The sequence below is a fragment of the Rhamphochromis sp. 'chilingali' genome, assembly GCF_963969265.1.
Source record: "Rhamphochromis sp. 'chilingali' genome assembly, chromosome: 1".
Classification (NCBI taxonomy): domain Eukaryota; kingdom Metazoa; phylum Chordata; class Actinopteri; order Cichliformes; family Cichlidae; genus Rhamphochromis; species Rhamphochromis sp. 'chilingali'.
In genome coordinates, this window is record NC_137929.1 from 48,011,542 (window position 1) to 48,081,941 (window position 70,400).

The following is a 70,400-nucleotide window of genomic DNA, read 5'->3' on the forward strand; positions in this document are numbered from 1 at the left end:
GACTCCTCAGGACTTGCCTGACCCTCTGCAGGTACTTGGTGGTTGCAGCTTTTCTAGCGGCCTCTTCATGGTTCCCATTCGCCTGCGGGATCCCCAGGTACTTGTAACTGTCCTCTATGTCTGCAATGTTGCCTTCTGGTAGTTCAATCCCCTCAGTTCTGACTACCTTCCCTCTCTTTGTGTTCCGTAGTCGGTATCCGTAGCCAGTCTTGTTAATGATCTCACTGAGGGGGTTCAGGCCTATGCAGAACAGCAGTGGGGACAGAGCATCTCCTTGGTAGATCCCGCACTTGATGGTGACTTGTGCTATGGGCTTGGAGTTGGCCTCTAGTGTTGTACGCCACATCCCCATTGAGTTCCTGATGAAGGCTCTTAGGGTCCCATTGATCTTGTACAATTCTAGGCATTCCAGTATCCAGCTGTGGGGCATTGAGTCATAGGCCTTCTTGTAATCAATCCAGGCAGTGCACAGGTTGGTCAGTCTGGTCTTGCAGTCTCGGCTGACTGTTCTGTCTACCAGTAGCTGGTGTTTTGCGCCTCTGGTATTCTTGCCAATTCCTTTCTGTGTCCCGCTCATGTATTGACCCATGTGCCTGTTCATCTTAGCCGATATGATGCCTGACAGGAGCTTCCATGTAGTACTGAGGCAGGTTATTGGTCGGTAGTTGGAGGGGACCGGTCCCTTCTTGGGGTCCTTGGGGATCAGGACCGTCCGACCTTCGGTTAGCCATTCCGGGTGTCTCTCGTTAACTAGCAGCTGGTTCATTTGTGCTGCTAGACGCTCGTGGAGTGCAGTCAGCAGGCGTGAACCATGTCGGGCCCTGGTGCTGTCCAACTCTTCATACTGGAGACCCTTTCTTGGATATTTGCCACTGTGATGGTTACTGTTCGGGGAGGTTGCTGTGGTCTGCCCTCAGATCCACTAGCCACTGAGCATTGCCGTTATGGGTTGCGTCCTTCTCCCATATGCTCTTCCAGTATTGCTCGGTCTCCAGCCTTGGTGGTGCTGTTCTCTTATTGTTCCCTTGCCACTGAGAGTACACCTTTGCTGGTTCTGTGGAGAACAGCTGGTTTATTCTCCTGCCTTCTATCTCTCTGGTGTACCTTCTCAAGCGGCTGGCCAAGGCTGTGAGTCTTTGCTTGGCAGTTTCTAAGGCCTCAGGTATGGACAGCTTGCTGTATTTCTTATGCACCTTCTTTGTCGCACCTTTCTGCAACTCCGTTAGTTGGCTAACCTCCCTCCGTGCTACACTGGAACACTGAGCTACTAGTTGTTTCGCCGTCATTGTGGATGTTGGGTATCGAAGAATCCATAGGTCCCTCAGCCTATTCATGTAGCCCCTTCCGCCGGGGTTACTTGCGTAGTAGCATTCCAACAACGCCCTGTTTTCGTCTCTTGCCCACCGATGCCTTCTTGTTCCAGTAGCCCACTTTTCGTCAGGGTGCCCTGGTTCCTCAACACCTGACGCGGACCTTGTTGATCCGGGCGACGTCCGAGCCGGCATGCCTTCATATTTATCTGTCTCGCTCATGTCTGACAGAAGATGGTGCTACTACTACTGAATTACTTATTTCTTAAATTCAGCTTAACAGACAGTGTTACATCTATCTCATTTTTTGAGAGCATGGCTGAATGATGTAAATTATCCTTTATATTTGTAGTGTTTCATGTCCTCTTTAACAGAGAGAATAACACAAGGGGATACGATGGAGGAAAACACTCAGGTGGCTTCTTAAACTCCATAAATACAAATACCAAGAATAACTAAAATATAACTATAACTAGAGTTTAAAAATAAAGTTAAATAAAGAAACTACATACAAATAAAATTAAGAAGCAAATAGAAAACCCTTAATTTGGAGCTATTTTTCAGCCATGACTAGACTCATAAACAACTGTAGAGTAAATTTTACAGGACATAAACAAATTAAAAAATCAGACAAATAAAAGAAATCTCCACATACTGCTCAGTGTGACACTGATAATTATCCTTTAAAAAAGGTGAAATAAATAACTTACCAGAAACACTGACTCTGCATCTGGCAGAACTGAACCTGTAATCAGTGTTGACCTCACACAGGTACAGACCCGAGTCATCAGTCCTGAGTCTGGACAGTTGAAGTCTGATTCGTCCTTCTCTGAGGGCGTCTTTGTCACTCTGGACTCGTCCTGAAAATGTTTTATCCCGAGACTTTGACAACTCAACACCATGAATGACACGATACAGGACAAAGTGTTCATGGCGAGCAATAAGGCAACAAATGATGTTGAGAGTTTTGGTGGATCTGTCAGGTTTGGTGGTGAACGTCCACTCCAGTGTGATGTTGTGGTTCTCCTCTGCCTGATAGCAGGTCTGTGTCACATTGACTACAAATGATCCTGTTGAGGAGACAGAGAGGGAAAGAGAGGAGCAGACACACTGAGAACTGGAACAAATCTGTTGTTGAGCTTTATTTGGAGTTCATAAAGTGAAGCTGTAAACGAACCAGAGACACATGAGGTGATGATGATGAGCAGCAGGATCCTGCAGATCATCTTCTCCCTGTGAGAGGAGACAGAGGTGAAGAGTCATCAACACATGAGGTCAAAGGTCAGTCAGTACAGCTAGAAGAAGGAAAATCTACAGTCTGACTTCATTCAGTCATTACAACATGTGATCCTGTTCGTGATCCTGATTTTTACAGTGAAAGCTCTTTTTCTGATGCTGGTTGCCTTCTGTTTTCTGTCAGGATGATCCCACACTGCTTCAACAAGTTTGAGATCCTCTGGAGAGGTCAAGCCATGACTGACTGTGTGCAATGTATGCATTTCTACCGAGCTGTACTTTTAAGGCTAAAGAAGCTGCCAGTCTGATTTTTTTCCAGATTTTATTTCATAGTGTACAAAATCTGAACGTATCTGAATCGGCATTCATAATTGCATCAATTTTGACTGGCTGAAATACATCCCCAAACTAGGACTCGACATTTACAAACGATTTATAGATGACTGTAGAGACTCGCTGTTGTACCACTCTCCTTACCTCTTCTTTATATACGGATCATGAATTGAACTAAATGTTTTAAATTTGGTATAATAACTCTATAAGACCTATTGCTACTGCATCCCATTTCTTGTGAAGCAGGGGAAGTGAGTTCATTCAAAGAGTGGCTGGGCTCTCCCTCAAAGATATGGGGAGGTCAGTAATTCAAGAGGGACTCAGAGTAGAGTTGCTAATCCTACACATTGAAAGGAGACAGTTTAGGTAGTTCGGGCATCTAATTAGGATGCCTCCTGGACGCTTCTAAGGTTTCTAGGTGAAGTGTTTCGGCATTTCCTACCACTAAGAGGCTCCGGGGCAGACCCATGGCTTATTGCTGACATTAGGCTTAGGAACAGCTCGGTGTCCCCATGGATGAGCACAAAGATTGTTGGGCTGACGGAGGTCTGAGTTTCCCTGCATAGAGTTTTGAGCCCACAACATGAACACAGATAGCAGTAAAGGGTGGATGCATGGATGACTGTGTAAGTTAGTGTACCCCGAGACTGTTCTACCTGTTACAGTTTCTTAAGAAATTATTCTTGCTAAATGTCTCAGTTAGATCTGGTAATGTCTCCAATATTCTGACAAATTTCAGTCTGGGAAGTTCCCATCAATATTATGAAAGCAGCAAAAACATCTAAGTTTCTTTTTTTCTTCCTTTTATTTTTTTAATGACTGTGATACTTAATTTGGGCCCTGTGGCAAATAATAACTGGATAAATAGATAAATAGTCCAGTTTATTATACTGGAATTAGATGAGTTAGTGAGCTTTTACTGTGAATGAGAAAGAACCCAGGTATTGTTTCATTTAGGGCTTATTGCTCTCTGCTGCAAATATTAAACACTCAGTGCTGTCTGCGTTAAGCTGCAGAAAATAGTTTGCCATCCAGCCATTAATTGCCTTAAGACAATCCATTAGAATGGAATAGGAAAATAATTTAAAACTACTACTAATAAGGTGTAATGACAAGATCTATAATAAGAATAACAAAGGTCTTAAAACAGATCCTTGCAGAACACCACATGAAAATTCAATTACATCTGACCAAAGGTTTTCCACTGAGAGAAAGTAAGGTTCCCTGCCAAGAAATCCCTACTATAAATCTGCTGTTCTTTTTTTGCACTTAAAAATATAAATACTAACATAAACAACTGGAGAGATACATACTCCTGCTGCATCCTCTTCTTTGAGTTGGTATCTGTTTCCAAAAACAACCTCCAGCTCTGTTATGCATCTTCAGTCCGCCCAAACTGCCCAAAGACACCAAGTTGATATGCAGTGTTACTTTTTATGCTGTATACACAAACAAGTAGCTGGCTGCTCACAGATAGGCATTTTGGCATCAGTCTCTGTGGTTTCATTTTTAACATAGAGTGAACACTATGTTATCATCTCTGCACATTCAGCAGTTTACCAACAGGTAAGGATGTGGATTTTTTTTTAATGAGGTTAGGATAAGTTAATGCATTACACTAGAAATGCATTAACTCTTCTGGTTCACCTTTGTAAAGGGATTGATTTACAGGTGAGTTTACTGCAATGATATTTTCATAATCTATAACTCAGACTACATCTCGATTTCAAATGTCAGCATTTATTTTTCCATCTTCAACTTACAGAAAAAAATGTCAAGTATTGTTCACAATCCTTTCAGATACTTTAAATAATTCAGGTGAAATGAGGTTTAAACTGTTTGTGTTTCATGTTTGTACAGTTAATAACAGTTCTGTAATAGTTTAAGTGCACAATAAGAAATGCAATATTGTTCATTTGGGTTCCTTTAGGTCTTCAGAGCTTCTAGAAACACTTCTACAAAGAAGCTGCAGTTTACATTCTACCATAGTCAGAGTCTCCATCTGTTTATCTTTAGAAATTACATTTGGATCAACACAGATGATTTGAGTGTGTATAGATCCTGAAGCACTTTAAATAATCTGTAGCCAAAGTATATCCGTGTTTAATTGAGTTGCTATTACAAAAGAAAAGAAAAATATATCACTGAAGATTAAATGTGTGAAGGAAATCTGCACTTTTTTGTGTATTAGCACCAATTTCTGACAGCAAGAAGGCTGTGAATTAGAGATATCAAATTATTCTTATCTCCCTAAATACAGAAATGTGTTCAGTATACACAGCTATCACCACACGCCCTCTGGTCATGACTTATTAACTGGGAGGACGAGAAACTCCTTCTAGTTTCAACTACCTTTACTTGATACAGAACAAACTGTATTCATGTTTAAACTGTCATTATTACCCATATTCATGTTATCTATGCAGTAAACTGAAGCATCGCTTCCTTTTCCTGAGAGTTCATAACACATTATAAAAACTTTACACCTACAACTTACTTGTAATCAGCAAGAAAACATGGTGCAGATAAGGTACACATAACAGAGAACTCTCCAGACTCTCAGCTTTAATTGTGACAGTTCTTTCTTCATTTCCTCAACAGGGAGGTTTGTTGTCAAACGGATTTCAAACATCAAAAAGGCAGAGGAAGAGGAGACCATTAACATCAGTTTGGACAGTCGGATCCAAACGGATATCTCTCTCATCAATGGGATTTGTTTTTACCAGTTGGATAAAATTTTATATAAAATGATAAAAGGTGTTGAGGACTCCCTACACACAGTCTGCAGGATGGGTTCAGTGTGACAGAGACACTCTGGGGGGAAGAAGAGTCAGACTTCGTCTGCCCGGAGTCACAGCTCAAGTCTCTGGAAAATATCCACTCCTTAAACCATTAACAACCAAGTGGTCGAGCACATAAGACGTTTTCCATTGCTTTTTTCTTGGTGGAGTAGTTAAAGGGTTAAGCTAACTGTCTGCACTCATAAATAAAGATTTACCAGAGAGAGAAGACCATAATAAAATCATCTGTCTATGCCATTATCTGCAGATGAGTCAGAAGGGAAAAAACTACTAGGTGAAACTGTGCACCCTAAAGCCTGAGATTATACTTCACAGCTCTCACAAGTATTTGTTGACTTTAGTGCAGGACAATGTCACAGTTTTGTTTTATATTATCTGTGATGGTGTATAGGAATTTCTTTTACTTATGTATTAATCACATTATTTTATTGTATGATACCTTGGTGCCACTGGATTCTAACATGTCTCACACTCATGCAGTTAGACAGATGGTGGGGGTCTAGTAAGGATGTTGGGGGGAAGCAGACAGCTCCACAGGAAGAATCTTTTCTTTCTTTGAGGACTCTGTGAGGTAGCAAGGGAGTGTGAACCTTAAGGTGTGAAACAGCTGTGTACTGTATTTTGTTCCTGGAGAAGGTTTTTAACTGAGAGCCATGCTAGGCTCAGGGAGACTCTGCTGACCGTCTGCCCCGCGGTCATGTAGGCTCTCCACAAGCTTGGTTTGTCTGTTCTTTGTTTTTGATTAAAGAATGTTAGCTACCGCTCACCGCTCGTCTGCAGGCTTTATTTAAAGGGAAACTTCCACAACAATGGCTAACTAAGACAGCACATCCTGCACAGCTCACTAGCAACCGAGAGATAGGAAATCATTCACCCCCACACCTACAACCATTTATGGATTAGCAGTGGCTCTAACATTGAAAGAACACTCATGCAAGCATAGGAATAGAGAGGTTAGATAGATTAGATTAGATAAAACTTTATTAATCCCTTGGGTGGGTTCCTCTGGGAAATTCGGTTCCCAAATAGCACAGCACCAACAGAAGTTACAGAATGTGAGCAGAAATATACTATATATACACATATATAAATCCAGGACATATATAAATACAGAGAATACAAAAGGGATAAATAGGAATAAGAATACAAAGGAATTGCACATTTCAAATATTGAACTCTATTGCACTGTTGGATATTAACAAAAAGTATTGCACAAAAGGTAATTGCACAGTGAAGTGAAGAGGCACTACAGCTTAGTTGTTCCCCCCTCCTTTGTCCTCCTGTTTCCCCTCCCTCTCCCCTCCAGGGAGGAGTTAAACAGTCTGATGGCGTGTGGGACAAAGGAGTTTTTAAGTCTGTTGGTTCTTGTCTTTGGGAGAAGCAACCTGTCACTGAACAGACTCCTCTGGAATAGCATGCAAAGGCTGCATGGAAATGCAACACTGCTAACTATTGAAGCACAACAAGTCAAAAATATTCAACAAAGAATTAAATACCACGAATTAAAGATAGGCAGTTTATCAAATTTATTAGATTTTTCTTTTGTTTAACCAATTTTAAACTTTCTTTCTTCTTGGAATGATTCATCTGATATCAAATAAAAGTTCTGAAATATCTTAAAACAGGCGCAAAACACGAACATCAAGGCATCAAGCTGTTTGCCTGAATTTGAGCAAAGTAAGACCACTTCTTGCATGTGTAGCCCTGACAATGCTGTTTGTTAACATAAAGTATCCAGTGCTTCTGACTCTCTTTAGTCTCTGTACAGCTCTTCAGACTGTGGCATTGTAAAGAAACCACGGCAGACCCAATGACGTTTTCGTGCTTTTCAGCATCTTTACTGACTTGCTTTCATCAGCGGTTGTCATTTCCACACGGCTGGAGCACAAACACCAACAGCAACAATAACCAGGACCCAGTGCAGACTTTTTATGTCGGTGAGGCATGATTGCAGATGCCGTGCAGTTGCATCCACCTCCCCTGCAGCAGCAGCGCAGACCACGCCCCACCACAGGCATAAAAGTATGTTTGACGTTATTTTGATAAGTGGTGTAAACTGACATTGTGAACTGCTAAACAGCACGTTTTAAAATAAGAAAAAGATTAAAGATTAAAAAGCAGAGAAGCTGACCAGTTTCTGTAACTCCCTCTGTTTTACTGCTTTTATCATTTTCATTTGACTATTACAGCCACGTCATGATAGTGGTATGGCAATTCAGTGCTGTTTTGCATTTTAATTTTTGCTGAAGGAGAATTCAGGACAGGTGATTTACACAGCAGGTGCCAGGACAGCTGACCTGGTTGAGTCAGCAGTCTGTGCACTGCAGGCTAACACCCATCTGTGTAGCGGCCTGGGTTGAAGTCTTTCAAAGTGTTTAATGTCTGTGGAAAACAACATTATACTGACACTGATAACTCTGTGTCCAACTGTGAAAGATTTACTGCATTACATGAAAGTGTGACATTACGGTTTTGCTGAAGTTTTATAGGAATTTGTTTTAGATTATGTATCAGTGCTTTATCTCCACTTATTGTATACTGTCTCTTTCAATCCTGCAGTGCAACACTAGTATGGAATCAGCATCAATTCAGCTAAACCCTAGAAATTTGTTTAAGTAAAATACCCCATGCTGTGCAGTTATGCTGCAAAAGATGTAGGCTGCTGGGGATTCCCGTGATGCATTGAGTATTTCTTCTTCAGTCACCTTTCTCACTCAGTATGTGTTAACAGACCTCTCTGCACTGAATCATATCTGTTATTAATCTCTGTCTCTCTTCCACAGCATGTCTTTATCCTGTCTTCCTTCTCTCACCCCAACCAGTCGCAGCAGATGGCCCCGCCCCTCCCTGAGCCTGGTTCTGCTGGAGATTTCTTCCTGTTAAAAGGGAGTTTTTCCTTCCTACTGTCGCCAAAGTGCTTGCTCATAGGGGGTCATATGATTGTTGGGTTTTTCTCTGTATGTATTATTGTACGATCTACTGTACAATATAAAGCGCCTTGAGGTGACTGTTCTTGTGATTTGGCGGCATTTAAATAAAACAACTTGAATTGAATTGAATTATTCCAGTTATGATTGGATGCGACAGTGTGACTCAATGTCCAGTTGTATCCCTGAGAGTGTACCGGAGGAGGTTGTGTTTCTGAAACAGAAGGTCCACAAATGAAAAATGTCTGTTTTGTGAAAGTGAAGTATGATCTAAAAAGTGTCAAGTATCCGAATGATGACTAATAACCATAGCTGGCAACTCAGTCCAGTTTTTTTTTTTTTTTTCATTGCATTGACTAAATTACAAAAAATTGCTTATATCTATTTTAACACTGCAGGATTGTTTCTTGTTTCCCTCAGTAACACTACATTTAGTAGGAAATTAGAAGAGTTTATTTTTAATTCTGTCATGCTGACAGAATGACATTAAATGACAGTAGAACATCCTTCAACATAATGAATGAAACAGCAAACAGATCAATAGAAAATACTGTTTTTCCACATGAAATCACGCATTACTTAAAGCAAATTATGCTGTACTTAAAATTACAGTATAATCATATCAGATTTGTTCCAGTTCTCAGTGTGTCTGCTCCTCTCTTTCCCTCTCTGTCTCCTCAACAGGATCATTTGTAGTCAATGTGACACAGACCTGCTATCAGGCAGAGGAGAACCACAACATCACACTGGAGTGGACGTTTACCACCAGACCTGATGGATCCACAAACTCTGTTTCCATCAGGTGTCAACACAAGACTAATTTTAAAACCTTTGGCTTCTATCATGTGTCCAATGGTGTTGAAGTGTCAGCATCTTCAACTGTCCAGACTCAGGACGATGACTCGGGTCTGTACCTGTGTGAGGTACTGATCATGGTGCTGGTTATGAGAGCTGTCGCCTCAGCATCACAGGTAAATTACTAAGGAGTATTTGTATTATTTTCTTTTTTTCTTCTTTAAATATAATTTCACCACTGAGGATAATAAGGGCATTACTGCTTTTCATAACAGATGCATAATATATATTTTAATGGCAACACATGTCTCTGTGTTTTTTACAACAGCAGCTGATCAACGTCAGAGACTGACACTGTCAAGCATGAGCTTGTACGTTGGTCTGGGGCTGGGAGTAGCTGCTGTAGTTTCTGTGATTATTGGAAAGGAGAAAAAGCCACAAAACCCAGCAGGGAGTGCCTTAGAGACACAACCCATCAGGACTAAGGAGACTTTTTCTGAAGGACCCGCTTCCTATGAGGACACATCATTTCAGATGTACTTATAGACATGAACCTCTCTCCCAATAACATCTGTTTGAAATGTCAGACAGCAGTTTATGATCTAAAACAGAAAACTGTAGTTTTTCTGTTTCATTATGTTTGTGCCACACTTGGTTTGACTGTTACATAACTAATAATAATAATGATGGATTGCATTTATATATTCGAGAACCTCAAAGCGCTGTACAATGCCACTATTCATTCACTCTCACATTCACACACTGGTGGAGGCAAGCTACAGTTGTAGCCACAGCTGCCCCAACTACAGCTGTTTCCTCCGATGTGTAAAGAATGAAACAATGATCAAACATTTACTGTTTTATTATAAATTTCATTACATCTTTGACGTTCTCATTTAACCCCCATATTACTGTTTTAAGTAATGTTAATTTTAAACTTGTTTTGAGAGATCAAGGAATTCTTGCATGTCCTAACTGACATGGATATGGTTTGGTTAGTGTTGCTTTTTTATTTTGTTTGATATTTATTGTGTTGTTTAGGGTGTTTTACTGAAGCAGTTTGCAATAAGTTCCATAAAATAATAATAAGTTATTATTAATACTACTACTACTACTAATAATAATAATATATTTGATTGGATACAGTGAAGTGGTGAGCTTATAGCACCATCATCTGGCCAAGAGGGTGAATTTCACTTAGTTCCATAAGTGGAGGAAAATACTTATTTTCATGGATATTTTTCTTTCCCTATAAAACAAATCTATCCATGCCTAAATCATTTTGATGAAATTCTTGTTGCTGTTATGCTCCTCCTCCATAATGCATAAAGAACTGTATGTTGTATCTTCATGCAGGAACAACGTCTCATATTGACCTCAGAATCTGTTTCCAGACATGATTTGTGTCCTGCAGGCAGCGTCTTGAAATCTGAGTGTGGTTCAAAGTTTAGACTGGATTTAAAACAAGAAGAAAGCATCGGGCATGAGATATGAAATTCCTCCAGTTCACGAACTCCAGGGCCCTGTTTCAGGAAGCCGGTTTAGAAAACTCAGAGTGAAAAACGATACTCAGGGTTGAGTAACCCCGAACTGTCCAACTCGGAATATTCGGTTTCAGAAAGGCTGATAACAATTAGTTCAATCAACGCGGAGTTGCTTTAACCCCAAGTGAAGCGCGCGGACGAGGATACATAAAGCCCTGATAAGCGGAGCACAGATTAAGCGAGTCACCATGGAGACGGAGGGAAAGAAGGCGCGGTCAATGTATTTCACAGCGCTTGAGGCCGAAATTCTGATGGCAGCATATGCCGATAACATGCAAATTCCGCGGAAAAAAGTAACACAGCCACAGCTGCAAAAGAAAGGGAGCATGCATGGCAAAACATAGCCGACAGAGTCAATGCCTGAGTGTTAATATAAACATTGATCGAGGGATTTCCACCCATTTAACACGTTATTTTATCATATGTTATTTTATTTGTTATTTTATACATTTTATTTTGTGATGTGATGTGAGCGCAGGTGCAACCCAACAGGCCCCAAACGTTCCTGGCAGCAAGTAAAAATGAAATATAAAAATATAGTCCAAACAGGTAAGGTGTAATTGTATTATGAGCCATAGTGCTTGGTCTGTTCGTCCCATGTAAATCAATTGCAGTTAGAGGCTACATTAATTTTCTTTCTGTAAGCACTTATTGAAATTATCTGAGCACATTACAAGTACATATTTGCTTACTCTGTATGCTCAAATGTGACCCGTTATAGCCAACAGAAAAAAAGCGGAGGCCCGAAAAACAGGTGGGGGTCCTCCACCACTCACAGAGGCTGAGCAGTTGGCCCTCAGCCAAAACAGTGGACGCCCTGTGGCCGAAGGCATCTCTGCGGGGACATCCTCTGAGTCAATAACCCCGCAAGACACAAGTGCCTACATAGGGGGTAAATTCAAAATAATACATGATGTGCATACATCCTTTCTTCACAGTCACCTTTGCAGTGCTACTCATTCATTTGATAAACTCTTTACCATAATGAATTATTTTGTAGTGAAGTTATTTTCCTACTGATTTTGCCTTCCCTCAGGCTTGGTTGTCTTTGAGAGCATAATGACAATGAAGTGTAAGGTGATTGGTATGTTTGTTAATTGCCATTTGGTCCCTTGTAAGTCATAAGTGACCTGTATAAACCTCATATTCTATCAGTTGATGGTGGTGGTGTACTGCATCTGGTGCAGCCTCCTGTTGAGCCAGACCAACATGCAGTTGTGAGTAATACTCCACAGATTATATGAGTTTACAGTAGAACAGCAATGTTGTTTATTTCTTTACTACAGGAAAATAATGAAGAAACATTGACAGCTGTTACAGAGGAGGAAGCAACAGAGACACTTTATGAGGTTTACATCTTTTAATACTTTGTGTACAGGAAATACAGGCGACCAATAAAGCCAGTTGAACAAAAAATCTGTTTATTCTTCTTTCAACATGTTGAGGTGATGGGTCAAAAGAAATGATTGTGACATATGGTGTCTCTGACTGCTCTTCCATCTTGTATGTCCGTGGGAGGGTCAGGATGTTCATGGTTTGGATCACTGCTGATGTCTGGTTCAGAAGGACAGTGTTCTCCTCTAATTGTGGCAATGTTGTGAAGAATCACACATGCCACAATAATGTCACATGCCCTTTCTGGGGTGACCCTGAGTCTTTGCAGGCACTGGAACCGGGCCTTAAGCATTCCGATAGTCATTTCAACTCTGGCTCTTGTCCTGCAATTAGCCAGATTATATCGCTGCTGTGGGCCCGGTTCAGGGTCAGAGTAAGGGGTAAGCAAATAGGGTAAACATGGATACCCCCTATCACCAAGCAAGTAGCCAGTGAACTCTCCTAAGACAGAAGGATACACTTCAGTTCAAATGTCCCTGAAGCAATTGGTCTTTATATATTTTAAAGTATTCTCAACTCACCATGTCCAAATTTTGTGCTCAGTGTACATTCACGGAATATTTGTGAGTCATGGACAGAGCCTGGCCACTTGGCTTCCACATTTGTGATAATGTTGGCAGCATCACATATGATCTTCACAGTGCAGAGAACACAAATTAGCATCCATTACTATAATGAAATAATTTGTTAGTTTGAAATGCTACAGGGAACTATGTACCTGTACATTAATGCTGTGGAAAGACTTCCTGTTCACATAGTCTCCTTCATTTACTGAAGGAGCAATGATTGGAATGTGAGTGCCATCTGTATAGCCAATCACGCCTGGGAACCGTGAAAATAAATGTAAAATTTAAGTAGTAGTTCAAGTATCACCACATCATGAATTAAGTTTTGGTCATCCTGATACCTGCAATTTTGTGGCATCCCTCTTTGATAAATCTTGTGGGTCTATGACCGGGGAACACCACAAACGTGTACAGGAGACGTTTCAGTGCAACTGTAACATTCCTGACTGCCCGACAGACAGTAGCCTTGGAAACGTGCTCAGCGTCACCAATATTATACAGAAAGCTCCCGTTTGCAAAAAACCGAAGTGCAATACACATAATATGTAATGAACTGAGAGCATGTCCGCGATGTGTCACATGCGTAATATATGGCCTGAGGATGTTATCCAAATAAATTATAGATTGTGCTGAGAAACGGTGACGTTCACACAGAAAATCATCAGGAAATGATAAAATGTCCAAACGCGCTCTGATCACTCTCTCCCGGCGGAGAGCTCTGCAGAGAATTTGGGCTTCACGATCTACTGGCTCTTCAAGGAAGGGGCACGCCATGTCTGACACTTCCTACTGTCAGGTTTCCGACAAAGGGGCGGAGACAGTCAGGGTTAGTTGTAGTAAACCTGCTAGGGGGCAGGTTAGCTTCACGGCGTGTGTCGTCATAGTGACTCACTGAGGCTTCATCTGAACTCGCTTTGTGAAACCGAAAACCCAGAGTTTTCGTTAACTCAGGGTATACTTACTCAGTTTTTCCACTAAACCGGCTTCCTGAAACAGGGCCCAGCTCAAAGAAATCGAGTTCATCAGCCTGTGTGTGTTGATTTGAGAGAGAAATGAAATAAAAGCAGCAGCAGCCGCCTGCTGCCACAGCTTTAGTTTGAGTTTGTTGAAACCATAAGTTACATTTTAGGAACAGAAACCTGCAGCAGAATTTTACACTTTTTTATTTCTGCTTCTAAAGTATTTTTAAAACCATAAGCAATGAAACACTGAACCATCTGCTCACCTGAGACCCTTGTTTATGGAATATGCATGTATCAAAGTTTAATAACAAAGCCTAACTCTTGTATGCGCATAAAGAAATGACTATTTTCTCACTGCATGTTTGTTATTGCAAATCTTGTAAACTCTGTTATTAATAAAGTTTATTGCTGTTTGTAAAAACAAGGGTCGTGACAGTGTGCTCCTTAAAGGAACACATACACGTTGAGGAAACAGGAAGCAAATGAAGTGTGTTATCTGCCGTAACAAAGTCCAGTCCCTACTGTCAGGATTAAATAACAGCACATTTCCTTCTTTGGTCTTGTTGAGTCCAGGCACTTGTTAAAGTTTAACCACTGAATACAGCTGATAGGAAAACAGCACATTTATAGGCTAAATCCTCTGGTGGATTAAAGGCTGTACAAACTGAAGAGAGCAAAAGTTTTTTTTTTGTTTTCTTTTTAAAGTTCCCATTTGGTGGCAGGATGAGTGTCCAGCTTAGAAATAATAAACAGGACACACATGGGAGCATAACCTACCCCATCATCCTTTCTGCAGTGATACATGAGCACATAATATGCACTTCATATCACAATGAGGCTTTCTGATACTTCAAACATACATTACACAGTCTTGGATTCTTGAACCTCAGGTTTTCTGCCTGATGGCTCCCTCCAAGTCCTGCTTTTAGTTTCTCTTGGTGCAAAACGACACCACAAAGCTCCTGTTAAACATTTAAATGAAATTTTGGTATCTTCTCAGCCGAGTACGACATCTTAAGGCACAGAAGCGATTAACCAGTAAAACTGCAAAGCCAAGTAAAGCTGCCAGTTCGAATCCCAGTGAAGTGTAGAGGACCATCCTTTGCATCCAGGTGTGTGCTGATGGACTCAAAGTTGATCCCTGAGGTTTGGAACGAACAGCAGCTGCTGCAAAGGAGAGAAAAATTAAGAGAGAATATTTTAATATCATTGGTAGCTGTTAGCAGTTCCTGTTCTGAAAACATCATAAAGAAAGAAACAACAAAAAACTTTGATAACAACTGGAGCACAAAGAACTCGATGAACAATAAGATTACTGACAGGCCCTGCTGCTCTCTTATATTGCAGAATTGGTAAATATGAAGTTAAAGGGAACCAACAAGTTAACTGTATATCAGTACAGTGACATATAACCCCTTTAACCTGGGGGGTCGAACTCAAGGGCCGGTGTCCTGCAGGTTTTAGATAACACCATGGGTCAACACACCTGAATCAAATGATTACTTCATTACCAGGCCTCTGGAGAATTATAAGACATGTTGGGGAGGTAATTTAGCCATTTAAATCAGCTGTGTTGGATCAAAGACACATCTAAAACCTGCAGGACACCGGCCCTCGAGGCCTGGAGTTCGACACCTGTGCCTTGAACATTGGAAATTGCCTTTTCTACTCTTTTGTCCAGCTTTGAAAAGGCAAAAAAAAAACCTTTCAAGGTTCTGACATGCAGACACAGTATCCTTCAGATAGAAAAAAAATACAGCTATTTGCAGACTTTATGCTTTCAAGATTTACATTACTTCGATCTTTAAAGCACAGGCAGGAGGAACTTCATCTAATTTTAAATCTTTATAAAAACTATTTGTACTGCTTTTATATAAAAGCAGTACAATATATTTATGCTATTTTTAAAGAAGTGTTATTCGAATGTATATTTAGAATAAAAACTGATTGTATTATTTGTTTTAGGAAAACAAATATTCTTTGTTGGTTTCTGAATGTCAAGATGGAGTAATTCGTACTGCTTTAATCTTCTTACCACGTATGCTGAGTCGACAGTAGTCAAAGCCATAATCATACTCTGTTTTCACCTCACACAGGTACAGACCCGAGTCATCAGTCCTGAGTCTGGACAGTTGAAGTCTGATTCGTCCTTCTCTGAGGGCGTCTTTGTCACTCTGGACTCGTCCTGAAAACTTTGCATCCTGAGACTCTGACACCTCAACACCACTGGACACATGATAGAAGCCTGAGGTTTCATAATTAGTCATCTGTTGACAGATGATGGAAACAGAGTTTGTGGAGTTGTCAGGTTTGGTGGTGAACGTCCACTCCAGTGTGATGTTGTGGTTCTCCTCTGCCTGATAGGAGGTCTGTGTTACATTGACTACAAATGATCCTGTTGAGGAGACAGAGAGGGAAAGAGAGGAGCCGACACACTGAGAACTGGAACAAATCTGTTGTTGAGCTTTATTTGGAGTTCATAAAGTGAAGCTGTAAACTAACCAGAGACACATGAGGTGAGGATGATGAGCAGCAGGATCCTGCAGATCATCTTCTCCCTGTGAGAGGAGACAGAGGTGAAGAGTCATCAACACATGAGGTCAAAGGTCAGTCAGTACAGCTAGAAGAAGGAAAATCTACAGTCTGACTTCATTCACTAATCACAACATCTGATCCTGTTCATGATCTTGTTAGAAGTAACGTTAACTCGGTCACCAAGTGCTGAAAAAAATATTTAGTCTTTTTACTTCAGTAGAAGTCAGAATCCTGCTTATGCAACCATGACGGGTGTGGCTTATGACTCAGCTGCAGGGATGGGGTGGAGCAGCAGGTTCAGGGTGTGGTTTCAGGGGAGGCTGACCCACATAGCTGTTTATCATCACTTGGTCATTCATTCTGTATTTCAGTAGGTTAACAGAACCTGACAGGATTGGTGTGTGAAGCAACAAAGGTAGCAAACGCTGCAAATAAATATAGCTCGACTTTGACTTCGGTGTGTCCTTCAGGTCCTTCTTGTTAAAGTAACATGTTAGCATCAACTTTAAAAAAAAAAAAATCCAGGACAAAGATTATTACAAAAAAAGTCATCAAAACAAAGCACTTGAGGTAGGTTTGGAAAAGTAAAAATATATCAACACGTTCTAGCTTTGGCTTCTCAAGTTCATAGAGACTCAAACAGCCACAGAGCTATTATAATGTCACTCACCACAGCTGTGCAACACTAAGCATCATTCCCTTCAGCCTCTGGGAGAAAAAAAGTTACTATGGCCTTAGTCCGCGCCCAGTACATAGTAGGGATCGGCAGATAGATCGAAATATTAATATTAATAGTATCCATGTCGACACTGGTATTGGTGTCAGATCGATATGAATGTGGTGCAATCGATACTGTCTTTTCTCTTTTCTTCGTTCAGTGCGTTGGTCCCATTTCAAAGTGATCGGTCATCACGGAGGCCCTCTAGTGATGAGTGAATAACTTTTATGCTTAAAAAAAATATATTTAAATTATAAGCAAAACTTAGCTGTGATGAGGATTGGGAAAGCTGGGATTTATGTGTCAGAGGTAACCAATTCAAAAATCATCATTAGGCCGTAACACAGTGAGTTACATCCGTCGACAGGTACAGTGGGAGGATGACATCAGGAAGGGGGTAAGGGTAGCCCAAACTAGAAAACAGCTTATCCCTAAATCAGGGCCCATTTATTCTAGCGGGCAGTGTTAATGCAGATAAGGGGAAGACACCCTGGGTTAGACAGACTCACTTTGTAGCATAAGGCAGGTGCCTTATGCTACAAAGTGAGCATAAGCACAACAATCATATGACCTCCTATGAGCAAGTGTTTTGGCAACAGTGGGAAGGAAAAACTCCCTTTTAACAGGAAGAAACCTCCAGCAGAAACAGGCTCAGGGAGGGGCGGGGCCATCTGCTGCGACTATTTGACAAGCTGTAAAAGACACCAAGAGATTAATAATAACTAATAATTCTCATCAATAACACAGACATGAGTTCATCAGGCCTCTCTGTGTTGATTTGACAGGCAAATGAAATGAAAGCAGCAGCAGCAGCAGGCTGCTGCCAAAGCTTTAGTTTGACTCTGTAGAAATCCAAAGTTATATTTTAGCAGCAGAAACCTGCAGCAGAACCTTAGACTTTTCTTTTATTTCTGCTTCTAAATTATTTTTAAAACCATAACAACTGAAAAACAGTTGCTCGCTCTTTCTCTGTGGAGTTTGCATGCCCCCTCCTCCCCTCACCTCACACTGGATTCCTCTCAGTTCTTAAAAAGATTAGTATTTTTTTCCTCTAATATTAAAGGATAACAGATGCATATACATAAACAAAAGACTATTTTCTCACTGCATGATTGTTATTGCAAATTTGTAAACCACATTATTACTAAAGTTTATTCCCGTTCTTGCTTCACATCTTGGTGTCGACACAAAAGGGTAATGGCTGTGTGCTTTTTAATGCAACGCGTACAGTTTTAGGAAACAGGAAGTGAATGAAATGTTTCATCTACTGTACTAAAGGCACATTTCCTTCTTTGGTCTTGTTGACTCTGATTATTGAATACAGCTGCTGGGAGAACAACATATTTATATGGGGAAAAGAAAAATGTCTTTTCACTCTAGCTGCGGTCCTTCTCCCACAAATCACCTCTGACACTCGTCTCCACCCACTCCACCCTTCCTGCACGCACTTCCTCGCTTCTCTTGTCTTTCGCTTTGGATGGTATTTAAAACTCATCTGCCTTCACTGTTACACCCGCCTCCTTCTCATTCACACACACGTACTCTGACTTACTTCTACTGGCTTTCTTTCAACTTCTAGCCAGAGCATCCCTCCACCTCTCCAGGCTTCTTCCACCTGCTCTCTACTCTCACTACAAATCACTATATGTGATCTGCAAACATCACAGTCCACGGACACTATTGCCTGACCTCATCTGTCAGCCTCTTCATCATCACTGCATTCAAGAAGCTCTTTCTTGGCATGAAGCCTGCTGCTCACTGATCATCAACAACTTTTTCCCATATCTTCACGGTGTGGCTCATCAGCTTGAGCCACCTGTACTTACTTGGGCTCTGCACATCACCCTTGCTCTTGGAAAATCAGCACCAGCACATTTGTTCCATGATTGTGTTCAACAGTCAGTTCAAAAACTCCACTGCTCTCTCTCTTTCTCTCTCTCTCTCTGCCAGATATCACACCTGCACAGGTTTGCCATCTGGGCCACATGCACTTCCACTCTCCATCCCCTTCACAGCTGCCCTCACTTCCTCTTTATTAACACTTTGCATTTCCTGGATCACCAACCGTCATCCATCACTACTCCCCCACCTCTCTCTCATTTTTCTTCATTCTCCTCAAAGTACCCCATCCAACCTCTTCAACACACCACCTTCACTCGCAGGCACATTTCCACCTCTATCCTCAATCCAAACCTGTTGCACATCCTTTCCTCACCAAGCCAATCGATGTAAGTCCTTTTTTTCTCTCCTTACTGAGACGATCCAACCGTTTAATGAATGAGTGAAAAGACAGCATCCTTCAGAGCAGAAGTACAAGACACTGCAGGTGAAAATGACCAAGAAATCACTGAGAAAAAGCGCTTACCCGCTTACCCTGCGATGACTGTGGACAGGGCACCGTGGGAATAAAACTCTGGCGCTGCTGAGCGAGTGAAGCACGGAGCTACATCCTCACACATGAAAAAAGGAAACACACAAATGTAGCACAAAAACGAACTCCGTGCTCCTATGATTTCCTCTCTCAGATATACCGCTGTCGTCTTCAGTGAGCCCGGGGCAGTGAAGCCCCGCCCTCTATAAACGTTGCCATCCATCGACCAATCAAGTCATTCTTAACTAATTCGACTGAGTTTTTATTTCTTTTTTCCTCCGCTTTTCTTGATATTCCGGTTATTTGGATATCACAAATTCAATTCATTTTTGTCCAAACTCACTGTTAAGCTTATTTTGTATAACAGATACATGAGCTAAAAGTTTATTTTTTATGATCTTTTTTTCGGTGACGCTGGAGAGGCAACTTTTTACACAGTTTTTACACATCGGGGAAGACAACGCGTGCCCTCGTGTACATCTGATTTATCCATGTGCTTGTATTCCTGTATAGGTGAAAGGGTTAACTGTTGTTATTAACACAAGGAAGAGTTCAGGTTGCCTTTGTCAGTGTTGTTTGGGCATCAAGCGGAATGGTCGGGACTGACGTGATCTATTACGATTCAGCTGTTTTCAAGGGCACTAGGAAAACATCCACACTCACAATGTTTGTCTAATGTGCGTGAGACAAATAACAGATCTGGCTGATCAAACCGGTGTTCTGACAACCTTCTACGTTGGCAAAACGTCCTACCGTAAGTAGTTTATGCACATTTCTGCAGTCACAGAGGAATTCCAGCACAAATATAAGTAGGTATGACGGTTTGCCACTTAACGTTGCCCATCAGAGTATGCTTGAAGCTTATATTCTTAAAGCCAGGGTGGTTTGCCACTTAATTTTACCCGTCAAAGTATGCTTGTAGGTAACATTCACAAAGGTAGCATGGTTTGACACTTAATTTTAGCTGTTAAAGTGTGTTTCTAGCTCATATTCACAAAGGTAGGACAATTTGCCACTAAATTTTAGCTGTTAAAGTATGCTTGTAGGTCACATTGACAAAGGTAGGATGGTTTGGCACTGAATTAATTTCATGAATTAATTTCAGAAACAACGGGTAGGATGGATTCCCAGAACACCAGCCGTTCAAATTTCCATCGTAATTGGGAAACTATGTGTAGTGATGGGATTTCCGGCTCTTTTTAGAGAACCGGCTCTTTCGGCTTTACTCACCAAAAAGAGCCGGCTCTTTCCTTCAGGTTGTTTTGTTGCTTTAATTAATTTATTATTAACAATAATATATACAATAAAAACAAACAATAAAATATACTTCCAAAGCAGAGCTACTAGATCACTTAAATTACACAATTGAAAGCATACTTGTATGGTTTGTGTATTTATACACAAGCACTCATATATATTCAAATAATAAAAAAAAAAAAGTTCATTTACCTGTTACTACCACACACCAAATCTGGTCTTTGGTACTTGCTGGCTTGTGTAGCCACTAGGTAACAAAAGCTCAACACTGCGCCCAGCATCGTGGAGCACTTCTGTTGTGTTTTGTACGTGTTTTGGAGTTTTTACGTGCTTCTGAGTTTTTACGTGTTTTGGAGTTTGTACGTGCTTTGTCTCTAGGGGCACCATAAATATATATAATATATATATATAATTTATTCACTCCACATAAAATGTAATAAATAAATCATATCTCAAAAACGAACTATTCACAGTTCAACTTTTAACTATTTCAATTTTCAGCTTCTTCCTTTTAAACAAATTTAAGAGCCATTTCGTTCACAACTTACACATCACTAATGTGAAGTTAACTGGCTGTAACCGGTTTCAATTCCTTTTCTCCTTATTTTTCAGGTACTTTGGGTTTTTAATCAAACTAATTCTTCGATGTTTTTTGTTTGATTTTATTTACTATCTTTTTTTTTTATTTAGTCTCTAGTGTTAGACAATTTTGCAGTTTTGAATTTCTTGTTTGTGTTTTTAGTTTACTTTACTCTTAGGTTTTGATTTGTTTTTGCTCTGTTAAATTCCCTTAAGCTGTACTAACAATGAGACTGTGTCGTGTTTGGAAATACAGCTCCAAAGTATAGTTGGAAACACCCAGGTCACGTGATTGTGGTTAATTGCGGTTTTGGTGCACTCCACCACAAATTCGCCAGGTGGCCTCGCTTACCTGCTGCTTCCAAGCAGGTGAGGCGCCTGCAGGTTATAACATCTTGGCTGATACTTGTTGCTACTGAATGGATGTTTTTGATGCTTCTATTTATAACAAGCGGCAACACGCCCGGATTTAATCGCGACAGTCCATTTCACACTGACCAACAGCTTTTCAACCTCACACATTCAGAGGTTGTTCAAGTAGGATAAAGAAACTTCATTATTGTTATTATTATTATTAGTAGTAGTATATTACTGCTCTGGAAGCCATATCTGGTGACATGGGCATGATTTATTCAGATTGAACCTGCATGTATGAGATTTCACGTTACAACAGTTGGAATAATAAAAAAAATATAATAATATTAATATTTTCTTGAGAGTTAGTACGAAGTAGACCATGTGCAATTAATGGATTTTTTTCTTGCTTTTTTGCAGGATGAATCGTCCTTCAGTTTCTGACTGAGCCGTATGTGGAGGAAACTCAAACATTAAGTGCAGCTGGCTGAAGCAGAATCAGCATGGACTTAGTTTCCTGTTAGAGGATCCAACACGAGGATCGGGGTCAGGAGAAGGGATGTCAGGGTTAAATAGTTTATTCTTCATAGAAATGATGCTGGACATGGGGTGTATATGCATGGGGTGTGTGTGTGTGTGGTAGAAGAAAATGTCCAGTGTACGGTAAGCCGCAGAGTCAGCAATTAAATCGGAGCTGGAAAGGCAACAGGTCTTGTGACTGTAATTAACTTCTTCACCACCAGGTGGTACTGCTGGGTTTCCCAACACACTTTATAGAGCATTTTCTATTGAAAGTAGGAACAATAGAGAAAAATAGAACTGAGAAATGTCTGCCTCTTTTATTGTGACATTGAAAGTTTCTTTTCAGATCATTTAATAAATTTACAGCACAGAGCACATCTCTCTCTCTCTCTCCGTGCCAATATTTATTTAATGACACTCTGGGTTTCAGGGATTGAACAGTCTGTATTGATCTTTACAATCCACAGCAAAAACAATAATGACATCAGATATTGTTTTATTCCTTACATGTGTGTGCGGCGTTAACCCCCCCCCCCCCCCCCCCCAAAAAAAAAACAAAAAAAAAACAAAAAAAACAAAACCTCTGGTTCATAAAAGAAAAGGTTATTCCCCGTGCCTCGCCTGCCTGGAAGCAGCAGGTACACCACATGTTGAAACTTGAGTGAAGTCCCAATACCGCAATTAGCCATGCTTACATGACGTGTGTTTCGACCCGACCACACCTTGGAGCAGTGTTTCCAAACATCTGAGCTTAGAAAGCTCAACACAGTGTGGAAATGTCATTACTGAGCGCCCCACCCAAACTCAGCTCAATAGTGAAGCTAGTGCTTCATTACAAGCTCTTGTAATGCTCTCTTGTATCAAATCCTGCCTCTGCTACACTGACTGTAGTCTGTCTGTCTGTCTGTCTGTCTGTCTGTCTATCTATCTATCTATCTATCTATCTATCTATCTATCTATCTATCTATCTATCTATCTATCTATCTATCTATCTATCTATCTATCTATCTATCTATCTATCTATCTATCTATCTATCTATCTATCTATCTATCTATCTATCTGTCTGTCTGTCTGTCTGTCTGTCTGTCTGTCTGTCTGTCTGTCTGTCTGTCTGTCTGTCTGTCTGTCTGTCTGTCTGTCTGTCTGTCTGTCTGTCTGTCTGTCTGTCTGTCTGTCTGTCTGTCTGTCTGTCTATCTAGATATAGATATAATATAGATGTTATAAACATTGTTTATTTGAAGCTGAAATTGAGGTTGTATCCGTCTCAGAGTTTCCATCAGTACAAACAGAAAGCATCTATTCATGGTCTAGTTTGTCATGCATACAGACACCAACAGGAATTTTGCTTCAGCAATTACACAACAGCTTCAAAGCAAATTGGTGACAGCAGCGCTTACAGTACACATGACTGCAGCCTCCTCAGGCACTAGTATAAGGGACTGACGACTCCTCAAGTATGTTGTGTTTCAAGTGTGTGACCTTCACTGTCTGTGTGTGTAAAAATTGCTCCATGCTGTGAATGTAAGAACCCCAACATGAAATATAAGATGAGATATTGTCATCACTCTGAGTTTGTTGGAACACCTTTTACCCTCCTCTCTGTGCCTTCAGTCATTTGCTGGGGAATCCAGAGACACGACAAAGAGTCAGGTACTGGTTTTAGTTTTACTGCCATGTTAGATGCAGGTTTGCGATGGTGGGGTCACGGTCTGGTATCAGGTATTGAGCTGGAGGTCAGCTGAGTTTTCTTAGTGAACCACTTGTTGTAGTCAAATGTTGTGAACATGAATAAAAATCTTGTCGGTGTGATTCTTGACTTTTTAGTTAACAGGACCCAAAGAGTCCAGCTAAATAGGGTCCTGTCCAACCAGGTCTGCTCCTCGACAGGGATTTGTGCACTCACCCTTATCATTTATCCTATATACAAATGTATACAAATATATGTTAGAGTAAGTTTGAAAATAGGGCCATTTTAAAGTATGCAGACAACTTTCAGGCTGCTCCAGGAAAATAGATCCAGCCACGGCCCAGTGCTTGCTGAGTTTGTCAAATGCCGTGATTAGTCCTGCATTCAGTTGAGCAACACTAAGTGTAAGACTAAAGACATGATCATTAATAAAAAAATCAACAAGCAAAAAAAACAACAAGCATACACCCAAAGTCACTTTTATTGAAATTCAGATTGTGGCGTGTGTTCAGTGTCATAAATATCCTTGAACAGTTATTGATTCAAAGCTTCATTTTAAAGCAAACTGAAAACAAGAAGCGCTCTCATGTTTGAGAAGGCTTTCTTGTTTCTACGTTGATAAAACCACAATGATTTTATTTATATCTACTCTTCATTGGATCTGCTTTATGTTTTTCTTTGGTGGCTTAAGAGGCTGATAAAGTGCGTAACAATTTGTCAGCTGCTCGGATCCAGTTTTACTGCTGTGTTCACTGGTACAGTGGAGTTATTGACCTTTAACTAAAACTGAAAGAAGAGATGAAACATAAACAAAGACATGAGCGGTCATTTACCACTAATGCCTCACCTCACTGATAGGAGAAGTGCTGAGTATATGTTATCTTATGTTCTCGTGGCTTGAAAGTAAAGCCAACTGAATACAAATCTACTGAGAGGGGAAGCGACAAGAGTTTGCATTTGATTCTCGAGTAGGCTTTGTTGTGTTCCTTTTTCATTTAAACAATGCACCTGTTATTTTATGTGCATGGTTTATTTATTTATCTATAAAATGTCTTTAAGTGTAGGTAGTAAAGTAGCAGGTCCAAAAAAATGGCATCTCTGTTTTACTGTAATGTAAATGTTTAGTCACAGTCTGTAAAGCAGGGTGTGACTGGAATGAGCAGTTTGGACACTTTGTGTTTGTCACGTGTCTGAATAGACAGGTTTAACAGTGAGCTGAAGCGTCTTCTTTATCTGAAATATTCAGGCGGTTGTTTGTTCTTTCAGCTTATTAAATCAAAGTGGACACATTGTGGGTCACTCTCCTACTAACAAGTAAGTAGACTTTAAAACATCCTGTGTGAACGTGTGTGCTTTTGTTGTTTACTTTTTGATGCAGGCGCCTTTTAAAAAAAGACCGTATGGTATGTGGGCAAACCATGATCAGTTTCAAGCAGCGTCACAAAAGCAAATAGCTACCATGACAGAAGAAGCAGGACAGAGACAGGAAAGCAGCTTTTAGTTTGCTCATGTGATGCAAAACAAGAAACACCACAAGGGGTTTTATGAAAGTGCGCAACGGGAAGAAAACAGCGGCACAGTGGTGTCTACAGTGCTACTAATGCTTAGGCTATAATAATAACAATAATAATAATAATAATAATAAAAGTATCTCTATTACTATTATTGCGTGACTATTTGACAAGCTGTAAAAGACACCAAGAGATTAATAATAACTAATAATTAAATGCAGGAGGTGTATAAACACAGTGAGCAAAACAGAGGTGACTGAAGAAGAAACATGCAATGCATCATGGGAATCCCACGGCAGCCTAGGCCTACTGCTCCATAACTAAGAGAGGATTCAGGGTCACCTTATCCTGTCCGGTCTGATGAGCTAAACTTGTTTTTCGTTTCTTTTTTCCTTTTACAGGTCATTGTAATACAGGTGCATTACAGTGTCACTTTAGCCCACCCAGTAAAGTCAACAGGAAAACTTTACATGCTCTTCCGTGTTCGTAGAGAGGAGCTCATGGTTCGTAGAGACAGCTGCCAGAGACGGAGAAACGCAAGAACAGGTAGAAAACTAAGCCTAAAAACATCTAAACATGTTATTGGAGTAATACTGAAAACACACTTCACTCTGATGTCAACAGACCATTTTAAATCTCGTAGCTGAAACATGCACAGAATTATGATCATGGTTTGGATCATAGACGTACATTAATTCATGTGCCGGTGAGCTGCACAGAAAGTGTGTCTGTGTACACTCTGTGTGGGGAAATCACTCAGTGGTTTTTAAGCTGGTGAAAAATGTGAAATATTTCACTTTTATTTTTATTGTCTTTTTTAAAAAAAAAGATATTTATTAAAACGTTCTTCCTCTGATTCATTCTGACAGAGAGAAGATGATCAGGATCCTTCTGTTTCTCGGCCTGGCGTCCTCTGTCTGTGAGTGTCCACATTTAGACACAGTTATCTTTTGGTAAATTCAAATAAATAAATAAATAAAAAGGATAAATGAACACACAATAATGAGGTGGTGTCTTCTCAACAGGGACGTTTGTTTTGAAAAGGACTGCGACTGTCTTTGAGGCCAAGGAGGACGACAACATCACCATCAGATTGGACAGTCAGCTCCAAGCTGACGTGTCTCTGGCTGACGTGATGTGTGTTTTCCACTCAGACGTCACTAAGATTTTGTTTAAAATGATCAGAGGAGTGGAGGACTCTGAGTCTCAGCATGAGCAGTTTGCAGGACGAGTTCAGACTGACAGAGACGCTCTGAGAGGAGGACGAATCAGACTTCATCTGTCCAGAGTCACAGCTGAAGACTCTGGAAGCTACAGGTGTGACGTGGCTGCCGACTACGACGACAGCCTGAAGAGATGGAGGCTCGAGACAAATGGTAAGTTGACTCCTGTATCTCTTTACGACTGGGCTGTATTTATATTGCAGATGAACAAACATTAATTCAGATTTTCATCCTCAGAAAATTTTGTTTTGAGTGTGGGTCGAACCTCTGATGGAAACAGCACTTATGTCTTACTCAGACCTCTGATATTTGGACTACCAAAAGGTAAATCACCAATCTTTATCCACAGTTCTGAGTACCCTTTTTAACACATCACACTTTAGTCGTCTAAAAGGTTTGGTGTTCAAAATTTACAGTGAATTGTGGAATTATTCTGTCAGGGGCTGGGTCTATGACCCAGCAATTTGAGTGCTTTTTGTAAATGTGTGTTTTATTATAAATATATGTGTAGTTCTGTAGGTTTTAGATGAGTGTATTCTAGTTTAGGTCCATCTAGGTCCTCTTCTGTAAGTCTGTTCTGGTCTTCTCTAGGTAGTTCGTCATGTATTTGTTGTCTGCGTATTTCATGTTGTCTGGTTTGTGATGTCATGCCAGCGTCTCTGTGTTTCCTGTTGTATTTTGGAAGTCTAGTGTTCCCTTGTTCAGTGTGCTTAGTTTTATAGTTCCCCTGTGGTGTCATTATGTTCATTAGTGTCAGCTGTTTCCCCATGTGTTTCCACTTCCTCTGATCATCCCTTGTGTGTGTTTAGCCTGTCTTTGTCAGAACGTCTGTGTTACCACGCCGAGTCATAGAAATCATAGTCTCTATAGTTGTCTCTATGTTTCGTCACAGTTGTCTTTTAGTTTTCCCAGTATGGGTTCCAGTTTAGTTGTTGCTCCTGTTTTTGCCTTTGTTCATGTTTACCAGCCTAAATAAAACAGCTCGCTTTTGGTTCAAGTCTCCGCTCCGTCTTCTTCTCTGTCTGGATTTGGGTCCACTGCTTCACTACCCCGCCGTGACATATTTAAGTTAAAATTGTCTGAACTTCATCACATTTGTGATAGCTGCCATGCAATCAAACAAGCATGTAATGAACACAGGGCGACATCTCACGGGAAATACATGTTATAGATATATAATTTTAAATAACATGATGTACATTATGCAATCATTTATCGTTTAGGCAGAATTTCTTATTCATAATCAAGTTTTTCATGCTTTATTAATCAAAACAAAGAATAACAACTTACTTTTTTTCAGTGAATAGATGCATGTCATTTTGATTGATGTATTTGGTTTTGTCTTTTTATTACATCTACTTTTGAACCTAGTTTATTATTATTATTATTATTATTTCTGTTTCTATTGTTTAAGTTTTCCTGTTTCTACCTTTGTTTTATCTGGACAGGTTTTGCGTCTCTGCACATGATTGCGAGGAAAATAAAGGTGGACGACAAAAATAAAGTTTTGATTGCAGGTGATACTGAAGTTAATTCAGGACTTCCTTTGAAAGACGGTGGTGGGTTTACTCATTGATCAACTGCAAAAAGATTTGCCAACTGTGACATCACAGAGCTTTCTTGCTGCACAACAAGCCCAATTCTTACCCTTAAAGTCTAAATACAATGTTTAGTTTCCAGATTTGTTCCTTTTTGTGTTTCACAATTGGCTGATTTCTGTGCCTGTACTGTTACGTCCCTTTTGTTGGCTTTGATAAAATTGTTTATTTTATGGTCTGTTTTCTCCACGCAGGTCCAAAGCCAGCAGAAGAAAGGGCATGTCATGAAATAATCTCATTATTTGTTCTAATGGCATTTTTAAATGTGGCAACTGCAGGAGTTGTAGTACTTTTCATAAGAGGTCTTTGTAACCTGTTACGATGGTAAGGTACACTGGCAAACTTTGGATAGAAATGGTTGACTCATTTGTCCTCGTTTGATTTAGTCTGACTGTCCTGTTTATTGTTACAGTTCAACACCACATGGAAACGTCCACACTGTAATAAAACGACTTAAATCAACAGTGACTTCCCTGCCTGTTAATGTTGTGAATTTAATTTAATTTAATTCTACTGCTGTGCTTAAAAAATAAATACAAAAATAAAAAATATAAGTAAAAGAAAAGGAATCTTTGCACCTGTAAGATTTCCTTCAAATGAGGAAAAAACAGAAAAGTCATATGTGATGTTACAACACTGATTCTTAGCTCTAAGTCAAACAAATTATTTTAGAAAAAAACATAATAGACCCAGTGAGTTATGGTGTCCATTTCCCAAATACATTACATACTTTTTTTTCTTTAAAATATATGTAAGTAAAGCAGATCATGGAGTCAGCAGTTTCAAATTATACTGCATGCACCCTTTTGTCACTGACTTTGCAGTACTTTAAAAGGATCCCAGAACAGAAACACTGATCTTAACCACCCCAGCGCTGCAATTGCACTATAATTTTAGGCTGGGTTGTTGAGTAGTATTATCTTTTTGTAATTGTTGATTTTGAGAATAAGATCTACATTGAAAGAATGACATGTAAATATTATTTTACATGTGTTATTTTCCCTTCTGAACAGACACAGTTTGTTGAACAATATGTTTAAAATCCAACAACACTACATCAGATGTGACACTCAGATACCCGTTGGATGCTGGGACAGGAAACCATTTTTTAAGATCCCCAGAAAACACAAAGTATCTCTTTGAGGTCCAACCCTACCTTCATTGTTCATTCTTATTTTGTCATGCCTGGCAATGCCAATAAACTTGCCAATGCTTCAGGATTCACTGTCACATAACAAACAGGTGGCAACAGTACCCACAGTACACATGTCCAGAAACCAGTATGACAGGACTCCAAGGCCTGTGGTGCAGGGCTGTGTCCAACTTTTTATGAGCAAGATTCTGTTTGTGGACTGTGCAATTATAAACCTACAGAGAATGATAACACAAGGTCAACAACGTGGCTCATCTAAGTCCATGTTATTCTTGAAATTTAGATTGTATTCTCTGAATGAACAATTAAAAAAACATAATACTAAATAACAGACACTCCATTTTCTTCATAAATGATCATTTTAAATGTAAGAAACTTAAACTTAGCTTTTAAACAGCCCTGCTAAGATTGGCAACCCGTCCAGGGTTTACCTTGCCTCACCACAGGCTTACCCATATAGTCATTTGATTTTGGGGTTGTTTGGGTTTTCTTTGTATTTTTGTAGGTTCTTTACCTTACAATATAAAGTACCTTGTTGCTCGTATTTGGTGCTATATAAATAAAACTGAATTACACTGAATAGGGCCTATCCAAGCTACCCTCATGACCCTGGTATGGACAAGTGGAAGAGAATGAAGTTCTAAAACATGAAATGTAACAACATAAAAATATCTCCCTCCTGCCCTAAGACAATAAATCAATAAACTGGGCCATTTTCCAGTTGAATGGAAAATAAATTCAGTCATTACATTGAATAAAAGAATTCTCAATATCCATATAAAGGAACAAAGAACAATTCAAGATAGAAACAAAACAAAATGGCATAATAGCTATAATTAAAATTTAATAAACATGTATCTATCTTGTTTATTAAAGAAGAGCATCTATTTGACAAGAATACTGATGCTGTAGTTGGAAATGAATCATATATAAGTCTCTATTCCACCAAACTGCTTCCTTGGTTTCAATTAACATTAAGTGATTGATTTCTGTATGACTTTATCAGTATCTCACATTGTTGGATTTAACCTAATCTTTTTTGCACTGCTGCTTCAGTTCATTGAGGTTTGCTGACATTTGTGTATGTACAGCTTGCTTGAGCTCCCGCTACACAGTCGAGGTCTTGTCTGATTGGGCCACTGCAGCCTCTTGATTCATTGCTGGTGTGTTTGGGATCATCACCCTGTTTAAGCCAAGTTTTAGCTTTTGGACAGATGTCTTTACATTTGGCTGTAGAATACTTTGTTACACAGGAGAGTGCATGGCTGATTCAGTGACTACAGAGTGCACAGATTCAGTGGCTGAACAACAAGCCCAAATCATTCCCTTTCACCACCGCACAGGCAGTTGGTATGATTTGTTTGTGTTGGTTTGGTTTTCTCTGAACATGGGGCTATCAGTTGCGGAGAAATATCCCCACTTTGGTCTTATTTGTCCAAAAAGCATTGTTCATGTGTTTTGTCCAACTTTGCAAACCTAGCTGTGTGGCTGTGTTCTTTTTAGAGATGGGAGGCTTTCTCCTGGAAATCCTTCCAACCATCCACACAGTTTCTCAGGGCATTGCATGATCTGACTCTTGGGAAAATTGTCTTGATGGACCTGTGTGGTCCTCCTCATGTGGGTCCAGTTAGGTTTTTGTTGTGTGATTTTTTTGCTCCTGCCTTATGTTATGTTTACATTAACACCGCTGCATTTGGGTTTTTTGTCTTGCTTTCCGAGCCTCACATTTGGATCCCACTCTGCCTGCTACACAGCGGAGCCTCGACGATAAGTGTATGACAGTGAGTGCTCAATACTTCTAAAGATGATCAAAAGAAAAAGACAAAAGACATAGAGAGGAGGGAAAATGTCTTTTCACAAAATTAGATTTTATTTATTTCAAAGTGATGTCATTAAATATAAAGTGGTACAGCAGCTGATACAAAAGAAAAAGTCATGAGACCACAATACATAGTCAAAATGCTGGGTTTGCCTATGTAGGTACTCAGTTAATTGTAGTCTAACGACGATACCTGTTTCTAAACTTAACTCTGTATTATTAATGTTTACGTTGGTGAAACACTGCAGTTTATGGTCACAGTGTTCAGGTTAAAATCCAATGTGATTGTGTGTTTGTTGAAGTGATTCAGAATATGATTTTTTCAACCTTATTAACATCAACCTCATATCCTCATGCTGATTTCTGGAAATTCAGAGCTAACATATTACATTTAGACACCAATTCTGCCTGATGTTTTGTTTTTGTTTTGTTTTTTTAATGTTGATTCTGATGTTTCCAGGCTTCTGGTATTAAGAGTTAAAATAAATAAAGAAGCCATTTTTAAAGTGAGTTGAGTTCATTTCAGGACATGTTTGAGCAGTGTGTGGTTCTTCTTTAATAACTCAGTGTTGCAGTCACATGTTAACAAGTGAAAGAAAAGAAAGATTGTTTACGCATTTGCTTCTTTTGTCACTTTAACCCCTGATGTCCTTACTCTTGTTTTTGCAGACATTTGGAGTTATAAATAATATAAATATAAATCATTATGTGAAAATAATTTCCTTACAAAGTTTTTAAACAGTTTTTGGATCCAAAAACACTTTATTAGCCTGTGATGATCCAAATAAACCTCCTAAAATAACAAGTGAGACTCTGACACTTAAATAAAGTGCGCAACAGCTTGTCAGCTGATCTGATCCAGCTTTTACTGACATGAGTCATTGTGCTTTAAGTCAAAATGAAAGTGAAACTAAAACACACACGGCAACAAACAAGAAGAAAAAAAAACCAACAGATGAATGCTGACTGGCCAGTATATCATGATATCACTGATAGGAGGAGGAGTCTTGTACACAAGTTATGTTGTGTTATTATAGAACTGAAGCAAAACGACGCGTTGAAGCGAATAAAAAGCTACCAACGGGAAGAAGAGGAGACAACAGAAGTATGAACTTGATCTTTTAGTATGTTTTGCTGTGTTTCTGTGTCATTCTTCTTTGTTTTGTACTGCAGTTGATATTTATTTATTATTATTACGTTTTTATCTCTTTCTTAAAATGCCTTTGTAAAGTAGCAGGACTAAAATGTTACATGTCCGATAATGAACACGTTTGATCACAGTCTGTAAAGAGGATGCGACTGGGATTAACAGTTTGAACACTTCGTGGTATTCTGCTTCATCCGAAACATTCAGAGTGTTGTTTGTTCTTCCAGCTGATCATCAGTTGATATAATTGATGTGATAGAAAGTGGACAGATCGCCGATCGCTCTCTTACAAACAAGTAAGTTGACGTTAAAACATCCTGTGTGAACATGTGTGCTCCTGTTGTTTACTTTCTGTTGCACTCACTGTTTAAATACGCTACGTGGGCTCATTTTCATCAGATTGGAAACAGGATGAAAAACAAAACAAAACAAATATCTCACAGAAAAAGGACAGAGAAAGACAAACAGCTTTTAGTTGGTTCATGTGATACAAAACATGAAAACCCAAAGGGGGTTTTATGAAAGTGCGCAACATGAAGTAAATAGCGGCATAGCGGTGTTTACAGTGTCAATAAGAGTTTATAATAATAATAATAATAATAATTTAGTTGTTGTTGTTGTTGTCAAAAACACGAGGCTTGTGGCTTTTCCTATCATAAAAAACAGAAAACTGAATGTTTATGTGCAAAATAAAAGACACGCACCAGATAGGAAGATGCAACGCGCGTTCGCGTACATATAAAAGGCACTGTTTTTGTCCGCTAGAGTGGGATTTTCACGGCATATTCTGCACCAAATCTCTGTGCGTTCATCATTTGCCTCCTGCAACCACTTTTCCGAGAATACGCGCTTCTTTTGTGGTTTGGACTCCTTCTGACATTTCTTTGGAGGTGGAGGAACACCAGAGTAATTGCTTAAAGGAGCTTGCTTCTTCGACATCTTTAAGAGTTCTAAACAAATGTCTGTCCTCCTCCAGAAAATCTTATGTACGCAAACACGCGTTGCAACTTCTTATCTGGTGCGCGTCTTTTATTTTGACAGCGAATGCGCACCTGCGGATATGTGCACCTCTGAAAATAGAAAACTATATTAACCATTTAACAATCCATCCATCCATTCGCTTCCGCTTATCCTTTTCAGGGTCGCGGGGGGCGCTGGAGCCTATCCCAGCTGTCATAGGGCGAGAGGCGGGGTACACCCTGGACAGGTCGCCAGTCTGTCGCAGGGCCAACACACAGGGACAGACAACCATTCGCACTCACATTCACTCGCACATTCACACCATTCACACAATGGCAATTTGGATTTTCCAATTAACCTATCCCCTCAAGCTGCATGTCTTTGGACGGTGGGAGGAAGCCGGAGTACCCGGAGGGAACCCACGCAAACACGGGGAGAACATGCAAACTCCACACAGAAAGACACCGGCCTGATGGTGGATTTGAATTCAGGACCTTCTTGCTGTGCGGCAACAGTGCTAACCACCGTGCCACCGTGCTGCCAAACCATTTAACAAATTGTTTAAAAAAAATCAACAAAATAAATCAAAATGAATCTGAATCTGTCTAAAAAGTTCATTAAATATATTTTTGTGAAATTTCAGGAAGGAGATTTAAACCGACAGTGAGTAGTGACCTTGATTGTCCCTTTGAGGCCTTCTGAATTTACTTCATTTAATTTTCTGGTGAGCACCGATCGTTGTTGCCTAATGTTCAGTTTTGTTGTCTGTGAGGTGTGATGAAATGAAAATCAATAACACTGATATTTTTTCTTTTTAAATTTCACAGGTCACTAAGTGTAATGCACCCAGTAAAGTCAACAGGAAAACTTTACATGCTCTTCCGTGTTCGTAGAGAGGAGCTCATGGTTCGTAGAGACAGCTGCCAGAGACGGAGAAACGCAAGAACAGGTAGAAAACTAAGCCTAAAAACATCTAAACATGTTATTGGAGTAATACTGAAAACACACTTCACTCTGATGTCAACAGACCATTTTAAATCTCGTAGCTGAAACATGCACAGAATTATGATCATGGTTTGGATCATAGACGTACATTAATTCATGTGCCGGTGAGCTGCACAGAAACGGTGTCTGTGTACACTCTGTGTGGGGAAATCACTCAGTGGTTTTTAAGCTGGTGAAAAATGTGAAATATTTCACTTTTATTTCTATTGTCTTTTTTAAAAAAAAGATATTTATTAAAACGTTCTTCCTCTGATTCATTCTGACAGAGAGAAGATGATCAGGATCCTTCTGTTTCTCGGCCTGGCGTCCTCTGTCTGTGAGTGTCCACATTTAGACACAGTTATCTTTTGATAAATTCAAATAAATAAATAAATAAAAAGGATAAATGAACACACAATAATGAGGTGGTGTCTTCTCAACAGGGACGTTTGTTTTGAAAAGGACTGCGACTGTCTTTGAGGCCAAGGAGGACGACAACATCACCATCAGATTGGACAGTCAGCTCCAAGCTGACGTGTCTCTGGCTGACGTGATGTGTGTTTTCCACTCAGACGTCACTAAGATTTTGTTTAAAATGATCAGAGGAGTGGAGGACTCTGAGTCTCAGCATGAGCAGTTTGCAGGACGAGTTCAGACTGACAGAGACGCTCTGAGAGGAGGACGAATCAGACTTCATCTGTCCAGAGTCACAGCTGAAGACTCTGGAAGCTACAGGTGTGACGTGGCTGCCGACTACGACGACAGCCTGAAGAGATGGAGGCTCGAGACAAATGGTAAGTTGACTCCTGTATCTCTTTAGGACTGGGCTGTATTTATATTGCAGATGAACAAACATTCAGATTTTCATCCTCAGAAAACTTTGTTTTGAGTGTGGGTCGAACTTCTGATGGAGACAGCAGTGATGTCTCACTCAAACCTCCAATGTTTGGACCACCAAAAGGTAAATCAGATCTGAGGAGCTGCATTCAGAGAGTGTTTCAATAAATTTTATTTTTATTCGTCTAAAAAGTTCAGTGTCATAAATTTATAGTAAATTGTGGAATTATTTAATTTAAAAATGTCTAGTCTTCATTACGGTTGTGATAACCTCCACAATGATTTGCACTGACAGGAAAAGTTATAGAAAAAACTATAGAAATGTAATAAAGATAAAACTTAAAGTAACATTCAAATATTTATTTTGGTGTGGAACATTTCTCATCCATAAAGAAGATGGTCAGAAATATTTTTGTAAAACACATCAATTAAAACAATAACTTCCATTTTTCACTGAATAAATCAATATGTCACAATTTAGTTTTCTCTTTTCAGGTTTTGCGTTTCTGTACATGAATGTGAGGAAAATAAAGGTGGACAAAATGAAGATTTTGAGTGCAGGTGATGCTGAAGGTAATTCAGGAAAATGATGCAGGGGGGGTTTGGGGCACATACAGTACAAGCCATGCATGTGTTACAGAAAGTAGAGGTTACAGCATGCAGGGTGAGAACTCATTACTGTATGTACTGTTTTCAAAAACAATCCTTTGTTTTCTAGATCCACAACTGGCGGGAAGAAAGACAAGTCAGGAGGAAACGGTGCTGTTTGTTCTGGCTGTAGTTTTAATTATTGCAAATGCAGGAACCATTGTACTTTTAATAAAATTTCTTCATGATGGTTTAAAACGGTACGTTGGCAAACTTTTATTGCATCTACATGTTTGACTATGTCAGCATTTGATTTTGCCTGACTGTGGTGTTGTGTGTTGTATATTACAGATCAACAACATGATGAAACACCGCTACTGTGTCCCTGACCAAATGAGTCAAACCAACAACGACTTTCTTACCTGCTCCAGTTGTGCTAATGTTAAAAACAAACTAACAAATAAACAACAGCAAAAAAAAGCTCACTATAAGAAAATTACACTTAGAAGATGAAAAAAGACCAAAAAAAAAATCAGATGTTAAAATGCTGATTCTTTGCTTTCGAAAATCTTTTTCAGTATTTGTGTCTTTTCTAAATTGAGCCTTTGAACTAAGAGTTGATAGAAATGATATTTCAGAAGCAAATAATTCTACATTTAGTGATTTAGGGTTTAATTTCCTCATATATAATGCATATGCAGTATGATGTATTTTTCTCACTTAAAAATACTCAAATGAAGATCAGTGTATATCATGGGGATAACAGCTGTGGGGTTTAAGGAAGAAAGAACAGATGTAATTTTCTGTACCATCACTTCAAAGTCCTTCTTCTCTGTACCTATTACCACATTGTGTTCATATGCAGAGAGAAATAACTTACTTGTTATCAAAAGGAGGCAGCACGGTGGCACGGTGGTTAGCACTGTTGCCGCACAGCAAGAAGGTCCTGAGTTCAATTCCAACATCAGGCCGGGGTCTTTCTGTGTGGAGTTTACATGTTCTCCCCGTGTTTGCGTGGGTTCTCTCCGGGTACTCCGGCTTCCTCCCACCGTCCAAAGACATGCAGCTTGTGGGGATAGGTTAATTGGAAAATCCAAATTGCCACTAGGTGTGAATGTGAGTGCGAATGGTTGTCTGTCCTTGTGTGTTAGCCCTGCGGCAGACTGGCGACCTGTCCAGGGTGTACCCCGCCTCTCGCCCTATGACAGCTGGGATAGGCTCCAGCGCCCCCCGCGACCCTGAAAAGGATAAGCGGTAGCGAATGGATGGATGGATGGTTATCAAAAGGGAATTTGATATATAGTTTCATCAGTTAAATTGCACAAAGCATATTGTACAGGGTACAGCGGCCATGAACGGCACTAATGCTAACTTTATTTGAAACATCTTGTCTGTAGATATTTTGATTCTGTTCTTGAAATAATATTTTGACTTTTAGAAATGTTGTCTTATTCTCAAAATGAAAAACGTAAAAAAGAAAAGTTGTCAGTCAAGTCCCCACAGTGCTGCGTGGTAGACTGCTGCAACAGCTGCCAGCACAAGTGTTCTTAAGCTTCCTGTTTTTCTGGTTCTTTTTGTCACACTCTTGGCAGTCAAGACTCTTTGCTAGATCATCACTCTGGCAGTGCATATCCTGTTTGCTTTGAAGTGAACACAACATGGTTTCAGAGCTGAAGCTAACTGGAGAACTAAGCAGCTATCAGAGATCAATGATATGAACAAAACTGGGGAACAGAATCCGCATTGCAGTTTGATGTGAATCATGGACAAGGCACTGCACCCACACTTCCTGGACTATGGTGTGAACAATTTTTTGAGTGGACAGAGACATTAATCTGAGAGGCAAGAAGAAAGGTGGAGGGATTCTACGGTTTCTCAATATAAAGAGCTTTAATAATTTGGCATTTATAACACAATGATTTCCCTGCTTTTGGGTTAAATAAAGCATATTTTATCTCACCTTATTTTTTATTCGGTGAATAAACTCAAAGACAGGAAGCAGCATTAACTGTTAATAATGATTACAGTTTAAAAACCAAGTGCAGTCAAAAGGAAGCATGCGTGTGAGCTGTGAAAGACCTTTTCCAAGTGGGACTTCACTGTATAAGAGTATCATATGGTCATACTGATGCATAAACAGAAAATAAATCCTTGTATCTCCTACTATTAAGTAAACATAACAAGATTGTAATATTTTTCCTTAGTTTACAACATTAGTGTCTAATTTCTAAAGAAATAAAGCACCTCGTATTGTTATATTGTTGCCCCAAGTAAAATAAAGTATTTTTTTTACAGAGAGCATTGACTTGCTCTTGCTTTAGTGTACAGGTTGTGCACCAAAAGCACACAGTATTGTTCTTAAATGGGTCTTAAAGGGGGCATGAAAGCTCCACAGGCTAATTCACACCATTGAGCCATGCTCTAAATAACTGGCACAGATATAACTCGGTCTATGAAGCTAGATTTAAGAAAAGGGTGCTTGAAGTTCAAGTTTTAAAAACAAGTTTAGCACCATATTGTGCTAGTAAAGAACGAGACATCACCAGTTTGGCTCGTTCTTTACTAGCTAATAGACTTACATTAGTTTATGTTAGCTAAATCTTATCCAAAAGATCAGATTAAACACACAGACATACAAAGATGTATTTGCCCTTTTATAGATCTGTATCTGCGCACTGTTTAGTATAGACACACAGATGCTTTTTTTTGTCATGCAGCTCCTGCTTTCGACGCTCGAGTTTAAGTTCAGTGAAGTTTGGCTCTCGTCAATTAAATTTCTTATTTAGCCACAGCAATATATTGCGTTCGCTTCTTAACCTCATAACTTTGAGCCATCCACCTTTGGCAAAATATGTTTTTAGTGTGTGTTTATGTAAGTCTTTTATCAAGTAAAGAATTATTTTTCCTTCTATTGATGAGGATTGTATGCTGTGAGAAATTAGGAGCTGTGAGAAATCAGCAAATGAAATTTAGGAGAAGAGGTTCCAGGGATTAGATCAAATATTGGATTTTCTGATCTGCTACAGAGGTGATAAAGATTATGTCTAAATAGTCACATTTTATTAACACATTTTATAGAGAATGTTTTACTTACATGTTTGTAGCAAACCTGCACTGATCCATCTGTGCCATTTACCCCCTTATCTTCTTATGCTGAGGGTTGGTATGTCGATGATAGTTGTCGTTTTTTTGTTCTTTGCCCACCTTTGCGTGGTAATGACTGCACAATGTTAGAAAGAAGCCCCAAATAATCAGATGACCCCGGTATGCATAGGGAATTTGCGATGGTGAAAAGAAAAACCTCCCTTTTAACAGGAAGAGACACCAGTTCAGGGAGGGGCCAACCACGGTGAGGGAAAATAGAAGGAATACCTAACTTTATTTTGTTTTAATCAAATAAAAAATATTTTCACTTAATCTGTACTCTTTTTGTTGCCATATATTCAGTTCCTACATGCCTGTTGTATTTTGTGTTAGAGTACTTGGCGATAGAAGAGCAGATGGAAGAATGATGCAACCTACAACAGCAATGCTCAGTAGCTAGTGGATCTGAGAGCAGAACACAACAACCTCCCTGAACAGGGTCCAGTAACCATCACAGTGGCAGACATCCAAGAAAGGATCTCTAGTATGAAGAGTTGGACAGCACCAGGCCCTGACATGATTCGTGCCTACTGGCTGAAGAAGCTGAATGCACTCCATGAGCATCTGGCAGCACAAATGAACCAGCTGCTAGTTGACAAGAGAATGGATAACTGGAGGCCGGATGGTCCTGATCCTCAAGGACCCCCAGAAGGGACCGGTCCCATCCAACTACCAACCAGTAACCGGCCTCAGTACCACATGGAAGCTCCTGTCACACATCATAGCAGCAAAGATGAACAGGCATATAGGTCAATAAATGAGCAGGGCAGAGAAAGGGATTGGCAAGAATACCAGAGGCCCAAAACACCAGCTACTGGAAGACAGAGCAGTCAGCCAAGACTGCAAGACCAGACTGACCAACCTGTGCACTGCCTGGATTGATTACAAGAAGGCCTATGCCCCACACCTGGATCCTGGAATGCCTAGACCTATACAAGAGCAACAGGACCCTAAGAGCCTTCATCAGGAAATCAATGGGCTTGTGGCGGACAACACTAGAGGTCAATTTTAAGTCCATAGCACAAGTCACCATCAAGTGTGGGATCTACCAAGGAGATGCTCTGTCCCCACTGCTGTTCTGCATAGGCCTGAACTCCCTCAGTGAGATCATTGACAAGACAAACTACGGGTACAGACTACAGAATGGAGCAGTTGTCATCCACCTCCTGTACATGGACGACATCAAGCTGTATGCAAAGAGTGAACAAGACATCGATTCACTGATCCACACTACCAGGCTATACAGCAATGACATCGGAATGGGCATAGAGGACAGCTATAAGTATCTGGGGATACATAGGTAAATGGGAACCATGAAGAGGCAGCTAGGAAAGCTGCAACTACCAAGTACCTGCAGAGGGTCAGGCAAGTCCTGAGCAGTCAGCTGAATGGTAAGAACAAGCTCCGGGCTATCAACACCTACGCCCTGCCCGTGATCAAGTACCCTGCTGAGATAATAAGCTGGCCAAAGGAGGAGATAGAGACCCTGAGGCTGTATGCTAAACAGAAGGAAGGAGAAAATGTTGTAACTGGAAACCTGGTTGTATAAATGTTGTATAAATTTGAGACATGAGACTTGATGCAGCCATCCTTTAACTCTGTTTTTTGGGTTTTAATGGAAATAATTATTCATGGATTCAGTTAAAACCGAACAGAATCAGTAACAGAAACATTCTCCTGTTTATTAGAAAAGATTTTGATAGTTTATGGAGCAACACATGAGTGTGGTTAAGTTTGTTTTTAGGAAAAACAAAGAGGTCGTCACTTGAATTTACCTTTGACAGAAAATATTTTCTGATGCTCTGAATTCTTTAAAATGTGAAATATTTTCAGAGGAAATCAAAGTGCAGTTTTTTTCTTCTGGTTGCATATCACCATCTCTCTTTCCTCTCTCTCTGCTTTGCTGGTTTATTGTAAACACCAGATGGGAAAGTCACATCAACATACAAATAGTTTGCTCAACAGGAGTTTTCTACTTTTTTTTTTCTTTTGCCCAGTGGCACTTTTGAACATCTGGGCTAATGCTAAATCAGACATCATCAGATTTAATGAGGAGGTTGAAGACTGATTCTGGTGTGTGACTGTGACCATCTGCGGAAGAGGTGCAAGTGGGATGGTGGTTCACTGGTGTGTACTGTAAACTCACAGCAAGAAGGTTCTTGTTCCACCTCCTGTTTGTAGTTTTGCTAGTCTTGATTTAAAAATACCAGCGTTATTTCATTTAAGGAGCTGACTTGAGCTGTCCAGTGCACTGCCAAAAATATAATTTAAGATAATATTATTGTATCTCTGAACCATGTACAGTTTTATGACTCAATAACACAGAAAATTCTTTGGCCTGAGGTAAAAAGTCAGATAAGAATGTGAAAGAACTACAAAATCAAGACAGACTGAAGAAGAAAGAAGAAAAGGGAATGTTTTTGTTTTTTTTACTGGTGAGCTTATTGCACCATCATCTGTCCAAGAGGAAGAATGTTAGTTCCATAACTTGAAGAAAAAAAAAAAACATACACAACCGGTCCAAAATTTGGACACACCTTTTCAATTTAATGTTGTTTCTTTAATTTCACAACTATTTACATTGTAGATTCTCATTGACACATCAAAAGTATGAATGAACACACATGGAGTTATGTAGTAAACAAAAAACTGTGAAATCACTCAAAACATGTTTTATATTTCAGATTATTTAAAATAGCCTCTCTTTGCTTTGATTACTACTTGGCACACTCTTGGCATTCTCTCAGTGAGCTTCATGAGGTCGTCACCTGAATTGGTTTTCCAACAGTCTTGAAGGAGTTCCCAGAGGTGCTGAGCACTCAATGGTCCATTTGCCTTCACTCTGCGGTCCATCTCATCCCAAACCATCTTGATTGGGTTTAGGCCTAGTGTGAGCCAGTTTCGTCATAGCGCTTGATAGTTTTTGCAACTGCACTTGGGGACACATTCAAATTTTTTGCAATTTGCTGGACTGACTGACCTTCAGTTTTTAAAGTAATGATTGACTGTTGTTTCTCTTTACTCAGCTGATTGGTTCTTGCCGTAATACGAATTCTAACAGTTGTCAAATACGGCTGTCAGCTGTGTACCAGCCTGACTTCTGCACAACACAACTGATGGTCCCAACCCAGTTATGAAAGCAAGAAATTCCAGAAATGACCCCTGACAAGGCATACCTGTGAAGTGAAAAAAACATTTCAGGTGACATGTCTGTGAAGGGTCTCAGTTATCCAGGTCATCGTAGTCTAAGGAGCTTGGAAAGAAAAAGAGTCTGGACTTCTTTAAGTTGCTTGAAGAAGTTTCACCTCTCATCCGAGAAGCTTCTTCAGTTCTAGGGTCAAATGGTGGAGAGTCTCAGATTTAAGCCCTGTGGGAGTATTCCCCCCCCCCCCCAAAGAAGGACAAAAGGACCCCCTGAAGATCCTTTACCTAATCACAGGAGCCAAGGTGTGAAAACGGGTGTGGGTCACAATCAGCCAGGGTTTCGGGTGAGTTTATTGTGAAACCTAGCCCCACCCTCTCATGTGATTTCCTGAGGTCAGATGGCCCTCCTCTGTTCAAAGATGTCTTTGAACGACACCAACTGTCTCCCATCTATAAACCAGTTTTGGGATCCCTTCCCAGACGCCTTAACACCCACTCACACCCTGGGCCATCTGACCTCAGGAAATCACACGATATGGTTTCTTTCCAAGCTCCTTAGACCACTTCAGGTGGCTACATCATAAAGAGAAGGTGTGTCCGGACCTTTGACTGGAAGTAAGATATAACACAGACACACACACACACACACATTATGAAGATCTAGTCTGTAAACTTTCCTTCAGAATTTCTGAGCAGCATGAAAATAAAGCTGCAGACATAAAATCTGCTGTTGAGATTTTCTAAACACAGTAAAAAAACAAGTCCTCTTTATAGCGGTTGGATTATTTCTGTAAGTTGATGAAGCTGAAGTTGGAATTATGCAGTCCAGTCATTTATTTCATTGGTGCAGGTATTCACACAGCACATGAATGAACAGCAGCTTTGGGTTTTACACACTTTGTAAGCTGTGTAAAAAGAATAACCAATAATAAACAAAATTTACATTAATATTACAGATGAAACTGGTTCACTCATTTCTGTGTTAAACCAGCTAACTCAAATCTCTCCTGCTGTTACATCAACAATGTCATCTGGTGGTTACGAGTTTAGAGCAGAGTAAACTTGTGTCTGAAGCTTTATGTTTTGTGATGAATCTTTCTGATAGATGTGTGGACTGTAGGTTCCTGTCAGTACTGATGGGATGTTACTATAAGAAGCTCAGCATCTGTACTTCTGCTACAGGGTTCTGCATCCTGGTTTTATTTCTGAAATAAAATAAAAGTATAACAAACACAGCCAGCAGAGCTGCTGACACTCCCATTGAAATGTAGAAACCAATCATTCCCCCATTTTCTGCTGTTGAGTTTGTTGTTGGTCTCTGAGGTTGGAGCTGGTCAGAAACTGCTGTAAATGACATGAAGATATTAACATTAAACATCAGAATTAAACTGATAATAGTTCAGTTCATAGTGTTAGTTAGAGATCATATAACAAAAATCTCATAATAATAACTTTAATGTATAGAATAAAACAGCCCTTAGTTTGTAAACTCTGTTAAGGCTACTTCATGGACTATGTAAAAGACAGAGGTAGCCACGATGACATTACATCATCTATTGTTTAGTGAAGGCCTGTTACGAAGCATTGATCTGAGTGTTTTTACCGTCGCCATCCTGATTTTTTTCAGATTTGGACATGAGGAGCGAGAGGCAAATCTGACTGAGAAACTGTATAATTCTCCTTACCAGGTTTAGCCTGCTATGTTAAGACGAACAGGCAAAAATTTTAGGAGATTAACTGGTGAAACAAGTTTAAGGCTAGAGTAGCTGACTGATAATCTGCAGGTTTCACCTTTCAGAGGATGACATTTCTTTGACTGAGATGTTTTCATACATCATCCTAGACATAAACATCATAAACAAATTGACTGTAAACCACTTAATAAAAAAAGTTTAACTAAATCAGGTTACCAGTGACGTTGAGTCAATATCTTCCAACACTGAAGCCATAATCAGTGTTGACCTCACACAGGTACAGACCCGAGTCATCAGTCCTGAGTCTGGACAGCTGCAGTCTGATTCGTCCTTCTCTGAGGGCGTCTTTGTCACTCTGGACTCGTCCTGAAAACTTTGCATCCTGAGACTCTGACACCTCAACACCTTCATGAACGTGATACAGGACTGAGACTTTATCATTGATGAAGAGTTCAAAGAGGATGTTGAGAGTTTTGGTGGATCTGTCAGGTTTGGTGGTGAACGTCCACTCCAGTGTGATGTTGTGGTTCTCCTCTGCCTGATAGCAGGTCTGTGTCACATTGACTACAAATGATCCTGTTGAGGAGACAGAGAGGGAAAGAGAGGAGCAGACACACTGAGAACTGCAACAAATCTGTTGTTGAGCTTTATTTGGAGTTCATAAAGTGAAGCTGTAAACTAACCAGAGACACATGAGGTGAGGATGATGAGCAGCAGGATCCTGCAGATCATCTTCTCCCTGTGAGAGGAGACAGAGGTGAAGAGTCATCAACACATGAGGTCAAAGGTCAGTCAGTACAGCTAGAAGAAAAATCTGCAGTCATACTTTATTCACTCATCACAACTTCTGATCCTGTTTGTGATCCTGATAGGAATAAACTGAATATATGAACAAGACTGATGAAATAAATATGCAAACTCTTTATTTTGGCTTTTACTTTTGGCTGCTTCCTTTTCATAAACAGTCACCACAGCAGGTAGTGCCTCATGTTTGATTTAGCAGAGTTCTCAATGCTCCGGATCGAATCAAATTATCAACCCCTCATATGTCAAGTCAATGTGTAAACGACTGAGCTACTGAAGCACAAACGATAGCAGAGTGATTGCCCCACCCAAACAGATGCTGCATGTGTAAATGGTGCCCTGCTTACTCAGCCTGGTCTCACAGCAAAATATGAAAATCACAAAAGAATCAATGCATAAAAGGGTTCGGAGACACAAATGTTTTTTTGTTTTTTTTTTATGTGACTGTCAGTAATGTGAAAGTGATGTATTTCGGTAAGAAAGATATTTTTTGTCTGCAGCACGAGCCAGGTCTCAGAGTTACTGACTGATACTGACTGACAATGGTCAGTATCAGCACACAGATGAAAAACTGTGTCCAGTGAATGACAAATAATCTGTGTCCAGAAACACAAATCAGTTGCTATTATTTCATGAACTTCTGTGAATATCTTACCTTATCAGTATTTTGCACCTCACAGCCACAGAATCCAACTCTAAGTGGGAACAATTTATGTCAGGTACAGTCTGATTAATACAGTTCTGAGTATAACTGCACAGTAGTCAAGGCACTGCAAAGTCCTCCACTCCAGTATGAGACACAAATACAAGAAAAGAACAGACAAGATAACGTGCTCACTCCCACTGTTTTCTCTGTGCACACTTCATATTGTCTGTTCAATGAAATGTGCCACTTTACATACGAGGACTCCAGAAATTTGACGTCTATGCATACCAACCGACTGCTGTCATAGGTGTGTTTTAAACCACGTTTGTATTAGGTATACGCCACATGCCACATACCATATTCAACTGTTTCAGTTTTACTTCTATAGTGAGCAAATTTTAGTTCCACTCTGTGGCTGTTTTTAGTCACAAGATGACTCATTTCTGCCAACATGAAAATAAAAAAAATGCAAACAGACACAGGTAGTCTTTTTGCTATTGGCAAAATGAAAGATTTTACATAGAATAAGTTCTTCTTGTTATGGTAAATGGCCTGTATATAGCGCTTTTAATAGTCCCTAAGGACCCCAAAGCACTTTACATATCCAGTCGCACCCATTCACACACTGGTGATGGCAAGCTACAATGGGGCGCACTGACAGAGGCGAGGCTGCTGGACACTGGCACCACCAGGCCCTCTGACCACCACCAGTAGGCAACGGGTGAAGTGTCTTGCCCAAGGACACAACGACCGAGACTGTCCGAGCCAGGGCTCGAACTGGCAACCTTCCGATTACAAGGCGAACTCCTAACTCTTGAGCCACAATCGCCCCATGTTAGTACTACAGACATGTTATTAAATCCAGTCCGAGCAGAAATATGAACAAAGTTGAAGTGATCGTTTGTCTAACTTCTTGAGCAACTTGTTACGTGAGTGTAGACAAATATTGTGGACATGAAAGCTGATTATTTGCACAAAACTTCATCTTTGTTAGAAATATTTAACCTCATTTGTTATATTTCCATCAGTATAACATTTCTGCAGCTGACATACTCTAATGAAACACTAGTTCATGTTAAAGGCGAGGGAAACTAGTGAAGGTTTACTGGAACGAAACAGAATGAAATAAAGAGCTTTTCACATCAAGTTCAGTTCAATAAATAATGAACTTTTTAAAAATATGTTGGGCTGAATAAAGGTGATCTCACCTTGGCTACGATTATATTTAGTTGTGTGTTAACAAGAAGAAAAGAAAAGATGAGTTCCTCATTTTTATTATGTTTTAGCATCCTGCTATTTCTTAGATTTGTTCAGAAAGTTGTATTGATTTTATTCTGTATGAGTCCCTGAGATGAATGATTGTGTACCTTCAAAAACAAAATAATTGATAGAGACTTTTAGGTTACTGATGTAACCTAAAATGCAGGTTGTTCCTGAAAGCTTTAATCTAATAAATAAACATATTAGTCCTTCTTCTGAAAGTCAGATTTTTTACATTTATTACAATCAGTAAAATTAAATTGTTGGACAACAAAATTCTCGATTAAATTTTTGCTGTATTTGTCAGCTGACCAGAGTCAATTCTCCTGCTGAGGTAATACCTCTAAGTTCATGTGAACAGTATTTGAAACAGGTCTGCTTGTAATGTTTCATTTAGCTTTTCTAATTGCATAAATGCTGTATAGCAGAAAGGATCAGTTATTGCTGTTAGTGGAACTTTGAGGAGGAACTATATGCTTTTGTCACATTGCCTTTTGTATTTGACCGGAATGCAGACTGCATTTTTTTACATCCAAGGTTACATCGCAGTCAACTTTCCTACAAACACATCACCCACCTGTGTGAATCATTCCACCATTCTTACATTAGTTACAACTGCATACCCTTCATAATGATTAGTCTATTTTTACCTTCTTTAGCTTTTATACTTTCATGCTTGTTTTTTTAAATTTTTCATTTACCTTATGTTTTTATTTATTTGTTTTGTACTATTGTAAGGTGACCTTGAGGGTCTTGAAAGGCACCTATAAATAAAATATATAGTTATTATTATACTATTACAGTCAAAAATAGTCCTTAGCTTTTCTTGAACTCTGTAGTTTACGAGTGCCAAACTCTTATTTATCCTTTCAGTATTAAACAAAATAAACAGCTAAAAGCTCCAGTCGATCAAACGGAGTTTCAAAATGGTTGTCTGAAATGATGTCATGTTTTTGTACTTTCAGTCATTTTTGCAGTAAACCCGGTGCAGAGAACAGAATGAGGAAAGAGAAACATAATGTGAGGCTGACTGGCTTTAAGACCCCAATTTTAATGTCATGTTACGTCATTTTTATTTTTTTATTTTTTTTAGCTAATTTGAGGAGGTATAGAGACATGGCACAGAGCCTTTTGAATATTCTGGACAGTCATGGAATGAACATGAGGAGGGGGGAAATGGGAACCTAAATGAATGGGGACATTACACATGACTAACAGCAGAGACCAAATAAAACAGTAGGAGGGAAACATGCAAACAAGAGGAGATGATGGGAGACAAAGACATCACTAAAACACACAAAAGGCAAGGGAGACTTAAACACAGGGGACTTGAGATACTCGCTCACTGGAGACATGACACCATAACCAACATAGTGGGGAAGACACAGTGTGGCGGAGGTGTGGTCTCTGGCCTGCTGCAGTGGAGGAGTGACGCAGTGAGCTCGCAGAGCTGACAAGATAGGTGTGTGGCATGGAGTGTGTTGTGTTGGGCTCTTGAATAAAACTCCTGCTCAAGCAATAACGTGGAGCAACAACAATCTTTTAATATAGCTTCTTCTCGTGGCTGTTTACATACCCCCAATTTCCTGTTTAGTGGGTAAGTACTGCCGCCTAGTGGCACATGCATGTGCATCAATATAGATTACACCACAGAGTGAGGAGTAGGGATGGGTACTGGTATCGGTTCTGACATAAACGGTAGTAACCAGACCAAAAAGCAGCGCACATTTCGGTGCTTTATTTCGGTGCTTTTTTTTTTTCTTGAGGTGTCATACACTTTGGATTCCAGCCAATCATTTTACCTTTCCTTCTTTTTCTTTTTTTTTGCCTGTCCCATTTGGCTCATTTTACCTTTCCAAGGATAGTAGGCGGGCCCAGGTAAGTACCTTCTTTTAGAGCAGAGCTACAGATTAAAAATGCCCAAGGCAAAGCGGCCAAAAGTCTTCCTGTACTTCACAGCAAAAGATGCAAACTCAGCAGCCTGCAACAAGTGCTTTAAGCTGATACTGTGCAAAGGAGGTAACACCTCGAATCTGATGAAACACCTGGCGATGCATAAAAGTCGAGAAATGCACCATATTTGATAGCTTTCTGCAAGACTGAGCACCAAACACATCTACTGCAGGTGTGGTGCCTGTTATCGGACCCAGAGTTAGCAACATCCCCCAAGAACCTGAAGAGGAGGGTCCTGGCCCCTAGCCCTGCCAGTGTAGCAGAAATGATGACGGATGATGATGATTGCAGCAGCCGTTCTTCTCTGGGTGAGTAGCTTAATGTTGTTCGTGTGTAATTTACGTTGAGTAGGCTAAACGCGTTATTACATTAATGCACGTAAGGTGAACTAGCAAACACCGTTGTAGTTACATGCAGCTTCCTGTTTGATAGAGTAATACCATATATACCCTAGAGCTGCAAAAAAGGCTAACATTGTTATCTTTTTACAAAAAAAAAAAACTAAACATGAGAGGTTTTAGGATAAAGTTTTCTGTTTTCCATTGTTGAAGCACTACTTCCAACTAAAGGAGGTATGTTGTATCAACAGAAAAGGCTAACTTGGTTATCATTTTCAGAAAAAAAGAGACTTCTAAAAATAAAAACACAAGAGGTTTTTGGACAAAGTTTGTGTTATCTATTTAAGCACTGGAACCATTTCAAAAGTACCGGTCTGGCACCGGTATCGGATAAAACCTAAACAATACCCATCCCTAGTGAGGAGTGTCTGCGTTCTGCATCGATCATGGCCGAAACCGCACTTCTATTGCCAATAATAAATTAAGGATAAATTAAGGACAATTCCTCTCACTTTCGAGAGTGTGTGTGTGTGTGCATGTTACAGGGTCCTGCGTCAGACACAGACATGGGAAGAACCTAGACAGACATGAACTAAATAGGGAACAGAACTCAATATCAACAGAACTATCTGAAAATTAAGTTATATAAAATAGAAGACAATAATACAAAAGGGCATGGCACTCAAAATGCTGAGTCAAAAGACCCATAACCATGACAAGGGATGCCATTAAATATCACATGTGGCACAGTTGCATCACATTTAAGCACTATTAAATTCACAACAAATGTGATACATGTTCCTTTTTATTTACAGACATACTGAAGTGATGCAAGTGATCCTCTAAAATAAACAACCTAGAAAGGACTTAGTACCTAAGAGATGGTCATACTGGTTTCTGAGTAAACTCATCATGTGTACTCAAGGTGCTTTTTTCATTCTTAGTTCTGCTGGATCCTGAGCAAGCAACTAGATCTGCATTTTAGTAACAGAGCTTCACGAAAAAGAGGAAGAAATAAAGAAACAAAGGTAGGAAGAAAATAGGTCCAGCTGACCCAAAAATCTCTACACAGAGAAGAGTTTTTCTGTTTGTTTTTTTGTTATTGTGTTACGCTATAAAGTAAATGTTTAATCAGAGACTGTAAAACACGACACGACTGAGTCCAACAGTTAAATAGTTTGTACACTTTGTGTGTATCGCAGTTTTTACTGACATTTAGCACTAGCATTGAGCTGCACCTTCGTCTTCATGTGAAACATTCAAACTTGTGTCTGTTCCTCCAGCTGAACATTAAATCATTTAGAAATCAGACTTCTTTTAGTTTGTTGATCTAATGCGAAGGTTTAACTGAATATGCACAAAAGGAAGCTGCACTTTGAGTCCCTTCAATGTAAACAATATTTCTGCTATTATATTAATATCATTATTGTCATTATTATGATGCACCTATTATTAGTATTATTATAATGTTGTTCTTGTTTAGGTACAGACACTGACAAAAACAAGTGATAATCTGTCCCAGAAAGTTGATTGTGGACGTAGTGTTTTCAGTGGGAGAAATGTTTTGTCACTCATTCAAGTGATCAACGGTGATGACAACTGGCATATTAATGATCAAGGAACTAACCTCATAGTCCATTGTTAGTCAGAGGTGCTAGTTTCAGTCATTGTGTAAATGTACTCTTCATAAGGTTGAGGAACTGCCTTAACTCTGTTGAATGCGGAGTTCACTGGAGCTTCACAGGCACTGCAATCCTCTTCCACTTCTTCATGATGACATCATGGAGCTGGTGGAGGTTAGAGACCTTGCGCTCTTCCACCTTCCATTTGAGGATGCCCAAAAGATGTGCAATAGAGTTTTAGTCTGGAGACATGCTTAGCCAGTCCAGTACTTTTACCCTCGGTTTATTTTTTAAAAGGCAGCGGAAATTTTGGAGGTGTGTTTTTGGATTACTATCATGTTGGAATACTGCCCTGTGGCCCAGTTTCTGAAGGGGAGGGATCATGCTTTGCTTGAGTATGTCACATGTTACAATTCAAGGTTCCCTCAATTAACTGTAACTCCCTAGTGCCAGCAGCACTCATGCAGCCCCATACAATGACATCCTACCACCATGCTTGACTGTAGGCCAGACACAGTTGTCTTTGGGATTGGGGGCCTATGGCCTAGTCCATCTTTATGTAGATCAGGAGTCCCCAATCCCAATCCAAGAGGGCCGGTGTCCCTGCAGGTTTTAGATGTGCCCTTGATCCATCACAGCTGATTTGAATGGATAAATTACCTTCTTGACATGTCCTGAAGTTCTCCAGAGGCCTGGGCATGAACTAATCATGTGATTCAGGTGTGTTGACCCAGGGTGATATCTAAAACCTGCAGGGACACAGGCCCTCATGGACTGGGATTGGGGACGCCTGATGTAGATCAACAATTCTTTTTCAGATTCTCAGAGAATTCTTTGCCACGATGCGCCATGTTAAACTTCCAGTGACCAGTATTAGAGAGTTTGAGAGCAATAACACAAAATTTAACACACTTGTTTCCCATTTGCACCTGAGACCTGGTAACACTAACGAGTCACATGACACCAAAAAGGGAAAATGGCTAATTGGGCACAATTTGGACATTTTAACTTAGGTTTTAGTCACTTTTGTTGCCAGCAGTTTAGGCAAAAAATGGCTGCATGTTTAGTTATTTTGAGGTGACATCAAATTTACACTGTTATACAAGCTGTGCACTGACTTTTTTACATTGTATCAAAGTGTCATATCTTCAATGTTGTCCCATGAAAAGATATAACAAAATATTGACAAAAATGTGAGGGATGTACTCACTTTTGTGAGATACTGTATAATTTTTTGTGAAATTTTAAGGAGGCTTGAAACATGACCACTGTGCACGTAACCTTGATGTTCTTTTAAAACTATGTGTTTTACCTGATTTATTTTTAAGTTGGACAATGTTCTGCTTTGTTACCTGTGATGTCTGATAATAATATACAACACTGATATTTTTTTACAGGTCAGTGTCTCACTGTAATGTACCCAGTAAGTTTAACAGGAAAACTTCCTCCTCACATGTTTTTTCACCTTTGCATAAAATTTTGTTAGAGACAAGTCCAAGAAAAGGCAAAGGTAAAAATATAAAAAAACAGGTTAAAAAAGATATGAAAGATAAAAACACTACACACTGATGTCAAGAGAGGGTTTTAAATGCTGTAGCTCAACACATGTACAGAATAACAATTATTAGCTGCACAGAAACAGTGGCAGGATATATTTTGTGTTTTTTAAGCAGAAGAAAAAATTTATTCTAAAAAAAAGTGAAATACTTTAGAGTTGTTAATGTTATCCTCTTAATTATAAAGATGTATATGTTCATGATTTTAAATGTGAACTGAGTTATTTACAGACAACTCAGTAGATGATTTCTCTCTAAAGAAAAACAAGAGAAATGTCAGCGCTTTAGGAAATACATTGTGAAGACAACGATTTTATTTACACTGAAGTGTGTTTATAGACGAAGGTGAAAGTATTCATGTAGTTTTGGTCAGTCAGTGTAATAATCAGCATAATGAACAGGATCAGATGTTGTAATGAGTGAATGAAGTCAGACTGTAGATTTTTCTTCTTCTAGCTGTACTGACTGACCTTTGACCTCATGTGTTGATGACTCTTCACCTCCATCTCCTCTCACAGGGAGAAGATGATCTGCAGGATCCTGCTGCTCATCATCCTCACCTCATGTGTCTCTGGTTCGTTTACAGCTTCACTTTATGAACTCCAAATAAAGCTCAACAACAGATTTGTTCCAGTTCTCAGTGTGTCTGCTCCTCTCTTTCCCTCTCTGTCTCCTCAACAGGATCATTTGTAGTCAATGTGACACAGACCTGCTATCAGGCAGAGGAGAACCACAACATCACACTGGAGTGGACGTTCACCACCAAACCTGACAGATCCACCAAAACTCTCAACATCCTCTGTGAACTCTTTATCAATGATAAACTCTCAGTCCTGCATCATGTCCATGAAGGTGTTGAGGTGTCAGAGTCTCAGGATGCAAAGTTTTCAGGACGAGTCCAGAGTGACAAAGACGCCCTCAGAGAAGGACGAATCAGACTGCAGCTGTCCAGACTCAGGACTGATGACTCGGGTCTGTACCTGTGTGAGGTCAACACTGATTATGGCTTCGGTGTTGGAAGATGTCGACTCAACGTAACTGGTAAGTTTATCATGATTAATATTAATATTATTATTACCATTATTTATTTACTAATTTATTTCTATATCACTGAGAGACTTGAATGAGTCCTGCTGAGAACTGTGGGTTTTTTTTAAGTCCAGATCATGAACACGAGCAAGTGTCAACAATTACATTTTATGCTTTTTTACAGCAGCTGCTGATCAGCTCCAACCACCGAGACCAACTCTGAGTTCAAGAGAAGAGAGTCGGGAAAGAACCTCAGTTTATATTGTACTGGGACTGACAGCAACAGCTCTAATGTGTGTCAGTCTGGCTGCTGTCAATCATTCTGTATTAAGGAAAAACAAAAAAAGAAAAGAACGAAGAAAAGAAACATTGGGTCTCCAGAGCTTTTTGGTAAGACATAATTAACCAGCAGATTCTCTTCATTTAACATCTGTTCAAGAGCCAGAAGATAAGGTAGTGCTATAAATGTAACATTTACATGTGACAGAGTTTAAATTAATAGAAATGTAATGATCAGTGTTGCTGTACATACTGCTTTTCTTCTGAAAATGATGACTTTCTTTCATTGTGCTGCTTCATTTTGTAAATTATTGTGTTTATGAGAAAATTGTTTCTGAGTTTCTTTGTCTAAATCTTTTTTTCAAAGCACCATACGTTTTCAAACATCTATTAACAAAGAAAAAACACACTTTACTGGCATCAGTTCTGTAAAGGACACATGTTCAGACCAAGTGAAAGACAAAAGATTCAATTCCAACAAGTCTAAACACTATATATCTCTGAGAAAACTGCAACTTTGAATTTCACAATACATGCTGATGACATTGTGCTCAAATTTAACCAATAAGCTACACTATTATAATTAGGGGTGGACGATATAAACGATATACAATAGAAACGATATAAATTTGGCCAACGATAGAGATTTTGACTATACCGCTCTATCGCGATAGCGCATGTTGATGATGTCATCAAGCTGCGCCTGTTTTGGTCGAAAGCATCGCAGCGGCTACAACCATTATCATCTGCAAATTATGCTGACAGTCATAGCAAAGAGATGAAGCACTTTTGAAATATGGGGAAAGCCAAAAACTGCGCTTCCTCCACTTCCGTAACATTGATTCATTAATGTTGAATTCTCTCGCAGCGGCTCTATTCCCATGTTGTTGCAGTATATTAATAACTAACCTTGTATTGTGGATGAATAATCTCAGTTGTTCTCCTGACTGAAGTTTGCCCCGTGTATAGCATCCTGCTATGCGATTGCATTTGTCCCTGACCACCAGAATCCCTCACGTTAAATTTTAATGAGTGGAAAAAAAAGTTGGCGTTCATCCTCCAGCTTCACTGTGCTAATGTTATGCTAACATAGCTGTGTCGCTAGCAATCACGTAGCACAACATTATATACCAGGTAGTCCAACTTCAGTAACCCCTCAAACGCCACTGCTGTTTAGTTTTCTGTCTTCGATTTTTGAGAAAATGAAAGGATTTTAAGTGTGCCTTATAGTGTGGAAAATACGTTATACAGAAGAAAAGAATATATCGCGATATATATCGTTACCGCACATGCTTCAAATTATATCGCGATATGAATTTTAGGCCATATCGCCCAGCCCTAATTATAAGATTAGTAAGGTTAACTTTAACAGTAAATATGATAGCAGTTATGTTTACATTTAGATTTATGTTTCTAACAAAGTAAATAATTTCACAGAGTCAGAGAACTTTAAAACATTGTGAGGTTTTCAAAGCTAAAAAAAAAGAAATGACACAAAACCTGGGAATAAAGTGTCATGGTTGGCTGTGTGGCAAGCAGGCAAGCAGGAGTGGTGGACCCAAAATGCAGGACTCAGACTCGAGGGATGAACTCAAAATACTCAGCTTTATTTGCTGGCACAGGAAAACAAGCATACAAAGCAAACTAAACTAAACTGGGAAACAACATAGACTCACAGGAAAAGATCCACACAACATGAGGGTGAACTGACATTAACGACACAACAACAAGAACTAACTGACAGGGACTAAAATACACTGGCAGGCACATAAGGAAACGAGGAACAGGTGGGCACACAGCTGGGACTCATTAGGCTAGTAAGGACAAGGAAGTAAAACAGAATACACTATGAGACAAGACCTTCAAAATAAAACAGGAACTCCACAGGCAGAATTCAGAGACAATACTAACACAGTACAGAGGAAACAGGAGGAACATGAGGGCAGAACTAAACCTAAGAACTAGAAATCACAACCCAGAAGGACAAGAAATCTAGAAAAGCAAAACAGAACCCAATAAACAATAATATAGAATCAAAACACTGGGCCACAGGCCCAGGACTGTGACATAAAGATTGTCACAACAGTTTCGCCACTTCCTCCTTTTCCTCTTTTCAGACTCTACTCTTTTTTTAAGTGTCCACCAGGTGTACTCACAATTTTCCTATCTGCTGTCATTACCGCCCATCCACTCTCTATTTGATATTCCTCACATCCAAGGGCGTAGATTTGGTTTTGACATTGGTGGGGACGGATGATTCAACCACCAAACCCTGCCCTGTTTCTTTTTTTTTTCCTATTTGTCTTTGCTTCTTGATAAAAAGAGGAGAAATATGCTTGCCTACATATGCTATTCTACATGCTTTTAAAACATTTAAAATTACAATTCAAAATTATAATAGTTTTATATGTGAATTATATAATGTTGAATTACTATTAAACAAATGACTGACTAAGTATTTAGACTTTAGTTTACTTCAGCCATATTCCATATAAATCAGGTATACAAAAATACAAATAGCTTCAAATACAGTCATGACAATAAAAGAATATGACTTTAAGGACTTAACAACATTACTTCAGTTATAGGACACCAATATCTCTTATAAATTAGCATTAAGGGAACACTGAATGACCTGGTGGGTTTTATCCATAAAACTAATCATCTAAAATTACCTCAATTCATACTTATGTGCGATCTCATTACCACAAATTAATCGATAGAAAATCGCGATCTCAATCAGAGGCGGAGCCAGACATTTGAAACAGGCTTAAGCTTAGCCCTAAAGGGTAGTATGTGGGATTTTTTTTATTTTTTTTTTATTTTTTATTTTTTTTTGGGGGGGGGTAGAAATGACTGAAAGATTGATAGGCTCTGTTTTGAGTTTTGTTCAAAAAAGAATGACTTCATATAGGGAGAAATATATATCACATGTGCAGGACACCTTAAACTAGTTTTTTAATTAAGCAGCAAGGCAGAACAAAGTCAGGGCTGTATCAAGACACGAGGACTACACCCCAATTCAACCAGACCCAAAACTGATCCAGAATTAAAACAGGACTACAACAGTTCAAAATCAGGACTACTGAGGATTTAACAAAAACAGAACCAGAATCAGAACTAGATGATAGTAGCACTAAAAATCATCATAGACTTGCGCTACACTTATTTTTTAAATTCTACCAAAGTACACTATTTAGATTGAGAAAAGTTTATATAATTATTTAGCCTTGTTGTGCAAACAAGCCTGCAAAACTTAATAAATATAGAATTTGAAAAATAGCAAACCTAAAAAGAAACACTAGGTACAAGATACATGAGTACCTATGATACGGTGATACTTTTGGTAAACAACCATTTGACTAACATGTGTGTCTCACCTGCTCTTGTTCCACCTCTGATCTGTCCTCATTCTCCATCTCCATCTCTCTTCCTCTCTCTCCCTCTTTGTGCTGACAATCATCAAATATACAGATATTTACACACTCTTCAGATCAAAACACAAACACTTTTTTAATTGTAACATCAAATCAGACTAAATGTTTATTTTTTTAGATTGATAAATATAAAAAACATATTTGTTAACTTTAAGAGTAAAGAGAGAAACTGTCTGTATTTCTTAATTGTAAATGGCACCAAATTGTATTCAAAATTGAGCCACACTTATGGAGCTCCACAGTTCTTTTCCTGTTGTTTTGGTTGACATCTCTTGATTTTCCCATGTCAAAGAAACAGGATCTGTGTTTTGCCTTATATGCATCCACAGCTGTGCCACCAATTTACTCACATGGACTCTACTAACCTGTCAGAAGCTTCTTCAGCTCAGAATGGAATCGTCTGCAGTTTTCTTATTAATTAACAATAAACTTAGTGTACATGTACTCCTAGATTTGATCAAAGTGATAAAAAATAGACAGATCTGTCTCTCTTTATTCTGACATTTAACTAATTCAAAATATATTTCAATATTTATCTATAACAAAAGTTTACTCTAAATTGATGTTGTGCAGTAAAAATGTTTTATGTTTTCTCCCTAAAGTGTAAATATCTGGTTACAAATGTGAATATCCTGCTGTGTACTGAAATCCCTCTTGTTTTGCATAGAAATATACTGAACAACATACAAAGCATAATATATAAAATAACATTTACCTGAGTTTTTTCTTTGAAAGAACCCTCTAATGTCCATTCTTATATTTCAGTACATAACTGAAACTGATTTAGTCGGGGAGGGTAAGAACTGAAAATATGAAATAAACACACGTAAGCTAAGACTCTCTAAAAAAATAGCATTTGTTCGGCTTTTCATTTCGCCATTTGTTGATTCACTTGAAGAGCAAGTAACGTAATATTGGTCAAGTGATCAGTTTGATATCAATCTTTCGTGATGCACCGTCATATTTACATTATTTGTACGGTATGAATGATTTGCTTTGGTACCTGGTCAAACTTAAGCTCTCCTTAGTATGGCTGGCTCCGTTTCTCCAACAGCGCACTCACAGGCGGAAGCTGCCCCGCCCCCTCGCTCAGTCGCTTAGTGCCTTAGCTCGGATCATACCAATATCAAGGGGGATTCAAGCACAGCCGTAAATTCCCACAGTGTGCACTATGGTCGTGTCCAAATTCATGGGCTGCATCCTCCTGAGGATCCGGCCTTCGCGGTCTACGTGGGCCGGGTCCTCAGAAGGTCGGGTAGGCCGGAAGTAAACGGCCGTGAAATTGGACGGTCTAGCCTTCTGATTAGCGTCACCGCTGTCTCAGTGCAGTTTAATAAACTCGGTCGTCTGCTCCTTGCTATCTAAAATATAACAGGACACTGGCGTAAATTCTCGACTGTCTCATACTTCTGTTTAATCAGTTTTCTGTTTGACGTTTAGTCAGCTGTGTAAAAACCAAGGAGGAGGGGGATTAATAAAGTTTTATTTTATCTAATCTTATCTAATAACTTTAATCTCAGCCAAACCGATTTACTCACGAACAAACAAAACACTGAAAAAAGCCCAACAATAACATTTTTAGGTTGTCTAAGTGACTTATATATTACGTTTAACCCGAGCAGCGAAAGTCCGCGGTGATCTGAAAATGATGTGCCGGGAGTTGTGCCGTTCTCGGCCGCATCAGTAACCCTCGAGCTCCCGGCTAGCTGTCGAGCTGGTGGGTAGCAGACGTCTCCGAAAACGTCGAAGCACTTTTGCAAATATGCGATATCTTGATAAACCGAGCAGATATTTGATGTTTACACAACTACTTCCTCGCCTGAAAATATGTTAAAAGTTTATTTTGTGACCCAGAAAGATTAGTATGAGTAATTTTAAAACTTAGTAGCGGCCGCCATTGTTGGAAACTGGAATTTGGCTGGGCCGCGCTATGAATTCTGGGATATGGTAGGCCACGAAGGACACACCCGACCCATCCTTAAAATTCGGGGAAAAGGAGGACGCATTTGTCGGCTACATTCGGAGGAGTCTACGAATTTGGACAGCCTTCGGCGCGTCGCTGTGACGTAATCGGTCTACAAATGCGGCCTCAGGAGGATGCAGCCCATGAATTTGGACACGACCTACGTGCTTCGAATATTGTGTGTACTTTTTGTTTTATACAGTTGTCAGCCAGGCATCTAACTATGAAAAAAATACACTCCAAAAGACTCCGGACTTCTTTTTTTTTTTTTCTGTTTTTCTGACAAAACAACCCGGGCTTAAGCCCAGTAATGCTGGGCTCACACTGTGCGATTTTTGGCCCATTTTGAGCCGATTTTTGAGTCGTGCGACCGTTTTGGCGATCGGCCCGATTTTGGCCTTCATCGTGCGTCGTGCATCGTGTAGTATACGTGGGGTAACGAGACGCGATTAACACCTCACGACCAGCTCCCGATCATCAATCGCTTGGTCGTGAGGGTGTCACCGCAGTTTGTCACACTGCGCACGTGCAAACACAAATGTCAGTGAAAAAGACGGCGCAGCACGGCAGTGCAGCGTGTGATCTGGACACAAGCGATGGAGGTACAACTTGTAGAACTTTGGAAAGCTCATCCGAGCCTTTTCGATGTGGCCTCACAAAATTATCACGACCACAACAACCGTGAAAATAGTTGGATTTACATTGCTGCTCAATCACAGCTGCCTGATCAATGTTTTTCATTAGCAATTTAGCAAAGTTGATGATGGCAGTGTGCGTGTCTGTGTGAGTGAAAGACAGAGAGGGAGAGTGAGCGACAGAATTTCTGTTATAACCTTCATTTTATGGACGCACAGTGTGAGCACTCAGGTCGCATCAGAGCATCGGGCCGTATAGTGTGAGACCCTGCATCGTGACCTATGAACTTCTAACCCCTGCGAGTCAATCGTGCAGTTTGAGCAGGAGCTGAATCGCGCGACTGAAAAAAATCGCACAGTGTAAGCCCAGCATAAGCCCAGCATAAGCCACTCCCACGCTCCGCCCCTGATCTCAATTCATACTTATGTGCGATCTCATTTCCAAATGACAACGATTTAAAAAAAAAAAAAAAAAAAAAAGACGAGGACGATTGTACCGCATTTTGATCCGGACGTAATCTGCATGAAAACAAGCACTCACTATTCCTGCTCAACAAATGACAAGGGCGGAGCCTTGTACCACGTGATACAGAAGCTGGCTGCTAAAATTGGCAGGGAAAAAACAACGGAGAGCACGTCAGGGATGACGAGAAAGTGACAGGAGAAAATCCGTCCCAGTCAACCACCCAAACATCAATAACGGGAACCTTATACAGCTCTTCCCTATACCCGTCGAACTCCCGCAGGCACAAAGAAATTACGGAGGCTATCACTTATCACCTGACCAAAGATATGGCTCCCATAAACACTGTGCAAAACAAGGGATTTAGGAAAATGACCAACACCCTAGACAAACGCTACACAGTGCCGTCCCGCAACTATTTTTCTATTGTTGCACTACCTGCTCTATACACGCAGTGTCGAGCAACGGTGGAGACGGAATTTAAAGCAGTACAACATTTTGCGGCAACAACAAAACGTGAGACATTTGTTGTTTTTATGTTTATTTATTGTTTTTATGTTCAGTCTAAACTATACGAAATTGATGTGCAGTTAATAAGTGCAATAAATATTTATATTGGAAAAGAAAATCGTGATCTCAATTCTAAGCAAAAAAATCGTAAATCTCATTTTATGCAAAATCGTGCAGCCCTACCACAAAGCAAGGCTGGACTGGGACAAAAAATCGGCTCGGGCATTTTGACTAGAGACCGGCCCACCAGGATAAAGATTGAAAATGTGACGTCATTCAGGGGTAAAACCGCAAAGGATTCTGGGAACTTGTGGCAAGAGGTACTAGCGCACGCAGGCTTTCAATTGAACTCAGTTACACAGCGATAAAAAGAAACACAAAAAATGGCAAGAAGCTGTTGTATTATTAACTGCAATAGCCGGTCACATGACAGCCACGGAAAGCCGACGGGTAAAGAGATCGTTTTTTTTTTTATCGGATTACGTCATTGAAGAGAAATTTTTTAAGCCATGTTTCCGAAGTAAGCCGACGGATGGTCTGGATATACCAAATATAACGTCTCAGAACACTCCAGCTCACAGGTTAGTCTGCTCCAAGCATTCCCACAAAGGTCAGTCTTCTGTTGTAGTTAATACGTCATTTTTCTTAACATAATTGTTGATATAGGTTACAAGCAAGTCTGGCGCTGAACAGAAATTGTCGCGCTATGCTCCTTTATTTATTGTGCATAAATAGTGAATTGTCCTGACACAATATTGTGTTTCGCTTCTGTTATTACCATGGTACATTGACAAAAACATACTTTTATTCACAGGATAAAACAGTTGTTTTGTATCACTAATTGTCCAGTATGATTACAGCATACAATATTATTGTCACTGCTACATTTCTGTAATGAACCAGAAATTATTTCCACTACTAATTAATTACCGTTGAGCTCAAAGGTTATATTAATAAACGGTTAATGAATGTGTATTTATGAGGACGATTTGTGAGACTGGTAAACTTACCTTTGTTCGTACGATGGTCTTTCGTTCTACACGGTGCGTTTCAAGGTCCTGTACCCATCCGTCGTTAAACTGTACCTGGGCTTGTTGCAGTGACCTGAAGTTACTAAACTTCACGAGTGTATGCACTCACTCCAAGAACCGTATAATTATAAATCTGAGCGTGGTGAAAGTTGGGCAGCACGCTGACGTCTTTTGTCCACTCTGTGTGCTCGTACGGGTATAACCCTTTCACTCCTTTGATTTTTTCCTCGTATCTTTGTCTTTTCGTCGAGTCTGTCTTTGTACGGACCAGCATTGTTCTCCTTTTGTTTTGTACATTCCTTTTTTGTGCGGCAAAGAAAAAACAAGAAGGTATTGGAACCGGAGAATGAACGTTTTGCGGTGCTGCAAATGCTTGCATTTGATGCGGTACTTGGATTGTTTTGCCACGAGTTCCCGGCATGCAATGCGCGAAAAATCACGCGATTGCTAAACAAGGGGGCGGGTGCATTCGGCCTCCTCGGCTGTAATTGGTCCAGCCCAGAGTCGATCATGACCAATTGGCCAATCCAACACCTTTCATTATATATACCCTTCCTAAAAAAAAAAAAAAAATCCATCGGCCCATAAAAACAAAAAATCGCCAGCGGCCCACCTGCCCGATGGCCAGTCCAGCTATGCCACAAAGTAAAAGATCTCTCAGCAAAATGATGCAACATCTTAGGCACACTATACAAACATTACTGATGAGTCACTCATCAGTAATGTTTGTAGGGTGAGTGTATTTTTAAAACAATTTGTGCAAACTGCACTACAAGATGGAATATTTGCAAAATCATGACTACCTCATGATATTTTGTCTCAGAAATTAACCCTATGAATATGTCAGTACCATTAGGATTAAATTATTGTGTCACCAACATTTTAACGTTAGACATATAATTTTAACAGCCTCTGTAAACTGATGTCCTGGCTTGCTCGAGGCTGCCATTTTCTCTGACAGTTTCAATCAAAATTAGAAATGCTGCTCTGAGACTGAGAGAACTAATAGTGCTGCCTGTTGTGCAGTTAGTTTCCAAAACACGTTATTCATGGTAAATGGCCTGCATTTGTATAGCGCTTTTCTAGTCCATAGGACCCCAAAGCGCTTTACACTACATTCAGTCATTCACCCATTCACACACACATTCACACACTGGCGATAGCAAGCTACATTGTAGCCACAGCTGCCCTGGGGCACGCTGACAGAGGCGAGCCTGCCGGACACAGGCGCCACCGGGCCCTCTGACCACCACCAGTAGGCAAACACGGGGTTAGTATCTTGCCCAAGGATATTGCAGCCAGGATGCAGCCTGGGATCGAACCACCGACCTTCTGATTAGTGGCTGACCTGCTCTGCCACCTGAGCTACAGCCACCCTTCACCACCATTCATGGTTACATACAATTTTAGACTGATGTGGGCCAAAGCCTAGCATAGCCTGTAACATTATTATGACGGACACATTTTATGAGTAAACTTGAGTTTAAGTGACTAACAGGTTTCTTTGAAAAACACTTTCTTATATTCAGGTTCTTCCTTTTTGCTGCCATCCTCCTCACAGCGCAGGCTTGCTGCTGCTAAAATTAAACAGAGCTCCCTGAAAGGCACAGCCAATCACATTGGCTATATTTGTCACATGACGTAGGACTCCAGTAGAGAACGTAATTGAACTCTTTCTGCACCACTGGGTGAATGAGACGTTGACAGATGTTTGTTTTTTTTGTTTTTTTTTTCGTTTTTCTTTACTCGAAGAGATCTAATTATTGGTGGGGACAATTCAATAATCGGTGGACATTGGTGGGGACATGTCTCTTCAGTCCATGACAAATCTCTCTCTCACTGATTCTGCTGAACCTAAAATGACGGAAACATATTAAAGATGTTGTTTTCCCTCAAAGTGAGCCAAATGTTTATTTTATTTTTGAAGTGACAGAACAAAGTTATGCTCAATGTTCACTGCTCACATTTCACAGACCTCACCTGTATGTCTTTATATTGGCCTCACTGATTTCAGCCTTCTGCAAAATAGTCCCAGCTTCCTACTCCATCATGTCACAGTATCAGAATCAGTTAATCATAAACAAACAGAAGAAAAAAAAATCAGCATATACTAAAAAAAAATTGTTACAACTAAAATGAATTTTTATACTCAAATCCAGAATATTGTGAGCTCTCTATCATCAACAAGAAGCATTTTCTATTTTATCCCAAGCCATTTTCTTTTACTTCGAGAAAGTGGTAAAGTCAGTCACACTTGTGCTTTTGTGTCTCAGTCTCTGTATTGGTGAGATGCTTTCAGTGAAAACTTCTGCAATTTGTCCATCATCAGTAGTTCCACTGATCGGTCAACAATTCAACGTCCCCACTGGCTGATTCAATTACATGTCCACATGAAGGCGACAAAGGTAAACACAAGAAAACAAAGTAACTCACTGACATATAAACATGCTGACAGCTCAAAAACCTGAAGCTGCTCAATTTTCTATCTTAAATCCAACACTCTAAAAGAGAGAAAAGACAAAGAAGTGCCACCTGTTGGTTTATGGTGGAAACAAACCATATTTCTGCTTTTGATTATTTTCTGAATGTTTATATAATTCTATACAGAATGATAAACACCGTGACACAATATGTAACGTTATAAATCTATTACAATTTATACAACTATAATTCATTTTAGCTGTATAAATCTATATTAGTTAAAAAATCACTATGTTGTATAGGCATAAAAGATATATATACAAACATATGGATAAAGTTTATTATTGTTTGCAGGATGATAATTAAAAACATTAAAGTTCAGCGTGCAAAAGTTTAAAAAAAAATGAATCCTAAACATCCTGAACTCACAACTGCAGTCTGACAGTTTTTAAGAGATAATAAAACAAATAAGCAGAACACTTACCTTTCCCATAAGTGACAGTGTGATAAAAGTTTACTGTTGAAGTAATGAAGAATATAAACATGAAGAGGAGTTTCCTACACTGTTTTGTGGATCAGCTCTAGATTGTGGCTCATTATTCTCTTTCCACCAAATCCTCTAACAGTTTCATTTACATTGTTGATCAAACTGTTTCCACTTATTCATCTGATAAGCTCAAAGTTTTCCGACATCCAACCCTCGACTCTGTGTAGAAATCCTGTTATTTAGACAGTAAATAAATGAAAAGCAGCAGAGCAGCAGAGCTGCTGTCAGTCCACAGTAGAGGCCGATCCCACCTCGACTCTCTGTGTTTGATGCCTTAGGTTTTCTCGCAGATTCAGGAAAATCCCTCACTGCTGTAGAGACACAAACATCTGAGTCACTTATAAATAAATATTACACTAATACCACATTAAATAACTCACATCTCTAAGAAGGATCTTATTCGTCCAAAGAAGTGCCAAACTAGACATGTTTAAATTGCTCTCCTGAATCATCTCACCAGTGACGTTGAGTTTCACTGAGAGACTCATTCAAGTCTCTCAGTGATATAGAAATAAATTAGTAAATAAATAATGGTAATAATAATATTAATATTAATCATGATAAACTTACCAGTTACGTTGAGTCGACATCTTCCAACACCGAAGCCATAATCAGTGTTGACCTCACACAGGTACAGACCCGAGTCATCAGTCCTGAGTCTGGACAGTTGAAGTCTGATTCGTCCTTCTCTGAGGGCGTCTTTGTCACTCTGGACTCGTCCTGAAAACTTTGCATCCTGAGACTCTGACACCTCAACACCTTCATGAACATGATACAGGACTGAGACTTCATCACTGATGAAGAGTTCACAGAGGACATTGAGAGTTTTGGTGGATCCATCAGGTTTGGTGGTGAACGTCCACTCCAGTGTGATGTTGTGGTTCTCCTCTGCCTGATAGCAGGTCTGTGTCACATTGACTACAAATGATCCTGTTGAGGAGACAGAGAGGGAAAGAGAGGAGCAGACACACTGAGAACTGGAACAAATCTGTTGTTGAGCTTTATTTGGAGTTCATAAAGTGAAGCTGTAAACGAACCAGAGACACATGAGGTGAGGATGATGAGCAGCAGGATCCTGCAGATCATCTTCTCCCTGTGAGAGGAGACAGAGGTGAAGAGTCATCAACACATGAGGTCAAAGGTCAGTCAGTACAGCTAGAAGAAGAAAAATCTACAGTCTGACTTCATTTACTCATTACAACATCTGATCCTGTTCATGATCCTGATTATTACACTAACCGACCTACACTACATGACAATATGCTGTGTAAGAAATTAATAAATAAATGAATATTGATAAAATAAAGAAAACTCACAGGGAGGATGAAGACTTCATAGAGAAGTCAGCCTGTCAAGATGTGATCAGCTTCTTATCTTTCCTGTGAGTTCCAACATTCTTCTCTTTCTGACTATTACCCTTTCATTTTCACTTTCAATCAAATATGATATGTTTAGGGAAAATTGTTTGGGTTTAAATATTGGGTAATATTTATTCAAAACAGAGTCAAACATTATTTTCAACAAAAAAGACGTGACCTTGATGTAAGCAGAGTTTTCAAACTAAGCAGAGTTTCCTAACTTTTAGAAAATCTGTACCAGATTTTCTAATAGTGTAAAATTATTAATAATTATTTAGATCCAAGAAACTGTCATTGTTAGGGTGAGTGCAGAGTTTTTTCCATAGAGCCAGTGGGTCCACTTCTGGGCAGAGTCGGTGCATTCCTACAGGAAGTCCACACCTGTTAGCAATTGAGCTTCCAGTACTTAAGTTTTCGCAGTAGATTTTACCGCTCCTGATCTTGCAGAAATTTCTCGGGTGGGTTTTTTTTTTTCTGTTTTCACAGCTTAAGGAGATCTTGTTTCACCTGCATGGAGAACTCCAAGTTGTCTGTTCACAGCAAACTTCCAAATGCAACCACCACACCTCAGGTCAACTCCAGCCATTTTATTTGCTTAATTGATAATGACATAAGGAAGGAACTGCACACACCTGCCCATGAAATACCCTTTTAATCAATGTCCAATTACTTTAGGTCCCTCTTAAAAAAAAAAAGTGTGGCACATGTTACGGAGCTGAAACTACTAAACCCTTCATCCAATTCGAATGTGGATACCCTCAAATTAAAGGCCATTATTTAACTATAATTGTAATATCTTTCAATAAACATGGAAAAAAACAAACCTTGTGTCAGTATTTAAATATATATGGGCTTGACTGATCAGAGTAGATCAGGATGACAATAATCCAGTTTTAACTCACAATTTCTTAGGTCAAGAAATGATTATAAACACAGAAAATAACATAAAAAATGAAATAAATACAGTTGGGTAGTCAAAAATGATGAGGTATTTTGGATGATTACAGATTAAGGGGAGTCTTTGAAAAGGACTACACCACCTTCTGTTTCAGTTAGGGCCCAGGGTGACATACATATGTTTTGGTATTGAGCATTTGTGATTAACTGTACAAGCTAAGTGGCAAAGGCCGAAGACAGCAAAGACTAGGCACACATGTTTTTTTGAAGGTGTCTTTAGGCAGCAACACCGGAATTCAACAAAAGTCAGCCATCTGTCAGTAAACAATACATGTGCTTCCTGAGCTCAGTTTTATATAAAAACATGGTGGTTCCTAATCAAGTTCTTTCCACATCAGCAGCTTACACCCTCCCTCCCAGAGCAGATGCACATGCAGCAAAATATACTTAGAAAGGAAACTAAAAAAGACTCATTTAAGGCAGACCCAAAGACTATTCTTCCCTATCAGAAAGTAAAAGCAAACAAAAGACAATTTTCTAACCTAAACTTCTACCAAAAAAACATGAGATAAAGGGTTTCAACAAAGAGGGCTTCTCACTCCTACTGAACTGCTGCAGTGCTCAATATAATTTACAAGGAACATTTACAACAACTATGTATAAAAATGTCTTAGCGCAACACAAATACATCTTAATTAAAAATAGCTCACACTTTTCAAAAAGACTGCAGCTCATGATTCTCACATAAATGCTCAGAAGTACAAACAACTAGCTGCCTCTTTGTTGGGTGTAGAGGAGACAAGGAGAAGCCAGGTGGCTGCCAGTAGAAGTGGGCAGATTGATCCAAACCAATACTAGTAATGCTATTTGTTCTATGTACACCAGTATGATAATGATGAAGCAGTAGATTCAGTTAACGTGGTTTTATTAACCAGCAGAGCAGCACAGAACTTACATGCTTGGATTCAATAACCGAATGCACATACACCACTCAAAACATATACAGACCTACACGGAGGTACAGCAAGCAGATTAGGACAAAATACCAAACTGACAGCAGGTTATCTACACAATTGGATCGATCGTTAATTATTTCTTTGGAAAAATAAACCTAAAACATGCACTATGAAAAACTTCCGAACATTTTTCTGTGTTTTAGAGACTGAAAATTTTACATTTCAGGTCTCCAAAACCCCAGTTTCAAAACACATGAAAAGCTGAAAGGTGTGTTTTGTTGTGTTAACTGATTAATGTGGAAAGTAACAATCACAGTGATATAGTGGCGATTAAAATGTGTCCAGAATTTGCAAATTGAGAATTCATCTTCCAAGTCATGGCACACTACTCTCCCCCAAATAGCTGCTTGAATAACTTCAAATTATTGGTACTGATATCTGTATTTACTTGGAATTGGCTCAATACCAAAATTTGCAGTGTGTACTGTGTAGCTGTACTGTGAATGAGGGAAAGTTTGATTTTCGAATGTTTTTATTGAAATATAGATATTGAATGACAAGATATGTGTTCAAATAGCATCAATTAAGACACAACTTTAGTTTTTTATTTTTATATGATAATTCTTCATAATTAAACAATAAGAACAAGTGGACTGATGTCCTGTTCTGGTACTAATGGCTTAATGATTATAAACCCTTTCATATTTGATATTTCTGGCTGTCAGAGACGTTAAACAGATGGTGAGACTCCTTCCTTTTTCAGGGAGGCAAAGGAGGGAGGATCTGAGAGGTAAATCTCTAGGTGATGGCTAAGTGAAAAACAAAGGGGTCTCTCTCACTTTGAAGGAAAGGTTTCAAGGATGAATTGAACTTCGAGGTATAGAACTACATGATGTGCTGCAGAATTTTATTTGTTTCTGTGTTTCTGTGAGTGTATATAAGATATGAGGCAGCCATCGTTAGAGATCACTTTGGTGTTTGACCAGAGCGCTCTCTCATGTGATTAAACCAAATCAAAAGACGCTCATTAAGTGTTAACAGTTTATTTTAAAACTTCCACGACTAGAGATATTTGTAAAAACCAAATTAATCTTTTTGATCCTATTACCTCTATTTATGACATGCGCATGTGTAAAAGAAAGCAATACTCCATCTCTCATTATTATTGTTCCTTTGGATTGTAAAGACCAATATGGATTATCTAAGGCCTTAAACACTGAAATCAAAAGTGCAATCAAGTAATCAGATGTTTTATAGCTTTATGAATAATAAAACACCCAGCGCGGTCATTCTCCACCACCCTTGGGGGCATCTCCCATTTTGACCTCGGGACTTCTAGGTTATACTCGGCACAGATGTTCCTGTACACTATGCCGGCCACTTGGTTATGGCGTTCCATGTATGCCTTGCCTGCTAGCATCTTGCACCCTGCTGTTATGTGCTGGATTGTCTCTGGGGCATCTTTACACAGCCTGCACCTGGGGTCTTGCCTGGTGTGATAGACCCCAGCCTCTATGGATCTTGTACTCAGAGCTTGTTCTTGTGCTGCCATGATTAGTGCCTCTGTGCTGTCTTTCAGTCCAGCTTTGTCCAGCCACTGGTAGGATTTCTGGATATCAGCCACCTCCTCTATCTGCCGGTGGTACATACCGTGCAGGGGCCTGTCCTTCCATGATGGTTCCTCGTCTCCCTCCTCTTTCTTGGGTTTCTGCTGCCTGAGGTATTCACTGAGCACTCGGTCAGTTGGGGCCATCTTCCCAATGTATTCTTGGATGTTCCTTGTCTCATCCTGGACTGTGGTGCTGACACTCACCAGTCCCCAGCCCCCTTCCTTCCGCTTAGCGTACAGCCTCAGGGTGCTGGACTTGGGGTGAAACCCTCCATGCATGGTCAGGAGCTTTCTTGTCTTTATGTCAGTGGCTTCTATCTCCTCCTTTGGCCAGCCTATTACCCCAGCAGGGTACCTGATCACGGGCAGGGCGTATGTGTTGATGGCCCGGATCTTGTTCTTACCATTCAGCTGACTCCTCAGGACTTGCCTGACCCTCTGCAGGTACTTGGTGGTTGCAGCCTTTCTAGCGGCCTCTTCATGGTTCCCATTTGCCTGCGGGATCCCCAGGTACTTGTAACTGTCCTCTATGTCTGCAATGTTGCCTTCTGGTAGTTCAATCCCCTCAGTTCTGACTACCTTCCCTCTCTTTGTTACCATCCGACTACACTTCTCCAGTCCGAACGACATTCCAATGTCATTGCTGTATAGCCTGGTAGTGTGGATCAGTGAATCGATGTCTCGTTCACTCTTGGCATACAGCTTGATGTCATCCATGTACAGGAGGTGGCTGACAACTGCTCCGTTCCATAGTCGGTATCCGTAGCCAGTCTTGTTAATGATCTCACTGAGGGGGTTCAGGCCTATGCAGAACAGCAGTGGGGACAGAGCATCTCCTTGGTAGATCCCGCACTTGATGGTAACTTGTGCTATGGGCTTGGAGTTGGCCTCTAGTGTTGTACGCCACATCCCCATTGAGTTCCTGATGAAGGCTCTTAGGGTCCCATTGATCTTGTACAATTCTAGGCATTCCAGTATCCAGCTGTGGGGCATTGAGTCATAGGCCTTCTTGTAATCAATCCAGGCAGTGCACAGGTTGGTCAGTCTGGTCTTGCAGTCTCGGCTGATTGTTCTGTCTACCAGTAGCTGGTGTTTTGCACCTCTGGTATTCTTGCCAATTCCTTTCTGTGTCCCGCTCATGTATTGACCCATGTGCCTGTTCATCTTAGCCGATATGATGCCTGACAGGAGCTTCCATGTAGTACTGAGGCAGGTTATTGGTCGGTAGTTGGAGGGGACCGGTCCCTTCTTGGGGTCCTTGGGGATCAGGACCGTCCGACCTTCGGTTAGCCATTCCGGGTGTCTCTCGTTAACTAGCAGCTGGTTCATTTGTGCTGCCAGACGCTCGTGGAGTGCAGTCAGCTTCTTCAGCCAGTAGGCGTGAACCATG

General features: G+C 39.8%; 5 protein-coding genes and 2 long non-coding RNA genes across 8 annotated transcripts; 3 read left to right on the plus strand and 4 right to left on the minus strand.

The window, feature by feature from the left end:
• Nucleotides 1-12,097: 12,097 nt before the first annotated feature.
• On the minus strand, nucleotides 12,098-13,389 carry LOC308401871. The gene is made up of 3 exons (XR_013972634.1): nucleotides 13,060-13,389; nucleotides 12,863-12,974; nucleotides 12,098-12,782 (listed from the first exon to the last, which is right to left on the minus strand). It is a non-coding gene; the product is annotated as an uncharacterized lncRNA (long non-coding RNA).
• A 260-nt stretch (nucleotides 13,390-13,649) lies between these two features.
• Nucleotides 13,650-19,652, minus strand: LOC308401436 (uncharacterized protein). 2 transcript variants are annotated; one of them, XM_080889641.1, is made up of 4 exons: nucleotides 19,496-19,652; nucleotides 16,372-16,427; nucleotides 15,905-16,264; nucleotides 13,650-15,036 (listed from the first exon to the last, which is right to left on the minus strand). In XM_080889641.1, exons 1-4 carry the CDS (start codon nucleotides 19,579-19,581, stop codon nucleotides 14,843-14,845), a joined length of 696 nt encoding a protein of 231 aa, XP_080745767.1. In that variant the 5' UTR covers nucleotides 19,582-19,652; the 3' UTR covers nucleotides 13,650-14,842. The 2 variants fall into 2 exon arrangements, with proteins under 2 accessions (XP_080745767.1, XP_080745768.1); XM_080889642.1 differs by having other exon boundaries at nucleotides 19,488-19,652.
• Nucleotides 19,653-25,083: 5,431 nt separating this feature from the next.
• LOC308401468 (uncharacterized protein) lies at nucleotides 25,084-28,673 on the plus strand. The gene is made up of 7 exons (XM_080889684.1): nucleotides 25,084-25,208; nucleotides 25,807-25,951; nucleotides 26,275-26,324; nucleotides 26,431-26,781; nucleotides 26,866-26,952; nucleotides 28,077-28,145; nucleotides 28,421-28,673. The coding sequence occupies exons 3-7, from the start codon at nucleotides 26,282-26,284 to the stop codon at nucleotides 28,552-28,554; spliced, it is 684 nt and encodes a 227-aa protein (XP_080745810.1). The 5' UTR covers nucleotides 25,084-25,208; nucleotides 25,807-25,951; nucleotides 26,275-26,281; the 3' UTR covers nucleotides 28,555-28,673.
• Nucleotides 28,674-33,471: 4,798 nt separating this feature from the next.
• LOC308401425 (uncharacterized protein) lies at nucleotides 33,472-36,563 on the plus strand. The gene is made up of 8 exons (XM_080889631.1): nucleotides 33,472-34,029; nucleotides 34,133-34,254; nucleotides 34,577-34,626; nucleotides 34,733-35,083; nucleotides 35,164-35,250; nucleotides 35,622-35,699; nucleotides 35,845-35,974; nucleotides 36,066-36,563. Exons 3-8 carry the CDS (start codon nucleotides 34,584-34,586, stop codon nucleotides 36,076-36,078), a joined length of 702 nt encoding a protein of 233 aa, XP_080745757.1. The 5' UTR covers nucleotides 33,472-34,029; nucleotides 34,133-34,254; nucleotides 34,577-34,583; the 3' UTR covers nucleotides 36,079-36,563.
• Nucleotides 36,564-41,711: 5,148 nt separating this feature from the next.
• On the minus strand, nucleotides 41,712-44,429 carry LOC308401737 (uncharacterized protein). Its single transcript, XM_080890116.1, has 3 exons — nucleotides 44,380-44,429; nucleotides 43,913-44,272; nucleotides 41,712-43,346 (listed from the first exon to the last, which is right to left on the minus strand). The coding sequence occupies exons 1-2, from the start codon at nucleotides 44,426-44,428 to the stop codon at nucleotides 43,926-43,928; spliced, it is 396 nt and encodes a 131-aa protein (XP_080746242.1). The 5' UTR covers nucleotide 44,429; the 3' UTR covers nucleotides 41,712-43,346; nucleotides 43,913-43,925.
• Nucleotides 44,430-47,878: 3,449 nt separating this feature from the next.
• On the plus strand, nucleotides 47,879-53,477 carry LOC308401528 (uncharacterized protein). Its single transcript, XM_080889796.1, has 6 exons — nucleotides 47,879-48,003; nucleotides 48,532-48,667; nucleotides 49,642-49,725; nucleotides 52,394-52,449; nucleotides 52,557-52,916; nucleotides 53,089-53,477. The coding sequence occupies exons 4-6, from the start codon at nucleotides 52,401-52,403 to the stop codon at nucleotides 53,307-53,309; spliced, it is 630 nt and encodes a 209-aa protein (XP_080745922.1). The 5' UTR covers nucleotides 47,879-48,003; nucleotides 48,532-48,667; nucleotides 49,642-49,725; nucleotides 52,394-52,400; the 3' UTR covers nucleotides 53,310-53,477.
• A 3,126-nt stretch (nucleotides 53,478-56,603) lies between these two features.
• LOC308401940 lies at nucleotides 56,604-58,822 on the minus strand. Its single transcript, XR_013972656.1, has 3 exons — nucleotides 57,624-58,822; nucleotides 57,336-57,423; nucleotides 56,604-56,635 (listed from the first exon to the last, which is right to left on the minus strand). It is a non-coding gene; the product is annotated as an uncharacterized lncRNA (long non-coding RNA).
• Between the last annotated feature and the right edge of the window lie 11,578 nt (nucleotides 58,823-70,400).

What these genes read in the sequence shown, in the direction of transcription:
- LOC308401737 (XM_080890116.1), bottom strand. Translation starts at nt 44,428, where the DNA reads ATGATCTGCAGGATCCTGCTGCTCATCATCCTCACCTCATGTGTCTCT. An exon ending in CCTCACCTCATGTGTCTCTG is followed by an intron (nt 44,273 to 44,379) that starts GTTAGTTTACAG and finishes TCTCCTCAACAG; the next exon opens with GATCATTTGTAGTCAATGTG.
- LOC308401425 (XM_080889631.1), top strand. Translation starts at nt 34,584, where the DNA reads ATGATCAGGATCCTTCTGTTTCTCGGCCTGGCGTCCTCTGTCT. An exon ending in CGGCCTGGCGTCCTCTGTCT is followed by an intron (nt 34,627 to 34,732) that starts GTGAGTGTCCAC and finishes TCTTCTCAACAG; the next exon opens with GGACGTTTGTTTTGAAAAGG. An exon ending in ATGGAGGCTCGAGACAAATG is followed by an intron (nt 35,084 to 35,163) that starts GTAAGTTGACTC and finishes TTTCATCCTCAG; the next exon opens with AAAACTTTGTTTTGAGTGTG.
- LOC308401436 (XM_080889641.1), bottom strand. Translation starts at nt 19,581, where the DNA reads ATGTGTGAGGATGTAGCTCCGTGCTTCACTCGCTCAGCAGCGCCAGAG. An exon ending in CTGTCCACAGTCATCGCAGG is followed by an intron (nt 16,428 to 19,495) that starts GTAAGCGGGTAA and finishes CTCCTCTCACAG; the next exon opens with GGAGAAGATGATCTGCAGGA. An exon ending in CCTCACCTCATGTGTCTCTG is followed by an intron (nt 16,265 to 16,371) that starts GTTAGTTTACAG and finishes TCTCCTCAACAG; the next exon opens with GATCATTTGTAGTCAATGTA.
- LOC308401468 (XM_080889684.1), top strand. Translation starts at nt 26,282, where the DNA reads ATGATCAGGATCCTTCTGTTTCTCGGCCTGGCGTCCTCTGTCT. An exon ending in ATGGAGGCTCGAGACAAATG is followed by an intron (nt 26,782 to 26,865) that starts GTAAGTTGACTC and finishes TTTCATCCTCAG; the next exon opens with AAAATTTTGTTTTGAGTGTG. An exon ending in AAATAAAGTTTTGATTGCAG is followed by an intron (nt 28,146 to 28,420) that starts GTGATACTGAAG and finishes TTCTCCACGCAG; the next exon opens with GTCCAAAGCCAGCAGAAGAA.
- LOC308401528 (XM_080889796.1), top strand. Translation starts at nt 52,401, where the DNA reads ATGATCTGCAGGATCCTGCTGCTCATCATCCTCACCTCATGTGTCTCT. An exon ending in CCTCACCTCATGTGTCTCTG is followed by an intron (nt 52,450 to 52,556) that starts GTTCGTTTACAG and finishes TCTCCTCAACAG; the next exon opens with GATCATTTGTAGTCAATGTG. An exon ending in ATGTCGACTCAACGTAACTG is followed by an intron (nt 52,917 to 53,088) that starts GTAAGTTTATCA and finishes GCTTTTTTACAG; the next exon opens with CAGCTGCTGATCAGCTCCAA.